A 72,089-nucleotide genomic window follows, 5' to 3' on the forward strand; every position below is an offset into this window, starting at 1 on the left:
CAGCAAGCCGGTGAGATTGATAACCTCACTGTTTCGTTGGGGCAAAGTACTTTGGTTGTGTTGTGCAGGTTCCACGTTGGCGCCGGAATCTCTGGTGTTGCGCCGCACTACATCCCGCCGCCATCAACCTTCAACGTGCTTCTTGGCTTCTCCTGGTTCGATAAACCTTGGTTTCTTTCTGAGGGAAAACTTGCCGCTGTGCGCATCACACCTTCCTCTTGGGGTTCCCCAACGGACGCGTGTTGTACGCGTATCAGGATCCTACTTTCACTAGTGGACACTCTCAACATTGATCACATAATAAAACCACTCTACACTCTCTTGTTGGATGATGAACACCACTAATTGTGTAGGGCTACAAGAGCACCTCAATGCCGGAGTTAACAAGCTCCACAACATTCGATATTCATATTTAAATAACCTTAGAGTGCATGATAGACCAACGCAATTACACCGAGTACTAACATAGCATGCACACTGTCACCATCACACTATGAAGGAGGAATAGATCACATTAATACTATCATAGCAATAATTAACTTCATAATCTACAAGAGATTACAATCATAACCTACGCCAAGTACTACATGATGCACACACTGTCACCTTTACACCATGGAGGAGGAATAGAGTACTTTAATAACATCACTAGAGTAACACATAGATGAATAGTGATACAAAACTCATATGAATCTCAATCATGTAAGGCAGCTCATGAGATCATTGTATTGAAGTACATAGGAGAGAGATCAACCACATAGCTACCGGTACATCCCTTAGCCTCGATGGAGAACTACTCCCTCCTCATGGGAGATAGCAGCGTTGATGAAGATGGCGGTGGTGTCGATGGAGATGCCTTCCGGGGGCACTTCCCCGTCCCGGCAGCGTGCCGGAACAGAGACTCCTGTCCCCCGGATCTTGGCTTCGCGATGGCGGCGGCTCGGAAGGTTTCTCGTACCGTGGCTTTTTCCGTATCGAAGATTTAGGTCAGGGACCTTTAAATAGGCGAAGAGGCGGAGTCGGAGGGGGTACGGAGCCGCCACACAATAGGGGGCGCCCCCTCTGGGCCGCGCCAGCCCCATGTGTGGGCCCCCTGTGGCTCTCCTCCGGTGGCTCTCGGGTGTTCTGAAGCTTCGTGGAATTCTAAGATGCTCGGGCGTTGATTTCGTCCAATTCCGAGAATATTTCCTTACTAGGATTTCTGAAACCAAAAACAGCGAGAAAACGAGAACCGGCCCTTCGGCATCTCGTCAATAGGTTAGTTCCGGAAAATGCATAAATATGACATATAATGTGTATAAAACATGTGAGTATCATCATAAAAGTAGCATGGAACATAAGAAATTATAGATACGTTTGAGACGTATCATTGTGCAGAGCACGTAGTTAGGAAACGCCAAGAGGAAGATATGATGAGCACAACAACACGTTTTTCCTCAGTTAGAAACCAAGGTTTATCGACCAATAGGAGAAAGAAATCACTTCTGAAGGTGTTGCTGGCTGACTTTGGCAGGACGCACTACCAGTGTCTGCAACAACGTGGAACCTGCGCACAACACAACCAAAATACTTTGCCCCAACTTGCAGTAAGGTTGTCAATCTCACTGGTTTTGCTGAAAACAAAGAATTAGATGTATAGTTTGGAAAGAGATGTTCGTTTGCAGTGAAATAAAGAGAACAATGTTTTGCAGTGGATGGATTTATTAGTGTAAAAGAAAAGACCGGGGTCCACAGTTCACTAGAGGTGTCTCTCCATAAAGATAAATAACATGCTGGGTATACAAATTGCACCTGGGCAATTGACAGAATAAAGACCATACATGACAAGATGATTACTATGAGATTCATATGGGAATTACAACAAGATTCTTAGACCGTAATCCAACTGCATCTATGACTAATAATCCACCCTCAGGATATCATCCGAACAACTTTGGGTATTTAGTTGCAAGCAAGAGATTATTGCATTAAGAAAAGTGTGTAAAGTAAACAATAGAATTATCCTTGGATAAAGCATTATTATTTTCTCCATAGTAGCTACAACACATCTAAATCCTTAGGAGGTACTGTCACTCTTCCAGATTACTAGAGGCATGAACCCACTATCAAGCATAAATACTCCCTCTTGGAGTCACAAGCACATACTTGGCCAGAGCATCTACTAGCAACGGAGAGCATGCAAGATCACAAATAACATATAAACGGGTCTATAATCAACTCAACCATAGTATTCAATATTCATCGGATCCCAGGAAACACAACATGTAGCATTACATAAAGATGATCTTGATCACAATAGGCATCTCACAAGATCTAAACATGAATCATATGTAGGAGAATACAACCATCTAGCTACTGCTATGGACCCGTAGTCCAGAGATGAACTACTCACGCATCACTTCGGAGGCGGGCATGGTGATGAAGAGGCCTCCGGTGATGATCTCCCTCTCCGGCAGGGTGCCGGGAAGAGCTTCAGAACCCTCCCGAACTAGGGTCGACGATGGCAGCGGCTACAGAACTTTTCATGGATGGAGGCTTGGGTGTTTAGGTTTTTCTCGAGGATGTGAATTTATAGGCGAAAGGGCGAGGTCGGTGGACGACCGAGGGGCCCACCCCACCCCTAGGCGCGGCTAGGGGTGGCCCGCGCCTAGGCATGGTGTGGCCGCCTCCTGGCTCTTTTCCGTCTCTGCTTTGGAATTTGTCTTCCTGACAATAAAATAGGAACTTTGGCTTTTGTTTCGTCCAATTCCAAGAATATTTCCTGTACAACTTTTCTGAAATACAAAAACTGCAGAAAATAGGAACTGGCACTGTGGCATCTTGTTAATAGGTTAGTCCCAGAAAATGCATAAAATGACACAAAGTGCAAACAAAACATATAGAAATTGGTGCAAAACAAGCATGGAACATCAAAAATTATAGATACGTTTGCAACGTATCAATCCTCGTTGAATATGTGGGGGTAATATGGATCTCCGGATCCCTCTATTAACCATGAGACATAGTCATGTCCGCATAAACACGAACCCGTAGGGTCACACACTTAAGGTTCGACGCCGCTAGGGTTAGAGAAATATCAAGTGCAGTGTTTTCGGAGTCCTGAATTGATTTAGGGATATCGCAGATGGATTTGGAAGGGCGTCAAACCTATAGGAACATATATGGGAGTATCGGAATGGTTCTGGAAAGTTTCGGATTTTTCGGTTGTATCGAAAAGTTCCGGAAGGGGGGAACCCACCTAGCCTAGGGCCGGGTGGGCCCCACCCATGCGCCAAGTGGGCCGGCCGGCTGGCCATAGTGGACGAGTGGGATAGGGAGAGCCCTCCCTCCACTCAGTTTGGTAGTGGGAGGGAGGAGCTTTCCTCTTCCTATTCTGATTCACTTGGGGACTTCCTTATTTGGTTCCAATATGAGTTTCGCAAGGTTTGACCGAGAGTCCAATTGGGATTCTGAGATCCGACGGCCTCTCGGCTCTGAGCCGTTATTTACGGGAGCCCCGGGGCTAGCCACAATATCACAAGTCCATAAGAGCAACACAACCTCGAGCTCCCCACGCCCAGCACCGCCGCCAAACCGGCACCAACCACCCACCACCCGTCGCCGGCCTCCTCGTCGCAGTCGGCCGTCGCCAGTCCTCGTCGGGGTCCTCCTCCGTCCTTCGCCGTTTACCTCTGTTGGTCCTCAGACTTCCGTTGGTGATCGCTGGAATCTCGCCGGAACCCTAATTCTGGTGAACTCTGAAAAGATAGTCCGGGTGAAGCCTTGCCGGGTCTGCACTAAGTTCATTATCACACCGTCATGATGCCTGAGCGATCTCTCTGCCTCAACTCCAACTTGTCAGAACAAGAAGAAGCCGGCATCGTTAAGCCATACGTGTGCATCACCTGGGAGCCGCCGCACAAGCGATAGAGTTGATCGAGTTGGATCTCAAAGATTGTTGGATCGTGATCATCTACATCGACACCAACCATTAAGCTTCTGCACCTGATTTGCAACGGTACGCAAATCAAGTTATCACATTGTTACATGCTACCACATCGTTACATGCATTTCCTAGATTAGATCTTGATAGTTTGTCCGTTGTTGTGTAGGAATTTTTTTGTTTTCTATGCTACGAATCCCTACAACCGCTTCACCCATCTATCCTGCAAGCCAATATGTACACATGGGTGGGATAGCAACAAGAATATCAACGCTCACTACTGAAAGTTTTATACTCGTACAAAGCATCTACGCATAGATCTAGCTCTGCTACCACTGATGGGATTCACAACATAGAAAAAAAAATTCATATGAGATGCGAACAAAACCAAGATTCAATCTAGAAGAGCCAATATCCAATCTAAGAAGATGCATTCAACAAGAAATAGATCAAGATCCGCATACCCTTGTAGAAGTAGTTCTCTCCGCGACCCAATCTGATCAAAACTGCAACGAGCGGTGCCTCCGAGTTATGCACATGTGCGGCTTGATGAAGACTCCTTCCCCTTGATCCAGCAAGAGGTAGGGAGTAGTAGATGAGATCGGTTCCACCAGCATGACGGGATGATGGTGGAGATATGTTGGTATTCTGGTAGGGTTTCACCTAAGCATCTGAGGAGGAGGAAGGGCGAGGGGTGGCCAAGGATGACGTGTTGCGCCCTAACCCTCCCCTCCCTCTTATATAGGTGCGGGAGGGGGCTGCCTTGTCCCCTCGTCCAAGCCCTAGGGTCGGCCAAAAAGGGGCAAGACTCCCCCCAAGTTAACCCCTATCTTTAAGGAATTTGATCCTATCCACTTGAGCTAGACGCATGGGCATATGGGGGGCTGTTGTGCCTGGCCCATGTGGATCATCCATTACTGGTGGTCCCCACAATGGTACCCCTAGGACAATCTAGAACTTTTGGTACAGTACCCAAAAATCCTGAACTTTTCTAGTAACTATGAAAATACTTTCACATAGGTGTTTCTTTATCTCTGGACCATTGGGGATCCTGAACTTAGGTTTATTTATCTTGGACAATGATTAAATAGTCTCGATGTGAACTGTTAGGAATATTTACTTAGAGCATAGAGAAAATTTTATACTTATTTATACAATGTATGTTATGAATTTCGATTGTGAAAGTTTAGTTCACCGATGATAGTGCTAGCTTATGATTCTTTACAATGTCATTAAGTTAGCTATGGACACCGCATTTGACATGGTATCTTGTTCCTGCCCGCATGTGCCCTCCACCAAGCGAGGCAACTAATGACACTTGTAAGCTGTAACAGCATGAACATGTATGTATTTCAAGTAATACAATTTAGTTTTAGCTCCATATATATTCTCAATCTACTGAAAAGTATGGCCTTCACTATAGGTTTGGCAATTGTGTCGATATGATTAGATCAAGAAGGAGAAACCTGGAACGGATAATCAAAAGAAGCCTCGGATACTGATGTCTACGGGAGCTTCTATTCTTGTAGACAGTGTTGGGCCTCCAAGAGCAGAGGTTTGTAGAACAGCAGCAAGTTTCCCTTAAGTGGATACCCAAGGTTTATCGAACTCAGGGAGGAAGAGGTCAAAGATATCCCTCTCATGCAACCACCGCAACCACAAAGCAAGAAGTCTCTTGTGTCCCCAACACACCAAATAGGTGCACTAGTTCGGCGAAGAGATAGTGAAATACGGGTGGTATAAATAAGTATGAGCAGTAGCAACGGTGCCGGAAAAGTGCTTGGCGTGTAGTTGATGGTGGTGGTATTGCAGCAGAGTAACGCGATAAAACGAGTAAACAAGCGATAGTAACTCAGCGAGTAGTAACGCAACGGTAGTAAACAAGCGATAGTAACTCGGCGGTATTTAGGAACAAGGCCTAGGGATTACACTTTCACTAGTGGACACTCTCAACATTGATCACATAACAGAATAGATAAATGCATACTCTACACTTTTGTTGGATGATGAACACATTGCGTAGGATTACACGAACCCTCAATGCCGGAGTTAACAAGCTCCACAATAATGCTCATGTTTAAGTAACCTTTAGTGTAAGATAGATCAACGCTACTAAACCAAGTACTAGCATAGCATGCACACTTGTCACCTTCATGCATATGTAGGAGGAATAGATCACATCAATATTATCATAGCAATAGTTAACTCCATAATCTACAAGAGATCATGATCATAGCATAAACCAAGTACTAACACGGTGCACGCACTGTCACCTTTGCACACATGCAGGAGGAATAAACTACTTTAATAACACATCACTAGAGTAGCACATAGATAGTAGTGATACAAACTCATATGAATCTCAATCATGTAAGGCAGCTCATGAGATTATTGTATTGAACTACATAGGAGAGAGATGAACCACATAGCTACCGGTACAGCCCCGAGCCTCGATGGAGAACTACTCCCTCCTCATGGGAGCAGCAGCGGTGATGAAGATGGCGGTGGAGATGGCAGCGGTGTCGATGGAGAAGCCTTCCGGGGCACTTCCCCGCTCCGGCAGGGTGCCGGAACAGAGATCCTGTCCCCGGATCTTGGCTTCGCGATGGCGGCGGCTCCGGCAGGTTTCGTGGGTTTCGTCAATTGGTATCGGGTTTTCTGATCCGGGGGCTCTTTATAGGCGGAGAGGCGGCGCGAGGAAGGTCGAAGGGGGTCCACACCCTAGGGGGCGCGGGCCCCCTAGGCCGCGCCAGGGTATGGTGTGGTGGGCTGTGCCCCCCTCCGGTCCCTCTCGTGTGTTCTGGATGCTTCGGGGATTCTAAGATCTTTGGCGTTGATTTCGTCCGATTCCGAGAATATTTCGTTACTAGGATTTCGAAACCAAAAACAGCAGAAAACGAGAACCGGCACTTCGGCATCTTGTTAATAGGTTAGTTCCGGAAAATGCACGAATATGACATAAAGTGTGCATAAAACATGTAGATAACATCAATAATGTGGCATGGAACACAAGAAATTATCGATACGTTGGAGACGTATCAGCATCCCCAAGCTTAGTTACGCTCGCCCCGAGCGAGGTAAAACGATAACAAAGATAATTTGCGGAGTGACATGCCATCATAAACTTGATCATACTATTTGTAAAGCATATGTAGTGAATGCAGCGATCAAAACAATGTATATGACATGGGTAAACAAGCTGAATCATATAGCAAAGACTTTTCATGAATAGCACTTCAAGACAAGCATCAATAAGTCTTGCATAAGAGTTAACTCATAAAGCAATAATTCAGAGTAAAGGTATTGAAGCAACACAAAAGAAGATTAAGTTTCAGCGGTTGCTTTCAACTTGTAACATGTATATCTCATGGATAATTGTCAATGCAAAGCAATATAACAAGTGCAATATGCAAATATGTAAGAATCAATGCACAGTTCACACAAGTGTTTGCTTCTTGAGGTGGAGAGAAATAGGTGAACTGACTCAACATAAAAGTAAAAGAATGGTCCTCCATAGAGGAAAATCATCGATTGCTATATTTGTGCTAGAGCTTTGATTTTGAAAACATGAAACAATTTTGTCAACGGTAGTAATAAAGCATATGCATCATGTAAATTATATCTTATAAGTTGCAAGCCTCATGCATAGTGTACCAATAGTGCCCGCACCTTGTCCTAATTAGCTTGGACTACCTGGATTATCACCGCAATACATATGCTTTAACCAAGTTTCACAAAGGGGTACCTCTATGCCGCTTCGTACAAAGGTCTAAGGAGAAAACTCGCATTTGGATTTCTCGCTTTTGATTATTCTCAACTTAGACATCCATACCGGGACAACATAGACAACAGATAATGGACTCCTCTTTTAATGCTTTAAGCATTTGACAACAATTAATTCTTTTCTCATTAGAGATTTGAGGATGTTTGTCCAAAACTGAAACTTCCACCATGAATCATGGCTTTAGTTAGCGGCCCAATGTTCTTCTCTCACAATATGCATGCTCAAACCATTCAACTCGGTGTAGATCGCCCTTACTTCGGACAAGACGAACATGCATAGCAACTCACATGAAATTCAACAATGAGTTGATGGCGTTCCCAGTAAACATGGTTATCGCACAACAAGCAACTTAATAAGAGATAAAGTGCATAATTACATATTCAATACCACAATAGTTTTTAAGCTATTTGTCCCATGAGCTATATATTGCAAAGGTGAATGATGGAATTTTAAAGGTAGCACTCAAGCAATTTACTTTGGAATGGCGGATAAATACCATGTAGTAGGTAGGTATAGTGGACACAAATGGCATAGTGGTTGGCTCAAGTATTTTGGATGCATGAGAAGTATTCCCTCTCGATACAAGGTTTAGGCTAGCAAGGTTATTTGAGGCAAACACAAGGATGAACTAGTACAGCAAAACTCACATAAAAGACATATTGAAAACATTATAAGACTCTACACCGTCTTCCTTGTTGTTCAAACTCAACACTAGAAATTATCTAGACCTTAGAGAAACCAAATATGCAAACCAAATTTTAGCATGCTCTATGTATTCTTCACTAATAGGTGCAAAGTATATGATGCAAGAGCTTAAACATGAGCACAACAATTGCCAAGTATCGCATTACCCAAGACATTATAGCAATTACTACATGTATCATTTTCCAATTCCAACCATATAACAATTTAACGAAGAGGAAACTTCGCCATGAATATTATGAGCTAAGAACACATGTGTTCATACGAACCAGCGGAGCGTGTCTCTCTCCCACACAAGCATGATGTAATCCAATTTATTCAAACAAAAACAAAAACAAAAGCAAACAAACAGACGCTCCAAGAAAAAGCACATAAGATGTGATGGAATAAAAATATAGTTTCGGGGGAGGAACCTGATAATGTTGTCGATGAAGAAGGGGATGCCTTGGGCATCCCCAAGCTTAGACGCTTGAGTCTTCTTGATATATGCAGGGGTGAACCACCGGGTGCATCCCCAAGCTTAGAGCTTTCACTCTCCTTGATCGTAGTATATCATCCTCCTCTCTTGACCCTTGAAAACTTCCTCCACACCAAACTCGAAACAACTCATTAGAGGGTTAGTGGACAATAAAAATTAACATGTTCAGAGGTGACACAATCATTCTTAACACTTCTGGACATTGCATAAAGCTACTGGACATTAATGGATCAAAGAAATTCATCCAACATAGCAAAAGAGGCAATGCGAAATAAAAGGCAGAATCTGTCAAAACAGAACAGTCCGTAAAGATGGATTTTATTAGGCCACCAGACCTGCTCAAATGAAAATGCTCAAATTGAATGAAAGTTGCGTACATATCTGAGGATCATGCTCGTAAATTGGCATAATTTTCTGAGCTTCCTGCAGGGCAGCGGGCTCAGATTCGTGACAGCAAAGAAATCTGGAACTGCGCAGTAATCCAAATCTAGTACTTACTTTACTATCAAAGACTTTACTTGGCACAACAAAACACAAAACTAAGATAAGGAGAGGTTGCTACAGTAGTAAACAACTTCCAAGACACAAATATAAAACAAAGTACTGTAGCAAAATAACACATGGGTTATCTCCCAAGAAATTCTTTCTTTTTAGCCATTAAGATGGGCTCAGCAGTTTTAATGATGCACTCGCAAGAAATAGTATTTGAAGAAAAAGAGAGCATCAAGAGGCAAATTCAAAACACATTTAAGTCTAACATGCTTCCTATGAAGAGGAATCTTGTACACAAATGAATTCATGAAGAACAAAGTGACAAGCATAAGAGGATAAAACACGAGTAACTTCAAGATTCTCAACATAAAGAGGGGAAACTTAATATTATTAAGATGCATATAACCATATTTCCCTCTCTCATAATAACTTTCAGTAGCATCATTGATGAAATCCACAGTATACCCATCACTTAAAACATTCTTATCATGGTTCATATGCATAGAAGTATCATTAAATTTGGCATAAGAAGAGTTATTCTCATTAATAGTAATTGGAGCAAGATTATTATCAAGAATTTGAACATGGTAAACAAGTTGCCTATTAAGGGGATTGTTTTTGGTAATCCAATCATGACTATGACAAGTTTCATAAGGATAGTTAGAACCTATATCATAGCATTCTTTATAATAATCATTAGAGATCGGAGGCATAGTGTCATCATAAGAAATAGAATAGTTATCCTTCACAATCGGTTTATCTGTGTCCACACCATCATTGTTATTAGAAGGAGATATATCAAGAACATAATGACCAGTAGCTAAAGGATTTGCAAACACCTCTTCCCCAAGCTTAGAGCTTTCTATATCATTATGGGAGGAAGCATGGATAGTATTGACACTATGGCAATTATTATCCTCATCATTTTCAGAATTAGTTTCCCAGAGATTTGCAATATCAAAAGTAGTGTGCTCATTCAAATCATGATTGCTAATGTATGTAAAGGGCATAGGAAGATCATCATATTCAGATTCATTATCACAATAATCATTATGAGCAACATACTTACGGTTACCTATTGTTATCTCATATACGCGGGGATATGATGTTACCTCTTTCTTTTTATTCCCTTCTTCTTCTTCTTCTTCATTCCCTTCTTCTTCTTTTTCTCTTCCTTCTCCTCGTTCCCTTCTTCGGGAAGAAGAGGCTTGAAGGGTGGCTTGTCCGCATAACCTGATTTACTTTCGAAACAATAGAAGAAACTTGGGAGGATCCCTCCTTTTCGTTAATTAGTTGAAAACACACAGCGGTCCTATCATATTTTGGCAAGGTGTCATCTTCTAAAATATTTTGTATGTAAGTATTTGTATGGCTATTATCAATGCAATAAGAAAAACACCCCTGCAGGACATCATCAATATCAAGGTCACTCATATGTAACAAAGAGATTTTTCTCGGCAGTTCTTCACACCCCAAAAATAAAGTAAGTTCATCATGCTGATTAGGAGTAATTTCATCATCACAATACAAATTTGCAGCACTCATTGGGTTCAAAATATCACCTGGAGGAGCATTGAAAATTAAAATGACCCACTTCATGGCAAACTTCACAAATAAAAGGATAGAGGGCACAAACTTTTTTACCAAGATCATCTAGAGCCCTAAACCACTTTCTAGTTTTTTCATTAGCATGATGGATGCAATATTCATCTTTGATTTGATTAATTCCACAAGGTCTATGTATTCCACAAAAATTAACATGCTTATAGGAAATAGCATTCTTAGGAGTTTGAGCATGCTTGTTGCAATAATTAACAACAATTTCATTCTTCATGCAAGCCTCTTTAAAAGGTTCATGATACTTATCAAAATTATTTTTAGGCAATTCAAAATGAGAAGCAAAGGCTTTATAAAGATTTGCAGCAACTTGAGAGTCAAGACCATAAGTAGCACTCATATTTCGAAATTTATCGGTATCCATGAAAGCTTCAATGCATTCATAATCATAATTTATACCGACTCTTTACCTTCATTGTTCTCCCATCCTTCAGCGTTGTCCTCAATCCGATCAAGGAGGTCCCACCTAGCTTCAACCTCCTTGCTTGTGAAAGATCCCTCCGAACACGCGTCCAGATAGTCCTTGTGTTGTCCTGAAAGTCTCGCATAAAAATTGTTAACAATAACATTACGGGGAGCTCATGAATGGGACATTTGAGCATTAGAGATTTCAATCTCCCCCACGCTTGAGAAATACTCTCTCCATCACGAGGATAAAAGTTATAAATATAATTCCTATCAATATGCACTTCATGCGGAGGATAAAATTTAGAATAAAAGAGAGATGCAATTTCCTCCCAACCAAGAGAATGCCTATTCTCCAACAATTTATACCAATGCGCCGCTTTACCGGACAGCGAAACGGAGAATAGCTTCTTCTTCACTTCATCCATAGAGATACCTGCACACTTGAATAACCCGCATAATTCATGCAAAAACAGTAAATGATCTCTAGGATGGACGGTTCCATCCCCTTTATAGTGATTGTCCATAACACGTTCAATAATTTTCATAGGTATTTTATACGGAATACTTTCAGCAGGTGGATTCAAAATATCAGAAGCATCATTAGAGTTATCGCATATGGGAGATAAAGCATTATCAGAACAAATTTTCTCCCCTAAAGATGGGAAGCTAAAAAGATCGCAAAAACTAGCTTCCCAAGCTTAGACTTCTCCATAGCATTAGCAAGTAATTGCATTCATACTAATAACATCGCTACTAGCATGCAAATGAGGTTCCATTGGTTTTTTAATGTTTGCACCAAACAATTCTAAATCAGGAAAAAGATTAAAAAGCTCACTAAATTTTTTGTTGTTTTCCATTATGCCTAACTAGTGTAAACAAGAAACAAAAAGATGCAACTGCAGGATCTAAAGGAAATAGCTTTGAGCACTCACACAACGGCGCCAGAAAAATACTTTACCTGAGACCGTAGTATGAGTGCCTTTTTACCTTTCCTCCCCGGCAACGGCGCCAGAAAAGTGCTTGATGTCTACGGGAGCTTCTATTCTTGTAGACAGTGTTGGGCCTCCAAGAGCAGAGGTTTGTAGAACAGCAGCAAGTTTCCCTTAAGTGGATACCCAAGGTTTATCGAACTCGGGGAGGAAGAGGTCAAAGATATCCCTCTCATGCAACCACTGCAACCACAAAGCAAGAAGTCTCTTGTGTCCCCAACACACCAAATAGGTGCACTAGTTCGGCGAAGAGATAGTGAAATACGAGGTGGTATAAATAAGTATGAGCAGTAGCAACGGTGCCGGAAAAGTGCTTGGCGTGTAGTTGATGGTGGTGGTATTGCAGCAGTAGTAACGCAGAGTAAAACGAGCAAACAAGCGGTAGTAACTCGGCGGTAGTAACGCAGCAGTAGTAAACAAGCGGTAGTAACTCAGCGAGTATTTAGGAACAAGGCCTAGGGATTACACTTTCACTAGTGGACACTCTCAACATTGATCACATAACAGAATAGATAAATGCATACTCTACACTTTTGTTGGATGATGAACACATTGCGTAGGATTACACGAACCCTCAATGCCGGAGTTAACAAGCTCCACAATAATGCTCATGTTTAAGTAACCTTTAGTGTAAGATAGATCAACGCTACTAAACCAAGTACTAGCATAGCATGCACACTCTGTCACCTTCATGCATATGTAGGAGGAATAGATCACATCAATATTATCATAGCAATAGTTAACTCCATAATCTACAAGAGATCATGATCATAGCATAAACCAAGTACTAACACGGTGCACGCACTGTCACCTTTGCACACATGCATGAGGAATAAACTACTTTAATAACACATCACTAGAGTAGCACATAGATAGTAGTGATACAAACTCATATGAATCTCAATCATGTAAGGCAGCTCATGAGATTATTGTATTGAACTACATAGGAGAGAGATGAACCACATAGCTACCGGTACAGCCCCGAGCCTCGATGGAGAACTACTCCCTCCTCATGGGAGCAGCAGCGGTGATGAAGATGGCGGTGGAGATGGCAGCGGTGTCGATGGAGAAGCCTTCCGGGGCACTTCCCCGCTCCGGCGAGGTGCCTGGAGCAGAGATCCTGTCCCCCGGATCTTGGCTTCGCGATGGCGGCGGCTGCGGCGGGTTTACGTGGGTTTCGTCAATTGGTATCGGGTTTTCTGATCCAGGGGCTCTTTATAGGCGGAGAGGCGGCGCAGGAAGGTCGAAGGGGGGTCCACACCCTAGGGGGGCGCGGGCCCCCCCTAGGCCGCGCCAGGGTATGGTGTGGTGGGCCTGTGCCCCCCCCTCTGGTCCCTCTCGTGTGTTCTGGATGCTTCCGGGGATTCTAAGATCTTTGGCGTTGATTTCGTCCGATTCCGAGAATATTTCGTTACTAGGATTTCGAAACCAAAAACAGCAGAAAACGGAAGCGGCACTTCGGCATCTTGTTAATAGGTTAGTTCCAGAAAATGCACGAATATGACATAAAGTGTGCATAAAACATGTAGATAACATCAATAATGTGGCATGGAACACAAGAAATTATCGATACGTTGGAGACGTATCAGATACCTGGCTATGCTTGCACTATGGATAAGACCACCATCTTCAAAAGAAAGATGGTATCTTTAGTTCCTTCCTTTGAATTCCAATAATTGTTTCTTTCTACATAGTAATTTGCATACCATTTTGCTCGCACGTTTTCATGCCTCACATGCGCAAAGATGGATACAGGATCAAAGTCACATGACCGTGTGGAAATCAAGAAACTGAAGATGTTAATGCGAAGTATGGAAATGACGACATTGTCATTTTGACATTCGATTGGGAAGAAAGTGTTAATCAACGGAAGATGCATGAAGGAGATGTTTGTGCCTTCAAGTTTGAAAAAATAGAGGGCTATTTGGTCGTGAAAGTGCATAAAATCCAAGTCAGTGAAAACAAATTTAGTTATTTTTTAGATATTTGGCAGAAGTATGTGAAAATAGGCCAAAAAATTGGACAAGCCCACTAAATGGGGAATTGGGGGGCGCCATATATGGTGACATTGCCTGAAATTGGCAGACATGATCATGAAGCCTATCTACAACGCCTCCCAAACATACCGAAACCGATATATTTTAAGTTCAAAATGAGTCATCGTGTTGGAGTTGGCTTACCGTGCTACTTCTTAACCATTTGATAAGTAGACATATGAGTGATAAGTCGCTATGAGTGACAAGTGGCTTGCACGTTCACGCCTGCTTCTAACAATATAATTAGTTTTTCTTACCCTTCTACCAATTCTAGGGCCTTTAGATTTATATCGAGAACTTTGCACATGCAAATCCTACATGGGTGTGCAATAGCACATCGTTTCTCAATTACAAATGAATTATATATAACATTAGGTGACATCATGACCAAGAATTAAGTTAGTTCCAGACCGACGAAAAACTAGCCGCGTTCTTTTTTGTTTACTATTTGAATCACTTAATTTGTATACATGAAATTCACACATTAAACTTCCAAGGTGGAATTGGGAGCGCCTATACACCACCTTGGTCAGCGCGGACGAGGTGCCACACACCCCAGGATGGGTGTTGGGCCGGCCCAACGATGTTCTTTTTTATTTCCTTCTTTCTTTTTTGTTGTTTCTTTTTTGTTTTTAAATTTATTTTTTAATCTGATTTTTTCTGAGAAAACACATAGAGTGTGTTTCTTTTCATTAAAAAGAAGAGGGTTACATGTCTTCTAGAAGGTGAATTACAACATTTGTTACAAGACTCAATGGACATCCCAGGTGGTTGGGACGATCGCCCTCGGGCCAGCAGCTCTAGCTTTCGTGTAGAGCCCTGCCTCCTCCCTATACTAATTCTATCTAAAAGGGGGCCGATATATGATTAGTCGTTGTAAAAAATGCAGGTATTCCACTGTTTCGACATCATCCAAGCCGTAAGCAGAGTTGCGGAGACGATGCCCTTGCGCATGCACTTTGGCGTGGCCAACTTGGCCACCATCCACCAGCCATTGAGTGAGGCTTCGTCATGAGGTGGCATGCAAGTCAGTCGTTGCCAGGAGAGCACCTCGTGCCACACATGTCTGGAGAAGGGGCATGTGATGAGCAAGTGATGCATGCTCTCGGGCTCCTGATCACACAGAGCACACCTAGAATTGTGTTGTAGGCATCGACCTTGCAACCTCTTGGCAGTCCAGCATCGTGATGGATTCTTGGAAGGAGGCAAGGTAGCAGGAGCGAGCATAGTATATACCATTTGATTTCCACTTCCAAGCCAGCTGATCAGGCTAGGTTGTGAGGTTGATTTGCTCGAGCTGCCGCCAAACTTTTAGGTGTTGCCCAATCTCCTGGACGATAGTTCACAGTCCGCGTCTCCTTTTGTGGATGCATTCATAAAGATGAGGCGCAAGCTCACACATGGAGTGGCCATTGATCCACCTATCAGTCTAGAATTTCGCAGTTTTTCCATCGCAACATGGCCTTTTAAAAAACTAATGTTTTTTAAATTGAACATTTTTTTTGAGGAACTTAAATTGAACATTTTTCGAATTTGAATATTTTTGAATTAGAATTTTTGGATGTGGACATTTTAAAATCTGATTTTTTTCGAAGGTGAGTATTTTTTGAATTTGAACAATTTTTGGATGTGAACATTGTTTTTGAATTTAAACATTTTAAATTTGAACTATTTTCAAAATTAGGACATTTTTTAATTTTGATTTTATAGAATTTAAACAATTTTTAAATTTAACCATTTTCGAAATTATTTTTAAACCAAAAAGTAAAATGAGAAAACAGAAAAAAAGGAAACAGAAAAAAGGGAAAAGAGAAGAAACAAGAAAAAAAAACGGCAGCGCCTAACCGGGCTGGCTCATACCGCGCGCGGTACTGCATAACGGTTTGCATGGTAGAGCCCGGTGTAGCTTGCAACACCTCTGCAATCTAAAAGCCTGTAAAGAATATAGGCCGTATCTCGAGAACAGCGTTTGGAAGCCCAGTTCTACCCCAGCCCATTTCAACCGGAAATAGAAAAGAAATCGACTTCCGACATCTGATTTTTGGGTACCAATAGATATCGTGGGCACGACTTGGGTAGGATCTACCATTACATAGGATCTGTGAGATCTATTTTTTTAAAAGACAAAACATGTTCAAATATTCTAAAAAAAATTGATAATACACATCTATGGTATATATGCAACCTCAAAAATTTGCTGCTTCAAATTCATCCTACACTTAGAGAACTAAAAAAAGATAAATTTGCGTGTGAATAGTGTGGAGTACTGTTCACCCAAAGATGACACTATTCACAGTATAGTTTATCTTTTTTGTTTCTCAAACTGTAAGTGGAATTTGAAACAAAAAAATCTTGGACTTGTAGAAACAAACCATATGTATGTTGTATAAAAGTTTTAGATTTTTTCACAATTTATAAATATGATTTTTATGTGTTGATCCTAGGATCTCACCTAAAGTACAGATCCTATACAAGTCTCCCCCTAGATATCGTATCGGTCTCCCGCCTCCACACGTGCAGTGTGAGCGGACGGAGAGGCTCTCTGCTGGCGCCGACCACACTGCGAGCGAGGACGGAGATGTCTGCCCTCGTCCGTCCAGACTTCGCCATTAGCGGGCGGTGGAAGATGGGACAAGAACCACCGGCGCCAACCAAGGCGAGGATGAAGATGCCGGCCCTCGGCCTCTTCGTCGTTGACGATCGACAGCAGCTTCCTCCTCCCCTGGCTGCCACCGCTCTCCGTCAGTCCCAAGCGCCGACAGGACGAAGCGACTACGAGCCCTTGCTCCACGTACACTTTTCGGTCGCTACCTCCCAGACGAGGAGGGAAAAAATATGTGGCTCGACTCACTACTCTCCCGCAGCAAGAAGGTAGCAGGAAATTAATCCATGTTCTTCAAATACTACATCCATTTCAAAGTTTAAGATTTATATTATTTTTAGAACGTCAAACTAAGTTAAATTTAACTAAGTTTTAAGTAAAAATCATTAACATGCAAAATATTAATTTAATATCATTAAATAGATAATAAAAAATATTTTCATAGTGTATCTACAAAATATTATATTTGTTGATAGGTCCTAAAATTTGATCAAATTTTACTTGGTTTGATTTTTCAAAAAAAAAAATATAAGCCTTAAGTTTTGGATGGAGGTAGTACCTTGCATCCAAACGATGATTTACCATACCTTTTTTTTTTCTAGAGTCGTTTTCATTTAGATTGGGAGAAACAAATATTTTCAAGTGGTTCCTAGCCATGTCTAGGTATCTGCCGACAGTTATCTTACAATTACAAGTTAAGTAATTGCTGAATGAGCACCAGCTCCTCTCTCGCCTTCTGTACTACCACATGTGCCAGACTCGTCTCTCCAAAGTTTTTCGAGAGTACGCCAAAGACGTACCATATCTTTATAGAAGGCAGAATATAAGTACAAGACGACTACAACTCGCTGTGAACAACGAGTGCAGAACGAACTCCACTCCGGCTAATCCGAAGACCAGCCAACACCAAAGATACAACTACAACACAAAGAACCTATCCAAAGCTAATCCTCAAAGCCGCGTCTCGCTCCACGCCGAATACCTCCGAAGATCGACATCTGCAAGAGAGCTCTCCTTTGCCGACGCACCATCAAAAGAGAAGATGGCGGGACTAGGTCGGCCTCCAAAAAAGGCGTCATCTTGGACTCTCCGACGATGTCGTACATAGCGCCCCGGAAGATCAACCTTGGACAAGTGGCGGACACCGGAGGAACGCAAAGATAAACGACAAGCCGTGTCTTCAACCGCAAAGCTCCCAACGGAGGAACGACATCGAAATGCCGCCAATGCGTCGGTTCCACCGAACCTAGGCTTTCGCCCGGAGACAACACCAAACCCACGCGGGAGCGAGGAAGTGTCGGCATACATCGGCGGCGCCCCAAGGAGGAAAACGACGCCCACGGGCGCCGTCGCCGCCGGCACCGGCCAAGCGGGCCGGACTTTCGTCCGATGCCGTACCCCGCCCACGCCGCCCGCCGAGTTGGGGCCGCTGATCTTGTTGTCCACACCGCCGCCGCCACGGCACTATGTCGCCGTAGCCTCACCAAGGTGCTCCACCCGCTCCCGGCATGGCCAAGGAGGACACACTCCGAGCTCCACCTCCAGCCCTAGACACGCACGGCAGCGAGCACCACCGACCACCCGGCCCGAAACCCGGATCGGGCCCAAGAAGGACCCGGATCCGGGCCCTGCGCCTCGGACCCTCCTCCTCGTCGGCGCCATCGGGGAAACGAGGACGCGGTCCTCCTCCTTGGCCGCCGGCCGGCCTCCGCTGCGCCAGGACTCCCCGGACGCACTCCACGCCGCCGCCGCCACCAAGCTCCTGACCCGCCGTCACCGCCCCCGTCCAGCGCCGAGCCTCCTCCACCGCGCGCCCGCCGCCGCTGCGTCCACCGCCGAGATGCTCCGCTCCTCCCCGCCGAGCACCTCCTCACCGCCGCCTCAACTTGCGACCGGCCGCCCCTGGCGCAGCTCGCCGGCCACCGCCACGCCAGGCCCCGCCGACCGTCGCCGATCTGCACTGCCGCCAGAGGAGGACGCCGTCCCGCGCCGGTCCTCTCGCGCCGGGTAGTGGAAGGCCCGCCGCCGCCGGCACCGCGCGGGCTTTGCCCGGCGGCGCACGCCGGCGGCGGCCGGGGGTGGGGAGAGGGAGAGGAGGTGGAGGCTGGGATCTAGGGTTTCCGCCCCCAGGTCGCGCGGGGCGACCAAGGAGCGGGTCGTCGCTCTACGATGTGAAAGATGATAATGCACCTTTCGCACAAAGAACAAAGCCCGTCTCTCCAAAGTTCACTGTTAGCCTGTTGCGCTGTAGCCATAGGTGCCACAGCCTAGAGCCTACAGACCAACTACAACAGTGGTGCTGAACGTGCTGAACTTTCTTCTGTCAGTGAGTGGAAGCGATCTGCTGGACGAAACCCACCATACCTTTGTTTTCATGGTTTTATTTGGGGCATAGTAAATTTCCACGTGTTTACGAGAGAATGCATTACCAGTTCTTCCTTTTCTAGCTAGAAGCCTAGAACACTACATGCTTAGAATACGATAGACCAGAAAAAGAACAAATCTACCAGCTAGCTGAAGACAACAAATCAGGGTCCGCGCATCCACGATAGACCAGAAAAAGAACAAATCTACCAGCTAGCTGAAGACAACAAATCAGGGTCCGCGCATCCACGATCTGCAAACGGAGACCACAGAACAAAAATGTGTGTGAATACATATGCAGTGCCAACTAATGCATAATCAATATGAAAATGGAATTACATCTGTTATAACTTATATTGCCCCGAATATCCCTTTGGTTGATTGGTGTGTACTTCCAGGACTTAAGAAGTCATTGTCTTGTCTCTGGTGAGCTGGCATGCACGCCATGTAAGACGGAGAGTGTCACCATCTCTGATGCATACGTGGACTGTACCCATGTTAGTTTGCATGAAAGAAACATTGTAATTTCTGCCCTCCCATGCATGAGTAACTTATTCTGGGTTTGCGGTTGCTGACCAAATTCTTAAATTTTAGTTATTTTGCAGAATTTGTTGCTAGTTGCACCAAGATTTTTCTGTTACACATAGCGACAAGGAGGGAGGTCTCTGGGATTTGAAACTTCGAATCAGTCAACAAAGCTTTGCTAGTTAATGCAGATCGGAAGAACATCACGTACTTCGCAAGACACCAACACAACTTAACTTTGAAAAGTATTTTCCCTTCACCTCTTTTTTGAAAACACCTAGCCATGTTTCTAAATCTGCCTTTTGCACTTCAATTCAAAAGTTAGAAAACCTGCATTTACAATTCAAATCTCGAAAGGTAACACTTCCATTTGGACACCCTTGGTGTAATTTCTGGGATAAAATTCATGAAAATATCAAGACGTAGCTCCTAGTTTTATTTACCCTGCTCAACCTTTGGCCTGTCTTTGATATTTTCATGTCCCTTAACTCCAAGATCCCTTAAGGGACATTCCAATCATCTAGTCCCGGCTGCGAGTCGGGAAGACATAGCTGCCAGGGAAAACTGAGTCGATTGGCGGGCAATAGCAGCATTCTGCGATGTTACCTTGATGAAGGCATCACTGAGCAACGACTGTTGACCTACTCGTGCTGCTCCGGAGAAAACCCTAGTATGGTCTTCCAGACCGAACAAAGGCGGCACTGTGGTGTCTTTTTCTCTCTTGGGAGCATCATTTGTTGAGCAGCGCCGGTGGACAGAGGCTGGAGGAGGAGATGTCAAGTCATGCCTGGCTAAGAGGTGCTACACTGAGTCATGCCCCTACTCGGCAAGTGCTAGGCACGGCAGTTCTTCCATGGTGGCGTCAACATCAGGACTGGCAAGAGCTATCCGGATCTCTGTCCTGAAGATAGACTAGCGGTTCGATGATGGTGACGGCTTCTGAAGCAAGGGCAAAGGTGCTCGTCAAGGGTCTGCTAAACCCTATTTAATGACAGGATAATGATGGTGCAAGAACCAAACATCTATACATATGCTGCTTGGAGAGGTTCTCCAATTGCTTCTACGTTTGCTGCATGGGTGAAGAGTAAAGCTGGACTAGGAATATTTATTCACTGGACCAAGGACGATTCAAAGAAGGAAGTCCTCATTAGTCATTATAAGGTAACTTATGTAGCTAATTCTGCAATACAGACAATCATTGGAGCTGGTTCCTCTAATAGCTAAAGCTTCCGAGGCTCATCAACCCAACTTCTTATCTGATTGTCATGTATTTGCTAAAGCCGCCGCTGCGAAGAAGAACTCATTGAAGTTCCCTGGCCACACGATTCAGCAAATTGTGGACTAGTTTCTCCATTAAACTCAACATTCAGATGCCAGGACCTTCAAAATACGGAGGGGACACAGTAGAATAGCGCATAGACAAGATAAGGATGCCTACAATCTCCATGATATGGGCCAATTCTTCTATAGTTGCTTCAGCACAAAGCATACCTCTTTCGAGTGCCCTGTAACAACTGCTATCAGCTCTCTAAATGTGCAATCATGCACATTGATGTTAGTAACTTGGTTTTGAAGAGTAAATAAAATCTCGAGTTACCAAATTATTTTTTCAAGGTTGACGGGGGGAACCCCACCGCTTGTTATATTACTCGAGTGGCCAATCAGCTGGTCCATATATACAAGGTAAGAAGAAATACATGGGGGTGGGGAGAGAGACGAGCAAGCATTACAGGGCTCGGGCCAAGATATAGGATCGAAACAAATCCAAGGATGCACGATCAGAATCCGGAAGCCTCCACTGCCAAAGGGTGAGATCATCACACGCCCTCCAGAGTGCGGAGCCCGGGTGGTCGGCCTTCCATGGAAGACAAGATCATTGCGACTCTTCCATATGGTCCAAAGAATCGTTGTGACCCCCATATGCCAAGAAGCGTCGGGGAGGGGGAGGGGGGATCGGAGGTCCCAAATGGAGAACTGCCCGTCTGGGATTGGGACATCTAGACGGGACCAAACATCCATGGCCAAGTATCAGTCGAAGAACAAGTGCCTCCCCGTCTCAACGGCTGGACATGCAGCGCAGATGTCGGAGGGGGCGCATCTCTTGTAGAAGAGGTTGGCCCGGGTGCTCAAGCGGTCGATGTCGAGGAGATAGAAGAAGATCTTCAACTTCGACGGCAAGCACATGGACCAAGAGATGCAGGCGGATGCATCCCTAGGTCGCGGGAGAGAGCATCCTATATGCCTCCCGCGAGTAGAAGCGTGGCGTGGAGGGGGAGTCGATGAAGCGATCGTCGGGATCGCCCCCAAGGCGAGTGTCGTTGATGATCCGGCGCAAGAGGAGGAGCTCGCACACCGCCACCGAGGAGAGGCGGGGCTGCAGGTGGAGGCCCAGGGTGGCGACGGTGGCTACCGAGGCGTGCTGGCGAGTGCTGTGGGAGTAGAGGGCGGGGAAGCGCTCTGCAAGTGGACTGCCCGGCAGCCACTTGTCCATCTAGAAGGATGTGGAGCGTCCATCACTGATCGTCACACGAGTGATGGCACGGTAGAGGGGAAAGCATTCCCCTACAACCTTCTCCAAGAACGAGGGAGCCGTCGAGAGTTCCCCCAAGTCGCGACCTGTATGTGCAAGGAACCAAGATTTCCAAGGCAGAAGAATAGGTTGGTGGAGCTTATGGACAAAGTTGAGGAGCAAGCACATGTTCTGCCGGTGGAGATCCTTGACGCCGAAACCACCCTCCTGCTTAGACAAAACAACCATACCCAAGCGGTTAGACAACAAGCCCCGCAACAAGAATCCTTCCCGGTCCAAAAAAACGTGTGGTGTCTCTTATCTATACTTTCAATAACACCACGGGGTAGCAAGTACAAGCACATAAAATAAGTAGCAAGATTGTTCAACACAACATTACATAGAACGAGCCTACCCCCAGAGGACAACAAGTGAACGCGCCAACCAGAGAGACGACGGTCAAAGGAGAGAAGAAGGGGGCGAACGTCGAAGCAGGGAGCTTGGTGGGTGAGAGGGGGAGCCCTAGATAAGGTTGGGGAAAGGAGGAGATGGGACACCCGAGAGCCATGGCCAGGGCATCGGCCTCAAGGTGTGGAACATTCATGGGGATGAAGCAAGATTTGTGAAAGTTGATAGCCAGGCCAGTTGCAGACGCAAAGTCCTCAAGCACCTGAAGGAAGCAGGCAGCGCCGCTATCGGAGGCTTTGCAGAGGATAAGAGTGTCATCTGCGTATTGAAAGACGAGACAGGGTGTATCCTGAACGAGGGGGTGGGACAAGGCCCCGCGAGCCCAAGTTTGCCGTATCAGGTGCTGAAGCACATCAGCCACGAGGATGAACATGTACGGGGAGAGGGGATCACCTTGGCGGAGGCCGTTCCGACAGCGAATCCAGTCACCAGGGATGCCATTCAGGAGAATCGCAGTGAGACCCAAATGGAGGATACTTTACATCCAGTGACACCAGCGCTCGTCGAAGCCACGGGCTCTAAGGATAACGAGGAGGCTGTCCTAGTTGACAAAGTCAAAAGCTTTGCGGAAATCGATCTTGAAGACAATGGTCAGAGCTTTGTGAGAGTGACAACAACGGAGGAGGTCAGCCGCATAGACGATGTTTTCCGAGATGCGGCGACCAGACATGAAACCCGTCTGGTCAGCATCCACAAGGGTTTGGATGGCTGTTTGCAACCTAGTTGTAAGCACCTTGGTGATAGCCTTCATAACACAATTCTGGAGCGAGATGGGGCGGAACTGGGAAGGGTGAGTGGCAGCGTCGAGTTTGGGAAGAAGGACTAGGAAAGCGCGGTTAATACAAGCGAGATCAATGGAGCCCTCAAAGAAGGAAGCGAAAAGCTTGAAAACATCAGGCGCCACAGTGGTCCAGAAGGTTGAGAAGAAGGCAGGCCCGAAGCCGTCGGGCCCGGGGCTGGAGAGTTTGTTCATGGAGAAGAAGGCATTTTTAATTTCCTCGTGGGTGAAAAGGGCCCTTAAACCCCCAGGGAGGTCGGGGCGGCCGGGTAGAGCGAGCTTAAGCCGAAGCGCTAGATGGGGTAGTGACTGAGCCGAGGAGATCAGTGTAGAAAGTTTTCAGGACGGAGGCTTTCCCAGGGTGGTCCGAAAATTCCACCCCGTCCACAGAGAGCAGCGGGATGGAGTTACGACGCATTCTACAGGTGGCAGAGGCATGGAAGAACTTAGTATTCTCGTCCCCCTCAAGTGCATAGCGGACTTTGGCCCAAGATTTCCAATAAATAGCATTCTCTTTGATAGAGAGGTGCAAGGCGTCCATTGCGAGAGAGCGAAGTTGGAATTTTGGCGGGGAGAGTGTACACCCCTCCTCGAGAAGGTCCAGAAGGTTAATGAGGAGACGACAGTCCTTCTCCCTTTGAGAAGAGGGGGAGACACGTTTACGCCACTTTTTGCAAGAGGAGCGATAGAGACGCAGGCGAGCAACCAGTCTTGTCGTGGGGTCGGGGCGGAAGGTGGATCTCCAGGCAGCAATGATTGAGAGGCGAAAGCGGTTGTGCAGGGCCCATGCAGGTTCATACCTGAAGTACCCACCTCTAGGGATAAGAGTCGAGATCTTAGCAAGGATAGGAACATGATCAGAGGTGTCCCGTGCGATTGAGGTCAGGGAGGACGAGGGGAAGCGATCATTCCATGCATTGTTGATGAAAACCCTGTCAAGCCTAACAAGGGTGGGGGAGGCCCGGCCGTTGGACCAGGTGAACTGTCTGTCCCGAAGAGGAAGTTCGAGGGGACCAAGGGTATTAATAGCGTCGTTGAACATGTCCGCCTCAGAGGTGGAGAATTTTGTATCATTCTGGTCAGACGGGTTACGGGTTAGGTTGAAATCACCAACAATAATCCAGGGGACATCGTCTCCAGGGTCATGGAGGGTTAGGTTTTGAAGGAAAGAGGGCTTCTCCGCGTGCTTGCAGGGGGCGTAGACATTGGAGAAGCGAGAAAGCTGCCATCGTTTAAAAGGGAAAGAACGAGGGAGAGGGTATGGCGCGAAGGGAAAAGCGCGGATTAAGTCAAACAAATTGGGGTCCCAGGTAGTAACCAGACCACCTGAAGCACCGATAGATTCAACATTTTCGAAGGATCGCAGGTTGGGAGGAAGAAGGGAAGAAGCTTTAGTTTCGGAATATGCCCAATTTTAGTTTCTTGCAAACCCACGATGCCGAGCTGGGCCAAAAGAAGGTTGACACGCACATTATCTCATTTGGCAGGGTCGCCAAGCCCCCTAATATTCCAGGACGCGAAAGAGGAACTTAAAAGACCATTCATAGAGTACAGTCGTGAGCACCATGGCAAGGAAACAAAAAAAGGTCTTGCCGCCAAACACTGAGGCCCGGGGCTAGAAGGAGGTCTACAGGGAAGAAAAGAGAAACAAAAGAGAGGCACAACTCAAGCCACCTGCACACATTGCAGGGCCTTAAGCAGCAGGAGAGCATCCAAGCACAGCTAGGCAAAAGCAGTGACGACGTAGCAGCAATGTCCACCATGGAGGGGAGATGCTGGAACGGAGGGGCGGCGCCGCGTTCCCGTACGGTCATGCGGACGAGGAAGGCACCGTTGCCGCGTCGTCGACGGCGTCCGGGTCGAAACCGCATGCGGCAACAAGCGCTTTGAGGCGCGGAACGGGGATCGGCCTCGGGTCGGAGCCGCCGCAGAAACCTACCGCCTCAGCAGCAGCCCGGAAATGGGGGGAGCCGCCGGTGAGGTCAAACCGAGAGGCTTTAGCTGCCTTAGCCTTGGACAACATGTAGAAAAAGTTGGGAGCCTCCTTGGCTGGGAGGCGGGAGCTCCGGCGAGCTTTGAAGGCGTTGTCGACCGCGCGCTTGCGGCGGACGCGCTGCTTGCGGGCAGAATCTTCATGGCCCAGCTCCGTAGCCCCGGCCGCCAGGAACAGGTCCTCTCTTGCATCCGAAGAGGCCAGCTCAAATGGAGCGGGATCGTTCAGGCACGGAGCAGGCTCATATCATGAAGCTGCACCCCGTGGACCTCCGCCGTCGCCGCCGGCGGCGTACCAAGGGTGTCATACCACTGCAGGAGAAGAGGGGCATGGCTAAGACTAGCTTTTGGTTCAAAAGAGAGGACATAGCACGGGGTTGCGGTGGCTACCTGGGCAGCGTCAAGGCCAAAGTCAGGGAACTGAGAGGCCAATCTGTTGGCGAGGATGCGGTTCCAAACCTCCGTCGGAGGGGGCTGCTCCTGCGGGAGGGGGCCGTTCGTCTCCGTCGGGAGCCCATCAACTCCATCCAAGGTGGAGGCGCGGGCGAGGTTGCCTTGGCGGCGAGTGATGATCCGTCCCCAAAGGTTGAGGATAGAGGCAACCGGAGAGCGCGGAGCAGGTGGAGGAGAGGGTGGAGCGCCGTGCACCGAGTCCTCATCAATGTCGCTAAGGCGTGGCAGACGGCGACCGCCCTGGCCACCGGGGTCGTCGACGTCGAAGTGGAGGCTGGTGGCGGAGAAGAGGTTTTCTCCACTCGACCAGGAATGGACGAGGCGAACCATCACCTCAGTGGAGCATTCGCCGAAGGCGTCATGGACGAGCAAGGTGGAGGGGAAAGTAATCTCCCCTGCCAGCTTGACCACCACACGCACAACTGAGTAATCCTACTCCTGGAGGCACACGGAGTCAATGCAGCAGACGCTTCCAATGGGAGCGAAAGACGCACGTATCCCCTCTGTGTCCCAGTGCTTGTGAGGGAAACCCGTGGCGGAGAGCTTGGAAAAACATGGAGAGGCCCACGCTGCTCTGTTGTCCCCATCCTTTGGCCGTTCTAGGCTGATGCGGTGGCCAACAAAGGTGATGGGGAAGCGCTCCAAAGTCGCCTGCCTGGCCGCAGCCATGGCCAAGATAACGAGCAAAGCTCAGTAGTCGCTCGCAGCAAGCCCAAATGGTGGGTCACCGGCGCGCTCCTCCAGGGCACGATAGAGCAGGAAGCCAGGGGCGTCTGCGGCTCGCTCGAAAATAGAATACACGAACCGCCGTCCGCGGGAAGCGTCGACGACCGGAGGCATGAAGACCTCCACGCATCGCGGCGCCGCCAGGACGGCAGCAGGTGGGAGAGGGGAAAATGTAGGAGCCGCCCTATGGCCCACATGAGCTGCAGGTCGAGGGCCTAGCAGGGCCGCAGCGATGGCCCATGTCGGCGCAGAGGACCGCGGGGTGGAGGAGGGGGAAGTGGCGAGCAGCCCACGTGGGTACAGAGTGGGCGGCCTGGCATGCACGCCGCGGCGTGGCCGAGCGCCCTCCGCAGGAGAGTTCATCTCCGTCGAGGCAGCACGTGGAGTCAACGGCGAGGACGACTTACGAACGGACCGCAACCTGGGAGATGCAGGTGGAGCGGGATCAGTCAAAGAGCAAAGAGAGGGAGCAGATCAGGAGTAGGTCAGAGGGGAGAGCTCACATCCTTTCCTATTGTGGCTAAAACGACCACATGCAGCGCACCGGAGCGGAACACGACACTTTCCCACGACGTGCTCCGGCGTGAGGCACCGGAAGCAGAGGCGGTGGTCCTTTGCGGAAGACCAGGCGCTTTGGCGTGGGAGGGCTACGGCTTGGATCGAGGGAGGAGAGCAGAGCCTCCAAATAAGAGAGGGGAGGGGTGGAGGCGGGGGAAAGCTCGGACCGGTCCGGAGGCGCACACACGGGCGGTGGAGCAGCAAGCCCATGATGCGGGTGCAGCGTCGCGGCGGGAATCTAGGGCTCTCCCAGATTCAGAGGCAGCGGTGGAGAGAAAGAGGGTGGACTGGAAGGGACAACACAGGGGAGGCGCCCAAGGTTAGAAGCAACCTGCTCGGCATCGTGGACCAAAGGCCGGTCGGAGGAGGCATGAGATCTAATGATAGGGAGATGAGAGGCCTGGAGGTAGGGGAGGGAGGGGTATGAGTGGGTGAGGAGCTGGACAGGGAGGAGTGGGTCTCCGCCGAGGGGAAAGGGGACACGACGTACCCTTTCAGGAGCGCCGACCGTTGGACAAGAAGGGAGAGAGGCCCACCACTTTCCACCTCTCCCACTGACGACCGTTCGTCGTCCACGCTGGCATTAGTATGACGAGGAAAAAACTCAGGGGGAAAACCCCTCCCATGCAGCTCTAGGGCAGAGAAAGGGACTAATGCCATGCACGGCGGCCAGGCCGGCAGCCGCGAGACCTTCGCCGCCGCAGCTTCGGAGGAGCGATGCAGACGGTAGGATGACCTGCCGAGGCGGATTGTGCCGCGCGCGATGATCAAGTCACGAATAGCTGGAGAGGATGCAAAGGAAGAGAAAACGGCACCACCATGAGCGCAGACGACGAAGGAGTCCGGCAAGGCCGTGAAGAAGTTCAGAGCATTGGCGACGCAGAATGTGTTGAAACTGGGGGAGAGGCTCATTGGTGATCCAAAACCGAGCAAATTCACAAGATTTACCTACCGTACTTGCCACCATGGTATGAAACATTGACAACATAGAGTCCAAGAATTCCGCACCTGGTGAAGGGTACGGCACGCCGGCGGTGACTGGGCCACGGGAAGGCTTGAGCCCTGGAGCGCCATTGCCGGAATAGCCGCGGGGTAGGGGAGTGTCGCCGCTGCAAGGAGGGTCGGTGTCGGAGCCAGGAGGTCCAACCACAAGAGCACCACCCGTCGAGGGGACGGCGGCGTCCCGTGGCAGAGCCAAGGGCAGCTAGAGGTGGGTGGAGGTTTGCATTAGACTAAGAGGGAGGGATCCTAGTGATGGGTTCGTTGCATGGAAAACAAAAAATTTCTACCGTGAACATGAACAAAAACCAAGATCCAATCTAGGAAGAAGCAAGATCTAATCTACCAAGATCGAAGCAACGAGATGTATGTGAGACTAACCCTCGAAGATTCCAAAGCCTACGAGATTAGATCTCGTTGTTGATGTAGTTGATCGTCCAGTGCTGCAATCCGGCAGCACTTCCGTATTCGGTCGTGCGTACGGTGTCGATGAAGCCCATCCTCTCCCTGTTCCAGCGGGCAGCGGAGGTGTGGTAGATCCCCTCGGAATCCCAGCAGCACGACGGCGTGGTGGTGGTGGTGGAGGAGAAAAACTGCAGGGCTTCGCCAAGCCGGTACTGCATTATGGAGGAGAGAGGGGGGCGGCCAGAGCTAGGTCTGATGGGGTGAGCGCCCCCTGCCCCTCCCCTCTTTATATAAGGGGGGAGGTCGGTTTGGGTGGCCCCCAAAGCCCCAAACCCATCTAGGGCCGGCGGCCAAAGGGGGGAGGGGGAATTCTTCCCCCCAAGTTGACCCCCCCTAGGGTTTTGGGGAAAACCCTAAGGGCTGGCCGACTTGGGCCTTGAGGGGCATGTGCCCCTGGCCCAGGCTAGGGTGCATCCCCTCGGCCCATGCTAGGCCTCCTAGAGTCGTGGGCCCACTGGTGGGACCCCCGGAACCTTCTAGAACCTTCCCGGTCTTCCACCGGAAAAATCCCGAACTTTTTCGAAACCTAGAAATCAACTTCCCTTATATGAATCTTATTCTCCGAACCATTCCGGACCTCCTCGTGATGACCTGGATCCCATCCTAGACTCCGAACAAAGCTTCGGTCTCCATCTCATATTCCGAATCCACTTATGCGACATCGAACCTTAAGCGCGTCACCCTACGGTTCGTGAACTATGCGGACGTGATCGAGACTCCTCTCTGATCAATAACCAATAGCGGGATCTGGAGATCCATAATGGCTCCCACACATTCAACGATAACTTAGTGATCGATTGAACCATTTACATACGATACCGATTCCCTTTGTCACGCGATACTTTACTTGTCCGAGGTTCGATCATCGTTATCTCCATACCTAGTTCAACCTCGTTACCGACAAGTACTCTTTACTCGTATCGTGGTATGTCATCTCTGGTGATCCAGTCACATGCTTGCAAGCTAATCAAACGACATTCCACCGAGAGGGCCCAGAGTATATCTATCCATCATCAGGGTGGACAAATCCCACCGTTGATCCATATGCCTCAACTCACACTTTCCGAATACTTAATCCCATCTTTATAACCACCCATTTACGCAATGGCGTTTGATGTAATCAAAGTACCCTTCCGGTGTAAGTGATTTACATGATCTCATGGCCGAAGGACTAGATAACTATATATCGAAAGCTTATAGCAAGTTGAACTTAATGACTTGATCTCATGCTACGCTTATTTGGGTGTATGTCCATTATATCATTCACCCAATGACATAACCTTGTTATTAACAACATCCAATGTTCATGATCACGAAACCATGATCATCTATTAATCAACAAGCTAGTTATACAAGAGGCTTACTAGGGACTCCTTGTTGTTTACATAACACACATGTATCAATGTTTCGGTTAATACAATTATAGCATGGGATGTAAACATTTATCATGAACACTAAGATAAAATAATAACTAATTTATTATTGCCTCTTGGGCATATCTCCAACAGTCTCCCACTTGCACTAGAGTCAATAATCTAGTTTACATTTGTAAAGATATAACACATTGGCCTTCTGGTGCTTATCATGTTTTGCTCACGGGAGAGGTTTTAGTCAACGGATCTGATTCGTTCAGACACGTATGTATTTTGTAATTCATTTGCGTCTCAACGCATCACCCATTTTCCAAATGAGTCGGCATTAATTATATATGCTTAGTCCTCTGGTGGAACCTTAATTCCACGGTCTGAAATAAGTCACTAATATTGTCACACACAATATAGCTTCAAAGTTCTGACACTATCGGAACTACACCAAGTTCTCAAAGAACTCCTCGACTTAACATCCTCAGCCATTGTCAAAACAATGACATACTCTGCCTTTGTTTGTAGAATCTGTCACAATATTTAGAACTCATCTAAATCTAGCATAGACTTCTTCTAGCTCATTATGCTACCTTTTAAACAACACTTAGCCTAATTGAGATTGAAATTTTATTTTTATATGAGACCAAACTAATATCGGTGCAACACCTTACAGCGATTTGTTTGTCATTACCCCATACAAAACTATATATATATCCTTGGTTCTTCTAAAGCACTCAGGATATTCTTACCGTTGTCCAATGATCATTGCATGAATCATTCTGGTATATGCTCGTAACACTTTAGAGCACAGGACATCTGATTTTTGTACATATTATTCGTGATCTAAAATCACTCATGTGTTTTTACTCATCGAGTGTCAAATACACTCAAGTCTTGTTAACTCTTCACATGAAAAGAACACCTTCTTAATATTTTCATATTGAACTACTTCAATATTCATTCTATGTACTTTGACTTAAACTTATTATGTGTTTCAATATATCTTCATAGATCTTGACACTAAATATGTTTCTGTCCGTATTCTTTCATTGAAGTTAAATCTCAATGAAACCTTTTAATCACATCAAGTATATAATTACATCATTTGTAATCAATGATATGTCAGCCACATATAATATTATAATTATGTCTCAACGCTCCCACTTAATTTCTTGCAAATGCAAGCATCTTCATCGTTTCTGATGAAATCAAAACTCTTTGATTATTTCATCCGGTGAAGATTTCAACTCCGTGATACTTACTTCATCTAGTGAAGTTTGTATACCCATCTAGTATTCCATGGACTAGCAAAACTCTTTGGTTTGTATCTAGTATACATCCTTCATACACACTTCTGGTAAGGAATGTATTTCTGCCATCCTACTATCATATCTCATAAAAGAAATATGTAGCGATTACTAGAATAATCCACATAGACTATAAGCATTGCTACGGAAGATCTAATCTTATCGTAGTCAACTATTTGAACTTTGTCGTAAACAACTTTTCGACAAGTCGAGCTTCTTCAAGGATATTCCATCTGTTGGAGATATGCCCAAGAGGCAATAATAAAATGGTTATTATAATATATCTTTGTGTTTATGATAATGTTCGCATACCATGCTATAATTGTATTAACCGAAACATTGATACATGTGTGTTATGTAAACAACAAGGAGTCCCTAGTAAGCCTCTCGTATAACTAGCTTGTTGATTAATAGATGATCATAGTTTCATGATCATGAACATTGGATGTTATTAATAACAAGGTTATGTCATTATGTGAATGATGTAATGGACATACCCAATTAAGCGTAGCATAAGATCACGTCATTAAGTTCATTTGCTATAAGCTTTCGATACATTATTACCTAGTCCTTTCGACCATGAGATCATATAAATCACTTATGCCAGAAGGGTACTTTGATTACATCAAACGCCACTGCGTAAATGGGTGGTTATAAAGGTTGGATTAAGTATTCAGAAAGTATGAGTTGAGGCATATGGATCAACAGTGGGATTTGTCCATCCCGATGACGGATAGATATACTCTGGGCCCTCTCGGTGGAATGTCGTCTAATTAGCTTGCAAGCATATGAAAGGTTCATAAGAGACCACATACCACGGTACGAGTAAAGAGTACTTGTCTTGAGACGAGGTTGAACGAGGTATAGAGATACCGATGATCAAACCTCGGACAAGTAAAAATATCGCGTGACAAAGGCAATCGGTATCGTATGTAAATGGTTCATTTGATCACTAAGTCATCGTTGAATATGTGGGAGCCATTATGGATCTCCAGATCCCACTATTGGTTATTGGTCGGAGAGAGGTCTCAACCATGTCTGCGTAGTTCGCGAACCGTAGGGTGACACACTTAAGGTTTGATGTCGTTTTAAGTAGATATGGAATATGGAATGAAGTTCGAAGTTTTGTTCGGAGTGTCGGATGGGATCCAGGACATCACGAGGAGGTCCGAATGGTCCGGAGAATAAGATTCATATATAGGAAGTCATATTCCAAGTTTGGAAATGATCCGGTGCATTTATGGAAGGTTCTAGAAAAGTCCGGAAGAAATCACCATGGAAAGTGGAGTCCCGGAGGGTCTCCACCTTGCATGGCCGGCCAACCCTAAGGGGGAGGAGTCCCAGGTGGACTCCCCAAAGGTGGCCGGCCAACCCCCCCCCCCCAAGGAAGGGGTGGGAGTCCCACCTTGAGTAGGATTCCCCCCTTGGGTAGGTTTTGTCCCTTTGGTAGGTTTTGGTTTCGGGTCTTATTCGAAGACTTGGATACCAACACTTGGGGATTTCCACCTATATAATGAGGAGAAAGGGGAGGCGGCCGGCCACTTGAAGCCACAACCTTGGCCGCCCCCTTTGTGGCCGGCGCCCAAGCCCCCCTCTCCCCAAACCCTAGCCTCTCCTCCTCCACATAATACTCCCGCAGCGCATAGGCGAAGCCCTGCCGGAGTTCTCCACCACCACCGTCACCCCGCCGTTGTGCTGCCGGGATTCCGAGGAGGATCTACTACTTCCGCTGCCCGCTGGAACGGGGAGAAGGACGTCGTCTTCATCAGCACCGAACGTGTGACCGAGTACGGAGGTGCTGCCCGATTGTGGCACCGTCAAGATCTTCTACGCGCTTTTGAAAGCGGCAAGTGATCATCTTCTGCAACAACGAGATCTAATCTCGTAGGCTTTGGAATTCTTCAAGGGTTGTCTCGTGATCCCCTCGTTGCTACCATCTTCTAGATTGCATCTTGGCTGGGTTTTCGTTCTTGCGGTAGGAAATTTTTTGTTTTCTATGCTACGAATCCCATCACCATCCAAGTCCATCAACTTTATAGATCTACTTACTTTCAAAGAAGTATTCACCTATCTTAGATTTCATGGCGCATAGCCATTTTAACGGAGTCAGTGCCCATCATAACTTCTTTGTTTGTAGTTGGTTTATCATTGTTCAAAATCAATCCTTTGTCCACAAATCATTTATTTGATCACAAAGTAAACCATACCTACAAGGTTCAATAGGTACTTCGATCTCCATGGCTATAACACTTTGTAGTCATGGGAGCCATGATCGTCGTGGCCGCTTCCGAAACCATTTCCGATGCTGCGCTACTCTGATCATCATGCTCAGGTTCATAAACCTTATCAAGTTCCATTGTCCTCCCACTCAAAAACTTCGCTAGAAACAATTTCTTGGAAATAAGTAAGAAACATCAACAAACACTTTTGTCTTTGACTTCATAGTGGGAAGAATTCCCAATCAATTCTCTGGGATAACCAACAAAGACATTCATCCGATTTTGGTTGTAAACTTATTTACTTATGCTACGCATACCAAAATTTAAAAAAGGATTATTAGGGTTTATACCCATGCCATAATTCATATGGTGTCATTTCAACGGATTATGATGACACTCTATTTAGTGTAAAAGCGGTAGTCTCTAAAACATAATCCACAAAAATATAATGGCGTCATTTTATTTCATCATTAACCCAACAAGGTTTGGATACGTCTCTCGGATACTCCATCGTCACTATGATACTCCAAGAAACGTGAGTTGTAGAACAATTTTATAACTCTCTTAGATGTTCTCTAAAAATCTTAATTCAAATATTTTCCACCATGATCCAATCATAGATATTTGACTTCTCTATTACGATGATTTCCACTTCATGCTAAAATTTATTTGAATTCATTTAAATGTTTCAAACTTCTTCGTCATCGAATAAATATATCGACATATATATACTCAATTCATTGTTGGAAGTTTTCATGAAGTAGAAGAATCTCCCGCATACAACTATGCCCAGTGAACCACATACATCATCATGTATGTTTCCACTAAGTTAGTTGCCCGTTGAACTCTTGACCTATGAACGGTATTTCAGTCATTCTCTTTAGAAGAGATTTGCAAGCGCCAAATGATTCAAAAATCGAATGACTCAAAAAAACCATTTGCATGGAGTTTCTTCATGCGTTCCTTTCTAACATGACTTAAATGGTGGTTCGACAAATAAGTGGAATTCACATCATTTGCCTTATGGCATTTTAGCGTCAGTGTTATGCATGTGTGTTTCACTATAAAGACTTAAAATAAATTATCCATCGTACATGGAATACTGTCAAAATTTGAACAACTCATTGTTTTCATTTGACCAGAACAAAACAACAATTATAAAGTTCTTTATTATAAATCTGAAGGGCTAGGTAGAATGCTAACGACGAACCCAATAACACTTTATTTTGTTCCAGACGTGCATTCCTACCATATTCTTTGTCATCACTTAGGCCATTGTATTCTTGTATTGCGTTGTTTTGTATGACACCTCATACCAACCAATATGGCACAAATACCCAAGAATTTCATTGTGTGACAAAACAAGGAATACATTCATAACATGTATATCATCTATATACACCTGAGCTAGACTTTCTAGTCTTTAATTTCTTTTCTGCCAAAATCTTTTGTAGTTTCTCTTTTAGCTTTCCTCATTTTCAGAAAACACTTCACCTTAAATAACTTCTAGGTCCGTTGGTCAAATACCAATAACCTTGAGGTTCTTTCTTTGAAGTTGATCATCACATGACAAGATTTCCAGATTTCACTATTAGTAACTTTTTAATGTGATGAACAATTTCACTCATAATTTTATCCATAAAATCATGACGACTTTCCGAGACCATGTATGTACATGCTAGGATCGTAAAGTTTAACCTTAGTACTCGTATGTGCAAATCTGGCTTGCACCCGTTGTATGCACACGTAGAATCTATAACACCCGATCATCACGTGATGCTTCGAAATGACGAGTCTTAGCAACGGTGCATACTAAGGACGATCACTTCATGGATATGTGAATATCGTTAGTGCGCAACTAGTTGGAGGATTGGGACGCCTGGCGTCTTCAACCTTCGTACAGTCCCATAAAACTTATGAGTTTATGTTGTCTCACTAGATTATATTCTATCATCTTGCAATAAGGTCTTAGATATCACATATATCTCATACCTTGCTTATTTCTGAAAACAAAATTTCCATCTCCTTACTTTTCAAACGGATTTGAACTTCAAGTTTCACGAAGACAAGATGATTTTAGGTACTAATTGAAACCATTGCTCCTTGAATCAGCAATGTGAGGTTTACTAAAAGTTTGCAATAGGACTTAAACATTTCTTGATTCTTTAACAATACGGTACCAGTCCGTAAAGTTACTTGTCAGACTTAACAGTATTTCTATCTCAATTACAAGACTAGCGCATGGTAGAAAACGGATGCCAATTCTACAAATTTAATTCAAAATACTATTCAGACTATGCTCATGATAATTAGTTCATATTTTAATCTAATTACTAATGAACTCCCACTTAATACAACATCCCTCATAGTTGTTTAGTGGCACACAATTCATATCCACTACACCAAAACCGATCATCACGTGAGATGATGTAGCTTCAATGGGGAACATCAACATGTTGATCATATCATCCATATGACTCGTGTTCAACCTTTCGGTTTCCTCTGTTCCGAGGCCATGTCTGTACATGCTAGGCTCGTCAAGCAAACCCAAGTATTTCCACGTGTGCAACATGGCTTACACCCGTTGTATGTGAACGTAGAATCTATCACATCCGATCATCACGAGATGCTTCAAAACGATGAACTGTAGCAACGGTGCATACGAGGGGAGAACACTTTATTATCTTGATATTAATGTGAGGGATCATCTCATAATGCTACCGTCGCGATCTAAACAAGATAAGATGCATAAAGGATTAACATCACATGCAATTCATAATATGTGATATGATATGGCCTTTCTTCTTGTGCTTTTGATCTCCATCTCCAAAGCACACGAGCATGATCTTCATCATCACCAGCATTGCACCAAGGTCCATGGCGCCGCTTCATGGTTTTCCATCACTTATAGCTACTATAACAACTACTTGAAATAAAGCTATTACATGATGAACAGACACGCAGGTCTTAACATATTTAAAGACAACCATTAGGCTCCTACCGGTTGCCACAATACAATAATGAACATCTCATACATCAAATATAATCATCACATCATAGCCATATCACATCACCAAACCCTGCAAAAAGTTAGACGCCTCTAATTTGGTTTGCATATTTTACGTGGTTTAGGGTTTTCGAGTAAGATCCAATCTACCTACGAACATGAACCACAACGGTGATACTAGTGTTGTCAATAGAAAGAGTAAATTGGACCTTAACTATGGTGAGAGAGACAGACACCCGCAAAGCCACTTATGCAATACAAGTTGCATGTCAAGCGTGGAGCAAGTCTCATGAGACGCGGTCATATAAAGTTAGCCCAGGCCGCTTCATCCCACCATCCCGCAAGATGCAAAGTACACTAACTAAAAACAACAAAAGCATCAATGCCCACAACCATTGTGTTCTACTCGTGCAACAGATCTATGCATAGACACGGCTCTGATACCACTGATGGGTTCGTTGCATGAAAAAAAATATACCGTGAACATGAACAAAAACCAAGATCCAATCTAGGAAGAAGCAAGATCTAATCTACCAAGATCGAAGCAACGAGATGTATGTGAGACTAACCCTCGAAGATTCCAAAGCCTACGAGATTAGATCTCGTTGTTGATGTAGTCGATCGTCCAGTGCTGCAATCCGGCAGCACTTCCGTACTCGGTCGTGCATACGGTGTCGATGAAGCCCGTCCTCTCCCCGTTCCAGCGGGCAGCGGAGGTGTGGTAGATCCCCTCGGAATCCCAGCAGCACGACGGCGTGGTGGTGGTGGAGGAGAAAAGCTGCAGGGCTTCGCCAAGCCGGTACTGCATTATGGAGGAGAGAGGGGGGCGGCCAGAGCTAGGTCTGATGGAGTGAGCGCCCCATGCCCCTCCCCTCTTTATATAAGGGGGTAGGTCGGTTTGGGTGGCCCCCAAAGCCCCAAACCCATCTAGGGCCGGCGGCCAAAGGGGGGAGGGGGAATTCTTCCCCCCCAAGTTGATCCCCCCTAGGGTTTTGGGGAAAACCCTAAGGGCTGGCCGACTTGGGCCTTGAGGGGCATGTGCCCCCGGACCAGGCTAGGGTGCATCCCCTCGGCCCATGCTAGGCCTCCTAGGGTCGTGGGCCCACTGGTGGGACCCCATGAACCTTCTAGAACCTTCCTAGTCTTCCACCGGAAAAATCCCAAACTTTTCCGAAACCTAGAAATCAACTTCCCTTATATGAATCTTATTCTCCGGACCATTCCGGACCTCCTCGTGATGTCCTGGATCCCATCCGAGACTCCGAACAAAACTTTGGTCCCCATCTCATATTCCGAATCTACTTATGCGACATCGAACCTTAAGCGCGTCACCCTACGGTTCGTGAACTATGCGGACGTGATCGAGACTCCTCTCCGATCAATAACCAATAGCGGGATCTGGAGATCCATAATGGATCCCACACATTCAACGATAACTTAGTGATCGATTGAACCATTTACATACGATACCGATTCCCTTTGTCACGCGATACTTTACTTGTCCGAGGTTCGATCATCGGTATCTCCATACCTAGTTCAACCTCGTTACCGACAAGTACTCTTTACTCGTACCGTGGTATGTCATCTCTGGTGATCCAGTCACATGCTTGCAAGCTAATCAAACGACATTCCACCGAGAGGGCCCAGAGTATATCTATCCGTCATCGGGATGGACAAATCCCACTGTTGATCCATATGCCTCAACTCACACTTTCCGAATACTTAATCTCATCTTTATAACCACCCATTTACGCAATGGCGTTTGATGTAATCAAAGTACCCTTCCGGTGTAAGTGATTTACATGATCTCATGGTTGAAGGACTAGGTAACTATGTATCGAAAGCTTATAGCAAGTTGAACTTAATGACTTGATCTCATGCTACGCTTATTTGAGTGTATGTCCATTATATCATTCACCCAATGACATAACCTTGTTATTAACAACATCTAATGTTCATGATCACGAAACCATGATCATCTATTAATCAACAAGCTAGTTATACAAGAGCCTTACTAGGGACTCCTTGTTGTTTACATAACACACATGTATCAATGTTTCGGTTAATACAATTATAGCATGGGATGTAAACATTTATCATGAACACTAAGATATAACAATAACTAATTTATTATTGCCTCTTGGGCATATCTCCAACACCTAGGGCTAGAACGGCGGTGGCGGTGGAGGTCGACGAGATGTCGAGCGGAGGCGAGGCGCTCAGGAGAGCGCGGGAGCCCTCCATGAACAAAAGTCCTCTTTCGTAGGTTGGCTCGTTACAAAAAAACTGAAGCACTGTAAGTAGGTTTCATCGTGTCTTTGGGGTTAGTGCAATTGAAAGTAAAATCGAAAGTCCCAAGTAACTGAACCATCGTACAATATTGTATGTAGTGTGCGTCCTAGTGGAAAATTGAGCATACACAAAGATAACTTTAGGGAACAATACCAATGGGAAACAAGCACACATAAGAATATGCACTACAAAAAAACTAATTAATAAAAACTCAAATCCCTAAAATTAATAGGCTACATCACCTTCAGTACTGGTGCCACGGACTGAAGGACATCAAGTGCATGCATAGGGTACATCCAGGGGTATATATGATGCCCCCCTACGGGGGCCTCACAGCGATTGGTGCACGTGGACCATCGGATCATCCATCAACGGATCTCGGCCGTTCGTTTTTTTACCGCGTCATATAAAAGGGAGCAGCTCCCGGTGGAAACCCTAGCTGCACCTGAGCCCCTCCGTTTCTCCTCTTCCTAGCGTTCCTCGCTAGAGGCGGCTGCCGAGCCTCCGCCTCGTTCCGCCTCCCCATGCCATCTCATCTCCCTCCGCCCGCCTCCTCTCCCAAATTCGAACGAGAGCACCAGGAGCAGACCAGACCAGCGCCGACGCACGCACCCGCAGGTACAGCCCGCTCGTCCGCGATTTCTCTCCCCCAATCTTCCCTCCCTACATCTCTCATGATTTTCATACGGGTAGAGTTGCTCTGCTGGATCTTCGCTGGTTAGGCCGCTGCCCGTCCCGATCTGCGCTTGTTTCACGCGATTTTTAGCCCCATCTGCTCGAATTTTTCGGCAAAGCATGTTGTTTCCGTGCGAAGCTGATCCGTGCTTAGTGGACTGTACTGCCTACAATCGCCGTGATCTATCTGCGGCCAGATTAGCAGGTTTCGTAGCACGCGCGCGCGGACCCCGCCAAATCCTGTTTTCCATGGGGAATCCTTTGGTTCAGGTGTATGCTCGCGTAATTCGTGTTTCGTTCGTCTCTTGATTTGCTAAACCGTATTAGATCCGAGGACATGATGCGATACAAGGGGGATTTAGTTGACCTCCAACTCTAGATTTTTCTTGCAACACTTCTATTGTACAGTACGTAATTCAAACTTCAGACCTGTATTTGTTTTTTGGCCCTGGCCTGTCGGGAACAGAAACAGCAGAATTGCTTCTCTTGCGATTCTGTTCCTCAATTTGTGTTGCTTTCTGTATACACATTTATCAAATACTGAGAATTTCTTTTCGGAGCTAACAGTAAGCTGACCGTTGTTGTTTTTATCTGTGATCCTGCAGATTTGGTGTTCGGAACAAGCCGTGACCATCAAACATGTCGGCGCCAGCGGAACTTTCCCGGGAGGAGAACGTGTACATGGCCAAGCTCGCCGAGCAGGCCGAGCGCTACGAGGAGATGGTCGAGTTCATGGAGAAGGTGGCCAAGACGGTCGACTCGGAGGAGCTCACCGTCGAGGAGCGCAACCTGCTCTCCGTCGCCTACAAGAACATCATCGGGGCGCGTCGCGCCTCCTGGCACATCATCTCCTCCATCGAGCAGAAGGAGGAGAGCCGCGGCAACGAGCACCGCGTCACACTCATCAAGGACTACCGCGGCAAGATCGAGACCGAGCTCACCAAGATCTGCGACGGCATCCTCAAGCTGCTCGAGACTCACCTCGTCCCCTCCTCCATCGCTCCCGAGTCCAAGGTCTTCTACCTCAAGATGAAGGGTGACTACTACAGGTAACAATAATAGTAGTATGATGGCTGGCTCCGGCAAGCAGACATTCTTCATTAATTAATTAATGGATTGTGAATTTTCATTGACCTCTGAATCAATCAATTGTGATTAATAGGTACCTTGCCGAATTCAAGAGTGGGGCTGAGAGGAAGGATGCTTGCTGAGAATACCATGGTGGCATACAAGGCTGCTCAGGTTCACCATTTTATCTTCATATAAATTCTTGCTCAAGAATCATTCTTTCTTCTATAATTTTTGTAAACATGTCTTTGTGATTTATTTAGCTTGTGTACTTCCCTTATTTAAATGGTTTGGTTTGTCTACAATCTCTCAGGATATTGCTTTGGCTGAGCTGGCTCCAACTCACCCCATTAGGCTTGGGAACTTCTCGGTGTTCTATTATGAGATCCTCAACTCGCCTGATTGTGCTTGCAACCTCGCAAAGCAGGTTAGTTTTTCTGCACCGACTAGACTCGCTCTCTGTTTTTTGTTTGTGCCCTGCTAGGTACACAATATATGTGTAGTGAATATTTTTTTTCCTGAATGAAGCCTTCATGTTTTATTTAGTCAACTGGTAATTACAAATTGAAAATATCATAATACATGCATGCCTTACTAACGAGTGTATCACTTTGCTAGAGCAGCAGACCATCCGGCTAATATTCTGTTTTGTCATCTTTACATTGCTGACTTCGCAAAGCGATATTGTAAGCACAATAAAGGGATAAGAATAGCCGTTAGGTGATGCAGTAGATTATATTATGCATCACACTTTAATTTCACTACTTGAGAACGAAAGCAATTTGATCTTCTGCTAATTGACTACCCCTTCCTTGCTATATTTTGGCGGCCACTTTTTGCTTGTATCATGGGCAGAGCACGAGACACTTCAGATTAGTTGTCTTCCTTACTATTTTGTCATTGACTTGTAGAACCAATGGAACTTCCATAATATTTAGCTCTGTTTTGGGAGACAGCAAAATCCTTGTATTGCTTGTCAAGCGAGGCGCTGAGTGAGCCCAAAAAAAGAAACATGCAGTCACTCATGTACCTAATCTCAAATGATTATTATTATTAAGTATCTGTCCTTCTTATTATTGGTTGACCCAGTGTTTCTGTTAGCTGTCATGACACATGAATGAGATTCTGTTCTTGACCTGTTCTCCAAATGCCTTTTGTATTAGGTATATTGTAGTGCATTCTATAGAAGACTGGATCAAAAATAAAAGCATCTGTAGCAAAACTTGGCTAACTATTCATCATGAAGTTCCAAAGTTCTTAATAATCACACTCAGTAATCTTTTCATTGCTACAAATTTGAGTACTTGGCAACACGTTTTGTAGTAACTTGTCGTAGTTAATTCCAAGAAGTAATTCTTCTGGCACATTTGTGACTTCAGTCTCCTATCGTATTTCTTTTCATAATCGTTGCATCATTCTTGAAACATTGTTTGCAACTTCTCATCATGATGATGTTCCTAACTTCAGGCTTTCGATGAGGCCATCTCGTATTTGGACACCCTGAGCGAGGAATCCTACAAGGACATCACTTTGATCATGCAAATCCTTCGTGACAACTTGACCCTGTGGACTTCAGACATCACGGTACCGGCAATCTCTCAAACACATACTTTTCTTCTGGTGCTATTAAAAACCGTCCTGTTTTATGAACTATCTCGTAACTGATGTTGTCTTGGCTTCAGGAGGACACCGCGGAGGAGGAGATCAGGGAGGCCCCGAAGGGAGCCGCCGAGTAAAGCTGGCTTTACCCACCCCATGACATAGTGTTTGGTACTGTCTATTGACACTGCAGTGTGTTATGGATCGGTTTGAACCTATTGCAAGTGTCAAGATAATGTGACCTAGCTTGAACGTATGTAGAACGCAAAAGAAAGCATTGTGGGTTTATTAAATTCATGAATAGAGCAGGAGGACAAGAAACCCAGGATTAAATGCAAGGTTACTGTGCATTTCCATTACATGTAGTGCTAATCATGATGTAGCCATAGGATAGCTTGAAATAGTATCACGTACTTTTGAAATACTACTTCTACTTTTGCTTGTAATTTACTGAAATTATTTATCTTAGGTGTTGTACGACTATGAGCTGAAGATTGGGTGGGTCAAATATGTTCCTCTTCGGTCACAAGTACTGCCTGGTCCTCCTCCAGGACATATGGCAATCGAAGCAAGGAGGTTGTGTTTTCCATTCCAAAGTTTCTATGTGCATCTAACTCTTATAATTTGTCTAGAAGGTCTAAGTAAATGACATGTTTTTGGTGTTTCGAGTTGTTCTTGATTACCATTTTTATGTTGTCCAGGAGATGAAAGAGAGAAAAAAATTCAAGAAGTAAATTCCTCTATGAACTAAATAATACTCCTTATGTTTCCTCACTTTACATGTGTATCAATGCTAGATCAGTGTTCCCATACTGAAATTGTTGGCTACTCGATGTGAAGTAAAATTGTGCTTCTTGGAGGAGAACAAGAACTAATCGCAGGAGAAGGGGTCGGGGAATCAATAGCTTTCACAGAAAGACAACCGTAGTTACCTCTGCCTTTCTTAAGAGCTGGCTGATTTGAATAAAAAGAGTAACATTCGCGATTGTAGCATTCTGCAATCTCAGGTCAGGACAATCTGCTTCAAGACGCATATTTGGTCTCCCAAACACGCTTGTCCTCAGAGTAACAATAGGGACCCATCAGGTTCTGAATCACCCCTCCTGTCCCGTGGAATTCACTTCTATATTTCCAGTTCGCTACCCTTTCATAAAGAAAATTCATTTGGCCTCCTGTTGTCCATGCCTTTGTGGTGCTTGGCGTACTGCTACTAGGAGCTAGGAAGCATTTCAGAGAAAATTGGAAATATGGGATAGGGTACTAAACTGAATGATTTTGTAGATGTGGTACCTTGGAGAGCCTTTTAGCCTGGTATCATGAAGTCCTTGTGAGTTGAATCGGTTGAATAATTTGTTAACTGTACCGTGGTAATTTTAAGAAATATGTTGTTAAGAAGTGCCTATGATAATGGTTGTGTCAGACACTCAGATTTATCTGAATCAAGCTCCCTTTGTGGTATTTGTTCACAAAATTTATAAAGCCATGAAATGCAACAAGTAGCTTTTCTTAATCCATCTACCAAATGTGTAGTGTTTATGGAAACCGATTCTTGAGTTCTTTGGTTCGTAAATCTCATGGCATATTTATACTATTATTACTAGAGTATACTTGCTTGAATGGAGATACATGTTAATTTTGAAGCACTAGGCATTTCATTTCAAAGTTTTGAAATTGTTACTCAAACGCTATAGCGGGTATCATTCTATATTCCAATGTTTATTTTCTATGAAATTACCTATTTTGGAGAATCATACATCCATGATTTATACCGTTATGTTAGGCCCTATATGCTATTTAGTTCAGAACTATGCACATTTTTTTAGTTGAAGTTTATGAATATTCTCCATTGGTGTCTCACTCATTGGCTACTGGTTTTCTGCATTAGTGGCCATGAACGTCGGATACTGCATATGTTAAGCACTTAAGCATGTGAGGTGTCCCTCGTGAGGTAGTACAAGGATCCCTTATTTACGGTTACAAAGAAAAGCGTATCTTATTTGATAATGTCAAGTGTATTTACCTGGATCAATTGCATTTTGTTCTTTTAGTTGTCTTCAGAACTCTATTTTCTACTTATGCATCTCAGTAAACATGTGTGCCATTTTCTAAAAGGGGATGGTCCGAAGCTGTACCGTATATGCCATAACTTGTCGTATCCACAACAGAGAATAGGAGATATAAAGACTATGCAGCTGCATAGAAGACAACCTCAGTTATTTGGATTAGAACAACAATTTACAAATTATTAGTTGGCCTTGATGGAATCCGTTGATCTTATATCAGAGAAAAAAGGTGAGTTCTATTATTTTGCAAGCAATAAATTAGTCCCCTATCCATTTAAGTGAATAAAATGTACTGCATATTTAATCTGCCATGCTTTACTGAAAACCTCGTACTGTCTGCTAAATTACTAAATTCATTCGGTTTCTCCCAAGAAGCTTGCCATGATTTTTAGGTCATTTTATTGTATGAAGCGTGTCACCAGCCTAACACTTGCTTTTAGCTCCAAATGGTCTTTATATACTACTAGCGTAGAAATCCATTTGGATAATACCATAGTTCTTTTTCCTTAAGAGAAAGCCCCTGCTTACTACTATTTATAAGCGATGGTTGTACATATTGTTGTTAGAAAACTATCTACTCCCTCTGGCTCTAAATACTTATCGCAGCTTAGAGACAAGCCAAACATTCTTTAGGGAGTATGTTGCATAAAGAATTAAGTAAGAGGCTTAGAGCTAAAATAATGCTACCAACTCATTAGAATATTGGTATTCTTGAAATATTCAATTATTAGCTTGGTCAATTGACCGTGTAAGTCGGGGCTTTACGTCTTAGAATTTGTGTCACTTCATAATTTCAAAATTGAATTCTCGAAATTCTTATTGTGGGCTCTCACTACTGTTCCTTTTCTACTCAGGTCAGGTTAGAATCCATGCTAGCGAATGGATGGAGACCATCAATATAGCCGCCAGTGTCATGCTAAAAGCCATGATGGAGAAACTATAGCTTCCATGCCCCAAGTGCTAGAGCCGAGCCATTGGAGAAGGTCAATTTGTGACCAAAGCTATGTTCTTATGCACACGATGTCAATCTCCTTGACATTCAGTCTGTGGCAATTGATTTTAATCGGCATATCCATATGTGACTGGGTCTGTCTTCACCGAAGGTGAGCTGAAGATAACTCAATCCATTGTGATTTTCAGGTCTACGGCTATGACTCTGCCTTCTATGCTAGCTATATCATATGTTCTGTTCTAGGTAGTGATATGAGATCATTGTTTCTCCCGTGTTTAATGTTTCATCTCGCACTCTGTAAATAAGGGAACAACTTTTTTATGACCCTAGATGGGACCCTTGTGTTTTACTATTGTTATCTCAGAACCATGTATTTATACCTATAGGAAATATATATTTAATATAAAGAGAGGATCGCTGGTTTCTCATTTGGCTCTCCATAGCTGTCAATTTGCCTAGCAAACTCCGTTAATGCGTGATTATCATTGGTGTTTACAAATGTATACAATATGAATATTGACACAAACTTCACGGGATCGTGCGCCAAGGCGCACATCAAAATCTAGTTAAATACAATCCGAGCAATGGTATCACGGTACCAAGCCTCCACGAGTACAGGTGTCACCAAAGACCAAACATTGCCTCCTTGGTTGCTGGCACAACTAGGTTTTGATCAATCTGTCATGGGTTCGAGGGAGCGATTGGGTGGGGGCAGGAGACGTCAGTAGAAGCAGGAGTATGGAGCATGAGGAGAATAAAAAGATCAAAATAAAGCAAAGCTAGTGTTTCGATTGCTAGAAGTAGAGGGACTATGACCTATGAGGATAATACTAAATGAGATCAAGAGGATCGAGCCAACAAAAATATTGAATTCTAGTCACGAGTCTTACTAAACAAAATTTGTGTGGTAGGTTGGTTAGATAAAAGACGCGTGATGTGAATGTGATCGCCAATGGGCTTTTTTGATATCACTATGTTAAGTAGGTCTTACTTCATCCTTTTGTTAATAGTTGACTTTGACTACTAACAATTAAATATTTGATTCGCAAAGTAAAAAACAGTGTTACCATTATTTGATTCACCATAAAATATTATTAAATAAAAATATTATTTAATTTTTCTACATGTGCTTACTAAAACTAATTGGCATACAGAGGGCTGTGTCAACGTCCAAAAGCTATTACGAAAATAGATTATTTAAAAAATAATTATGAAAAGAGATAGTACTACATAAGTTTTTTCCCACACCATCATCCATCAGTGATGTAAAATTTCAAACAAAGCTTACATAATTTGCTTACTAAGGACCGCTATTATTAACTAGCTCTCGCCTTGTAGACGAAATAAACCGTCTATCGTCAAGTGTCCACAGCGATCTTCTGCCGTGGTGCTTACGTGTGAAAATGAGTTGCAATGTTACATGCTATAGTTAGCAAGTACACGTGAGTAACGTTGGCGGGTGTCATCTTCAGCGCAGGCCACCCAAAACAAAAAATACTCAAGGGGAAAACAACAAATACACACATGCTAGAGCCAATCGAGGCTCAATCATCTTTTGTATATCAGACCAATAGGCTGTTGTACATCAGATCAAGACATGCATGAGATGGCCATTAGCCCAGGTGCAACACGAGAATGGAGAAAACAACAAAGGAGCTGAAGACAATCGAAGACAATCATGCTTTGCAATTGGAGACTACCCATACTATGTATTTGCAGTGTCCAACAGGTGCATGGAGGCATATGGAAATTGGAGACCACAAATGCATGTGCAGTGACAACTCCAGTATTGGAGGCATATGGAAATGGAACAATCGGTTACTGTCCGTCCTGAATGGACCATCATTTGAGTGATTGGCATGCTGAGCGTATTTTCTCAAGGGCCCCCGAAGTCATTCTCTGTCAGTGACCTCCGACCTGGCATTGCCGTAAGAACAAGACTGTCACCTTCCATTACAATGTGTGTACGTGCGTGGACTGTACCACCTTCATGGCAGGCTAGCTAGCATGTGCTGTTGAACGCCCACTTCTCCCTTTACGAGCAAAACAGAAGGGCGCGGCCGTGGTTAACTGAACCATGCACCCATACACCTAGGTGAGTTACCTATCCTAGCTTTGTCTCCGTGAGCCCCAATACCTAATGTACTTACATTTTCGAACGGAGGTAATATGTCAGTAGCATGTAGTGTGATAAGCTTCTACTCAAGGCAACGGAGGCTTTGGGAGTTGATAGGGGATAAAAGTCAAAGAGGAGGACACAACGAAAGATTAAGTGGATTATTAACTGGTGCATGTTTACCGGTTTACCAGTTTTTTAACGGGTAAAGCGCTGCAATTGAGAATTTAAGACTGATGGTGTGCATCACAACTCCCAACTGCATTTTCATGTAGTTCAGGCAAGTCCGTACCATATCTCACTTGATGCTTGAAAGGACTTACGAGTTACGAAGTTGACCCTCACTGTGGAAATCTTTCGAGGGTGTGGAGGTCACCATTGCTGCATAGGAACATGCTTGGTTGCTTGCTTTTGCGCTCTTGTTTCTGGTTGGACGTTGCACGTCTCCATACCGTCTGTGTGTGTGCATGTGTGTTTTCTGTTTGTAATTACAGGAAAGACAACACGATTGGGGTCTATGGTGACTCGGTCACAGACTTATGGTCCATCGCATACAGTTCCCAGAGCCAGTTAGTCTTGGTAAAGCTTTCAGTGTGTGCGAACAGGCACATGTTAAGGTGAGCAGATTGGCCGGAGAAATGGACTTTGTGAGAAGTAGAACTTCTATGTGTGCTGCTAGGCTACGAATCCAGAAACAGAAGTGCCGCGAAAAGAGCAAGAGGATCAGAGGAGGCAAAGTGGCGTCCAGTACTAGTACTGTTATTACAGGCGTCAGGCCACTGAAGCTGTCGAAAACTTAGAAAAAGATCGAATAGTGGGCTCGTCACGCTGCTCCTGTCCATTATCTGTATCCAAGATAGCCTGTAAAGCTGAATGTTCCTCTTGTACACTCAAACGGCTCAATCTCCGAAGACTCCGATGATTCCTGCTGATTGAGGACTCCTTTTGTTTCACTTATCAAAGAAGCAGAAGCAACTGATAGGGCACCATTTGGTCCAGCTTGCATCTGGCACTATATCTGTAGTCGTACTGCAGCTCTTGGAATCAGAGATTCCTGTCTCTTCCATTAACTGATGGTTCTACTCCTTCCTCTTCAAGGTCTATCAATTTTTGTCTTAAGTTGAATCCTTGCAAGCTTAACCAAGTTTATAGAAAAAATATATCAACATCTCCAATACCAAATCAATATCAGTTGCACCATTATAAAATCAACATCAATAACTCTAGTAATGGATGAATTTGGAAATGGAACCATTCGTTACTGTCCATCCTGAGTGGACCATCATTCAAGTGATTGGCCACGCTGGGCGTATTTTCTCAAGGGCCCCGGAAGTCATTCTTTGTCAGTGACCTCCGACCTGGCATCGCCGTAAGAACAAGACTGTCACCTTCCATTACAGATGTGTACTCGCGTGGACTGTACCACCCGCTAGCATGTGTGATGTGTCGTCGAACGTCCTTAGAGCATCCCCACTCGTTGGCGCTCCCCACGCCCAAATCCGGCGAAATTTTCGTCCGGATTGGAGGAAGATTTGGCGTGGGGAGTAGTAGTTTCCCAGCCGCGTGCCCGGGCGAAGTCGACGATGCGAATTTTAAAAACGGAAACTTGACAAACTACGGCTAAATTCGGGTGAATATAGACTAAATTTAATGATATTTAGACTAAAACGGGAGGAGTTCATACATAGAGGCCGAATTCGACTATATTTCGAATTCGGCTAGGGGAATGCAAACGCTAATTTTAAAACACGGCGCTCTACATGCCGAAATGGCGGTAGAACACCGTGTAGTCGCCGTCGCCGTCGTCGTCGGAGCCGTCGTCGTTGGCCTTCGGTGCGCGCGGCCTGGCTGCTGCTGCCCTGGCCGGCGTCTCCCCACCCCGTAGGAGTTCCACCGCGTGTAGTTGTCGGGGTGGTGGCGCGGGTCGGCGCGCTCCTCGTCGGTCATCGTCATCCTCGCCTCCTCGATGGCGACGTCGAGGGCATGGCCTGCGCGGCGGCGGCGGGATCGGACGCCGCCGGCACTTAGCCGCCGGCCGCCTCCGGGAGGCCTCGTGTCCGGCGGGCGGGGGTACCCCGCACGGTGGAGGAGGTGCCCCTCCCACGTGTGCGGCGACCGGCGGGGGAAGCCGTTGTTGGCTGCGCCGTCGTCGTCGTAGAACGCCATCTTGGGAGTAGAGGGAGAGTGGAGGGAGAGTGGAGCACGGGGGTACGCCTCGCGGTGATCGGACCGGCGTATATAGGCGTGGCTGGCGCGGGGATTAAATGCCGCGTGGATTGCGACGCGTCCGCGGCGAGCTGGCCGGCGGCGGCCTTTAGTGCGCGCGGAAGACGATGCGTGCGCGGAAGACGACGACATTAACTCGCCGCGTGGCCGGCGAATGCAGGCCGGCGGCGAGGCTTTACGGCGCGCGGAAGACGATGCGATGAGGACGACGATCGGCTTCTCTCGCCGACAAGTTGGGGCCACCGGACGCGCGGGAAGTTTCCTCGCCGTTTCGCGCGCTTTCGTTTCGTCCGGAGTCCCCGAGCGCTCCCGGGGGCCGGGGATGTCGTGGGATCGCCGGATGGATTTAGGCCCAAATCCGGACGAAAACGAGGAACCGGGGGCGCGACTGGGCCGAATTTCGCCGTCCGGATGGAAAAAACGCTCGCCGGGGGCCTGTTCGGGGGGACGAGTGGAGATGCTCTTACGTCCACTTCGCCCTTTAGGAGCAAAACAGACAAGCACAAACATGGTTAACTGAACCATGCACCCGTATGTGCACCTAGTTGAGTTACCTCCCAACCCTAGCCTACCGCACCCCTCCTCCCAACCCTCCCACCGCCGCCGCCGCCAGCAGCGCCGCCGGGGCAAAGATCTCGGGGCGTGGCGGCGGCGGGGGCCTCCCCTCGTGGCGCGTCGGGAACGGCGGCCAATGGAGCCTCTCACGCGGCGGCCCTTCCGCCTCCCGGGGCGGCGGCGGTCGGATGAGGATGTAGGGGCGGCGCCGGCCCTCCCGGGGACGATCCAGCTGCGGGCTGCGGCCTCCCCGCCTCCCATCGGCGGCATGCCGGCGGTGGTGGCTGGTGGAGGCGGACAACGCCTTTCCCTCCGCCTCTCGCCGGTGAGGGGTGATGATCTTGGGCTTCTCCCGCGGTACGAGGACGCCCGGGGCAGCAGCCTTGGGTTCGACGGTGGAGGTGACCCTCTTCTTCGCCGGAGAGGATCGGCCTACGGTTGGTGGTGGTGGATCTATTGATCTATCACCGCGTTCCGGCGGCGAGATGGAGGAGCTTGGAAGCCGGCGATGGTGTCGCCGGTGGAGGGTTGGAGTGGCCAGCCCAGGGTGGTCGCCGACGTGGGGGTCCGACCTGAATAAAGGCGGCGGTCCTAGGGCCTCTCTTGCGTGATGAGAAGGACCTACCGGAGGCCTGGACTCGTGATCTGGCCGGAGTGTTGAGTTCCGGAAGGCTCCGCCGACGGATGTAACAGTGCTTTTGCATGGAGTTCGCTGGATCGGTGGTATTCGGTCGTGCGTACCCATGTTTTTATTCCGACCGATTGGTTCTGGAGGGAGCGGCGTGAAGCTCTTTTTCTGTGTTGACATCAAGTGACTATGGATCCATGATGAAAGTTGGAAGAAGAGAATTTCATGAAGGCCGGAGGGGAGGACTAGCTAAGGGAGGTTCAAGTCTCCGCGTTGTTGAGGGACTTGCTTGGTGTTCCGGGCTTCACAGCAGCGGTATGAAAGTGGGGGCGACATCACGGGTGAAGTACGAGTCCTACCTTTCGGGGTGAAAACCCAAGGTCTGGCCTTAACTGGTTGTGCCTGGCAATGACCTTGTTGGAGGCATTGTTTTGAGAGCGGGGACTATCTTCAGGGTGAAACCTAAGATCTTTGATCGGGCGATGACGGTGTTAGAGCACTGTTTCCTTCTTGGAGGCGTCGTTTTTGAAGAGTCTGTTTTTCAGGTGTTGTCTTGGCGGTGGATGTATTGCTGTTGTTAGGCCCGAGATACTGTAGCGGGACTTTTGTTTCTTAGTTTTCTTTTCGTTTTTTGGCTGTGTGCATCCGTAGTGCCATTAGGGTGGTGCGTTGTTGCAGAGGCTGGGTGTATTTGGTATCTTTTGATATTAATATATTTCCTTTATCGAAAAAAAGTTGAGTTACCTATCCTAGGTTTGTCCCGGTGAGCCTAAGTTCATAGTAACTATGTCGGTAGCACGTAGCTTGCATGATAAGCTTCTCCACAAGACAATCGTGGCTTTGGGAGTTGACAGGGGAGGGAAAAAATCAAAGAGGACGACACAAACAAGAGATCGAGTGGGTTACTAACTGGTGCATGTTTCCCGGTTCACCAGTTTTTTAACTGGTAAGGCGGTGCAATTAAGACCGATGGTGTGCGTCCCAACTACATTTTCATGTACTTTGGACAAGTATGTACTGGGTTTTTTTTTGTGTAGTTAAGATTCGAGATTCTTGTAGATGAGATGCAACATCGTTTTTTTCGTGTGCAGTTGAAACATGTTTTAGCTGAATGAGTTTCTCAAATGCACTTCAAAAGACTAGTAAAAGTTTACCACGGAGTCGCTTTCAAGAATAATGCTATCTAATTATCTTTAACAAGCCAAAGATCCACACTTAGTTGGTATTGACAGAAAAACGCAGTTGGATCTCCCAGAAATGGAATGTAGTGACTCTGAGCACATACCTCTCGACTGCATAGCCCGCTGGAGGTGTTTTTCACTTGATGAAGACATCCCAAAATGCTTGAAAGGACTTACCAAGTTGACCCTCACAGTGGAGATCTTTCGAGGGAGTGGAGGTCACCATTGTTGCATACGAAACATGCTTGGTTGTTTGCTTTTGCGCTCTTGTTTCTCGTTGGCCGATGTACCTTCATACTGTCTGTGTGTTTTCTACCTTCATACTGTGTGTGTGTTTACTGCTTCTAATTACATACAGGAAAGATAGCCAACTTCGTCCGTTCCCCTTCGCTCGTGGCCTCAGGCGATTAGGGTTAACTGCCTCCCGTGGGCGGCCGCCTCCGATCTGGCCGCCTCTGTGGCCTTCGGGCCATGGAGGTGGGGCAGATCGCGGCCCTCGTCGGCGGGAGGGCTCCGTTTCCCAGTTTTGGGAGCTTCGTTTTTCGTCTTTAGGGCTTTTGTTTGTAGGGGCAGTGCTCAGGTGGTGGTGGCAGCGCCTCGTGCAATAATATTTCCCCGGCTTCAACCCTATCTCGACGGCGACGTCGAGAAGCTTGTGGGTATGGTGTGGTCTTCGAGGATTTTGTCTGGCTGTGGGGATCTTCGGATCGTCAAGGAGCTTCATCGGCAGTTCATCCTACTTCTTCGTCTCCGGGACGGATGTGGTCTTTTCGATCCGTTCGGCGACTTCCCGTCCGCAATCAACAACGTCAGGCTGGCTCAGGGAGGAGCGGTAGCGGCGGCGCGCCGTCGACACGGTCCAGAGGCTGAAGATGAAGGGCTTCTCAAGGATCTCGTTGTAATTTTCGTTGTTCTTGAGCTGCTTTGTACTGTTCGGTGTTTCTTTTAATGCCAGTGTCCTATTCGCAAAAAAAAAAATTACGTACAGGAAAGATGAATACGATTGTGGCCTATGGTGACTTGGTGACAGACTTATGGTCCGTCGCAGACAGTTCCCAGAGCCAATTAGCTAGTCTTGGAAAAGTTTCAGTGTGTGCGAACAGGCACATGGTAAGAGTATGTCTAACAGACCTCTTATTTTTCTGCCCCTTAAAACGCGAGTAGAGGGCCCTGTATTTACATTCGTCGGCCGAAAACTCTTCCGAGCTAGCAGACCCTGTATTCCTAAACTGTAAAAGAGTATATTCCTAAAATATGCCAAATTAATTTGTTTTCTTTTTTTCCTCATCTTCCTCCTCTGGACACTGCACACCACGGCCCCAATCGCGAACGCCCCCGCGCCCACCCGCCATGGCCTGGCCTCCGGCCGGCCCTGCCCCCGCCCCCGCACCGGCCTCCGGCCGCCCCTGCCCCCGCCCCCGCACCGAACTCCGGCCACACCCGCCCGCCACAACCCCGTCGCGCGGCGCCCCGCCCCGCCCGCCACGGCCGGAGCCTCCGGCCGCCCCCGCCCCCGCCGCCGCAGCCCGGCCTCGAGGCCGTCCGCGCCCGCCACGGCCTGCTGCTGCTCGTCGCGCCCTCCGGCCTGCTGCTGCTCGTCGCGCCCTCCAGCCTGCTGCTACTCGTCCCGCCATGCCCAGCACCGCCCTCCGGCCGCCATGGCCCCATGGCGCGACGCCGCCCCGGCCACGACCGACGCGAGGCACGGACGATTTCCTGAAAATTCAGCCCGCCACGAGTGGGGGGTTCGCCCTGTATTCAGCTTCCCACCCTGTACTTGTAAGGGGCGAGGAGCCGCCCCGTAGGCAAAACTGTAAAAATTCGATACCGGGGGCTGATTTACGGGGTCTGCTAGACGGCCGGGTAGAGCTCTACCTCGTATATCGGCGTTTATTTTACGGGGTTGGGGCTTTTAGGGGGTCTGTTAGACATGCTCTAAGTTGAGCAGATTGGCCGGAGAAATGGACTTGGTGAGAAGTAGAACTTCTACGTCTGTTGCTAGGCTACGAAACCACAAACAAAAGTGCCGTGAAACGAGCAAGAGGATGAGAGGAGGCAAACTGGCGTCCAGTACTACTAATGTTATTACAGGCGCCAGGCCACTGAATCTGTCCACAACTTAGCAAAAACAGAACTGCTAAAAGAACAGTGGGCGTCTCACGCTACTCCCTGTATCCAAGATAGTCTGTGAAGCTGAATGTTGTGCTTGTACACTCAAACAACTGAATCTCCAAAGATTCCAATGATTCTGCTGATCGAGGACTCCTTTTGTTTCACTTGCCAAAGAAGGCAGCAGCGACCGATAGGGCACCGTTTGGTTCAACCTGCATCTGGCGCTATATCTGCAGATGTACTCCAGCTCTTGGAATCAGGGATTCCTGTCTCTTCCGCATAACTGATGGTTCTACTCCTTCCTCTTCAAGGCCTATCAAATTTTGTCTTAAGTTGAATCCTTGTAGGCTTAACCAAATATGTGGAAAAAACATTAGCATCTCAAGTACAAAATCAATATTAGTTGCTCCATTATAAAATCAACATCGACAACTCCAGTAATGGATGAATATGGAAATGGAACCATTTGTTACTGTCCGTCCTGAATGGACCATCATTCAAGTGATTGGCCACGCTGGGCGTATTTTGTCAAGGGCCCCAGAAGTCATTCTCTGTCAGTGACCTCCGACCTGGCATCGCCATAAGAACAAGACTGTCACCTTCCATTACAGATGTGTACTCGCGTGGACTGTACCACCTGCATCGTAGGCTAGCTAGCTTGTGTGATGTGTTGTCTAACATCCACTTCTCCCTTTACAAGCACAGACCGGCAGGACCGTGGTTAACTGAACCATGCACCCATATGTATCTAGATGAGCTACCTATCCTAGGTTTGTCCCGGTGAGCCTAAGTTCATTTTTTTTTGAGAAACACATTACAAACGCAGACGCTCACATACACGCGCATACACTCACCCCTATGAACGCACACATGCACACCCTACCCCTATGAGCACCTTCGGAAGACTGAGCCGGCGGATTGGATCTTGAAATTGACGAAGTCACCATAGGCGCATCGCTGTCGACGGGAACGTCGCCTCCCACTGAATGAATATTCCGCCTTTATGAGACAAACAGATGTCAAACCTGAGGTTTGAACTCTGGTGGGCTGGGGGTACAACTACCCTCCTAACCACCCAACCTCAGATTGGTTCTCTGGTAAGCCTAAGTTCATACTACCTCCGTTTCAAGGAATAAGGCGCCCTCGTTTTACGAGCTTTTTATTTGACCAAGAATTACTTTAAATAGATAAAGATTGTTTATATAAAATTAGCATCATTAAAAAATGCTTTTCAATACGAATCCAACGATACTATATACATACAATATAATCAAGAATTTGTTGCTCAACTTTTACGGTCAAAATTCGTCTTGAAATTCGTGTGCGCCTTATTCTTTGAAACGGAGGTAGTACTAGCATGTAGTGTGCATGATAAGCTTCTCCTCAAGACAACGGTGGCTTTGGGAGTTGACAGGAGAGAAATAATCAAAGAGGACGGCACAAACAAGAGATTAAGTGGATTGCTAAATGGTGCATGTTTACCGGTTTACCAGTAAAACAGTGCAATTAAGTCTGATGGTGTGCGTCCCAGCTGCATTTCCGGGTTTTTTTTTCGTGCAGCGATTCGGGATTTGTATATATGAAATGCACCTCAACTGCCATTTTTGTGCAGTTGAAACATGTCTTAGCTCAATGAGTTTCTCAACTACACTTCAAAAGACTAGTAAATGTTTACCACAGAGTCGCTTCGAAGAATAATGCTATCTAATTATGTTTCACGAGCCAAAGATCCAAATTTAGTCGGTATTGACAAAAAAAAAATACAGTTGCCTCACAGAGATGGAATATAGAGATTCTGAGCAAATATCCCTCGACTGCATATCCCGCTGGAGGTATTTTTCACTTGATGATAACATCCTAAGATGCTTGAAAGCACTTATGAAATTGACCCTCAAAGTTGAGATCTTTCGAGGGCATGGAGGTCACCGTTGTTGCATACGAAACATGTTTGGTTGTTTGCTTTTACGCTTTTTTTTTTCTGGTTGGACGATGCACCTTCGTACTGTGTGTTTACGTGCTTGTTTTCTGTTTGTAATTCGGTTCACGTCTGGTTCCCGCAACTAGCATAACTCTCTTCTACCCTCTTCCAGTTACAGAAAAGATGATCACATTTGGGGTGCAAACTTCATGTTATTAGCCAACACAACCAAAAATTCGAACTGATGAAAAAAGAAATTGCAATCCACTTATACATACATAAACATGGGGTATATGGTGACTTGGTGCCAGACCGATACGGTACTGTAATACATGAGTTATGCTAGTTGAGCAGATGGTGAGCAGATGGCCAGAGAAATGGACTTTGTGAGAAGTGGAACGTCTATGTGTGCTCCTAGGCGACGAATCCAGAAAGAGAAGTGCGGTGAAAACTTAGGCAAAACAGAACTGCTAAAAGAACAGTGGCGCGTCACACTGTTCCTGTCCGTTACCTATATCCAAGATAGTATGTGAAGCAGAATATTGTGCGGAAATTCAATTCGGCTCCCGGGTGCGTATGCTCCCTCTACCAACAAAACATATTTCAAAGTGTGGAAAAAATTTGACAAAAAATTCTACATGTACATCTCCATAATATATATGTGCGGGTCAAGTTTCACGAAAAAATAATATTTTGTGTGACCTATGCAAAAAAGAGAAAACTTATCCTGTGAAAAGCATTGTTTTAAGCACTGAATTTTTTCTTTTTTACACAGGCCACATGATAAGTCCATTTTTTATGAAACGACTTTGTGAGCGCGTAGCATGTACGTGCGAATTTTTTGTTTCAATTTTTTAGAAATTTAAAATGTGTAAGATGCATTTTAAAATATAAGGAGCATATGCTCCCATGTTCCAAAACACCACTCCTAATATTGTGGTTGTACACTCAAACAACTGAATCTCCGGGGACTCCGATGATTCCTGCTGATTGAGGACTCCTTTTGTTTCACTTGCAAAAGAAGGCAGCGGCGACCGATAGGGCACCATTTGGTCCACCTTGCATCTGGCTCTATATCCGTGGAAGTACTCCAGCTCTTGGAATCAGAGATTTCCTGACAGTTCTACTCCTTCCTCTTCAAGGCCTATCAGATTTTGTCTTAGGACATCTCCAGCGGCGCGACGCAAACGGTCGCTGAGCGGTTGTTTTCGTCCGACGTGACCGGAAATGCGTCTGGGGCCTGTTCCAGCGGGGCGACGCAAAGTGACCGGGCCGTTCGCGGAGACGCAAACCTGGCCCAAATATGCGCCAGGTTTGCGTCTCCGCGGACGCTCGACGGTCGCTCCGAGCGTTCTCCATTTCTTACCCGGTCCCGCATGTCAGGGACTGCGAAATCGACCGCTTCGATTTGCTTCTTGTTCCCCTTCTTGTTCCCCTTCTTTCCTGCCCTAGTGCGACGGCACCACCCCCACCCCTAGTGCCACCGTACGGCCGTAGCGCCGCAGTAGTCGGCGTCGGCTCCGTTCTTGCCGCGCGGGAGAGCAGGAGCGTGCTCCGCCGCGTACGTGCCGGCTGTTTTCGGCCGAAACGCTCCCGGTTGCGCCGCCCTTCCGCGCCGCCCACGACCTGTTCGGTCAATTGCGCCGGTAGGTTTCTACTCGTGTTTTCGGCGCTATTGTGCGCGGCCATTGATCCGCAATTTGCACCCACGCAGATGGACATGTGGCAGATGTTGGACAAGTTCCGCGCGGAGGTTGTCGACTCCTCTTCCGATGAGGAGTCCGATGAGTCCACGCAGACATTGGCAACTACTGCGGCCTCCATGATCCACGAGTTCACCTCTAACCCGGGACCGCAACACCGGGGCTCTGTGAAGGGGCGCTCCAAAAACCTGCCGCGCAACAGAGTGGAAGGGCAGGCCCGCCTCCACAAGGACTACTTCCACCTCACCAATCCGATCTTCCCGGAAAAATATTTCCGGCGCCGATACTGAGATGTCAAGGGACCTGTTCTTGGTCATTCTACGGGGCGTCAGAAACTACGACCCCTACTTTCAATGCAGGCGCGATGCAACAGGTGCGTTAGGCTTCACCTCCTACCAAAAATGCTCCGCAACTATTCGCATGCTCTCATATGGAATGGCTGCGGATATATTCGATGAGTATCTTCGAATGGGTGAGAGCACCTGTCTTGAGGCCATGTACAGGTTTTGCCGAGCCGTGATTGCCGTGTTCGGAGAGTATTACTGTAGGGAGCCAAGCTGTTGAGGATACAAGGCGCCTCCTGTCTATCAACGAGTCTAGAGGCTTCCCGGGAATGATTGGCAGCATAGATTGCATGCACTGGGAGTGGAAAAACTGTCCATTTTGATGGCAGGGTGCGTACAGCGGGCATGCGGAGGGAACAACTGTCATTCTTGAAGCTGTCATATCTCAAGATTTATGGATTTGGCATTCATTCTTTGGCATGGCCGGTTCCAACAATGACATCAATGTGTTGCACCGGTGATCATGCAAGGCAAAGCTCCCCGGGTGAGCTATGAGATCAATGGAAATGCATATGACAAGCCATATTATCTTGCTGATGGCAGCTACCCTGACTGGGCCACATTGGTGAAGACTGTCCGTAATCCAAACTCCGAGAAGACGAGAAGGTTTGCGAAGATGCAAGAGGCTTGCAGGAAAGATGTGGAGCGCGGGTTTGGTGTGCTCCAAGCTCGGTGGGCAATTGTCCGTCACCCGGCAAGAACATGGTCGCTGAAGACCATGCATGAGGTGATGACATGCTGCGTGATCATGCACAACATGATCGTTGAGAACGAGCGTCCTGATGGCCGCAATGAGAACCAATGGGATTTGCAAGATGAGTTGGTTGCGCCACTTCCTGGAGCTTCATCTTGGCAGGACTATCTACATAGGAATGTAGAAGTCACTGACGAGAACGTCTCCAAACAGCTGCAAACGGATCTGATTGAGCATCAATGGACATTGGCTGGCCATGCCGATCATGCCTAGACTTTGATTGACACGGTGCACCACTTCCTGGAGCTTCATCTTGGCAGGACTATCTTATTTGCATGCAGACTTTTTATAATTTAAATGTAATAACTATGACTTCGTTGAATATTATTTTATTGTTTCGAAACTTCATATTTCATGCAAACGCGGAAATGCGTCGCGCCGCTGGAGCCACCCCAAGGTGCAAACGGACGCGCGGACAAAAACGATCTGTCTCGCGTCCGCCGCGCGACGCAAACGGACATTTCGGACGTCCGAAATGCGTCGCGCCGCTGGAGATGCCCTTAAGTTGAATCCTAAGATATCAACATCTCCAATGACAAATCAATCAGTTGTTCCATTATAAAATGTGTTTCTGTAGTGTGGTATTTATCGGAAATTCAATTCGGCTCCTGGGTGCGTATGCTCCCTCTACCAATAAAACATATTTCGAAGTGTGGAAAAAATTTGACAAAAAATTCTAGATGTACATCTCCATAATATATGTGTATGCGTCAAGTTTCACGAAAAAATAATATTTTTTGTGGCCTAGGTAAAAAAGAGAAAACTTATCATGTGAAAAACATTGTTTTCAGCACTGAATTTTGTCTTTTTTACACACGTCACATGATAAGTTCATTTTTTATGAAACAACTTTGTGAGCGCGTAGCACGTGAAGATGTACGTGCGAATTTTTTGTTTCAATTTTTTTGAATTTTAAATATGTGTAAGATGCATTTCAAAATATAGGGAGCATATGCTCCCATGTTCCAAAACACCACTCCCAGTATTTATTTGGTAGTATTATCTATGTGGACGGTTGGTCCAGGCAACTTTCCCCCCAGATAGCTCTCAGCTCGCTACAGTGTTTTGGGAGTCTTTTCAGGAGGACCGGGCTCCTCTCGAGCCCCTCTCGCCGGATTAGCTGGCCGGAGGCGGCAAAGGAGTGGCGCCGGGGTAGATTTAGGTTGTTTTTCTTGTTGTAGTTGGCTTTAGGGCATCTCCAGCGGGCCGACGCATTTCGGACGTCCGAAATATCCGTTTGCGTCGGCCCGCGGACGCGTTGTGGCCCAGGGCGACCGTTTGCGTCGGGAGTAGCTCCAGCGGTGCGGACGCATATTTTATCCCGGGACAGCGTCAATGTCGCTAATGGCGTTTTACGTCCCGTCGAGGACTGCCGCCGGCGATTAACTGTTCCCGCGCGACGACGATCGTTCCCGCGGCGCCCAATACATTGGCAAGTTTCGCCGGCGTTTCGCGCGCGGGAAACGCCCTGCGCGCCAACGCCGTTTCCCGCCCCGCCGTGGCTATATATGGTGGACACCGGCGGGGGCGACGGGCACACCTCAAGCTACCATCCATCCATGGCCGACCACATGAATTGGGAGCACGTTGTTCACATGTGCCGCCAGCTCCACCCGGAGGAGGAGGAAGACGAGGTAGCCGCCGCCGGTGTTGAGCGCAGCAGCTGGACTCGGAGGTGGCGGCGGCGGAGGCGGAGGTCGCGGAGGCGGAGGCGGCAGAGCGCGCGGAAGGGCGCCTCGCGGCGACCAGGGCGGAGATCGCCAACGCCATGGCCGAGCTCGCCGACGCCAGGGCCGAGCTCGCGGAGGCGCGGGAGGCCATCGCGGCCCCTCCGGCCGACGCCGTCATCCAGGACATCGCGGACGACGATGTTCCCGTGCCCATGCGCTTCGAGTGCACCGGTGACCGGCTGGTTCTGCTCGCGTCCTTCGAGTCCCTGGCTGGGGGCGCCCAGCGCCGTCAAGCTTGGCTGGCGGAGGAGGAAGCCCACAGCTATGCGATGGCCATGGCTGGGGGCACTACTAGGAAAAGGGCTATAGCTGCACGGAAGGGTGCCGGCGCGCCATCATTGACGCGCGCCGGTGGCAAAATACCGCCGGCGAGCCATGTTAGGCCGCACCGGCGAAGAACCTATACTGCCGGCGCACAAGAAAATTTAGTGCGCCGGGAATAAAATTCGAAGAGTTCTGGCCGGAAACAGAAAATATGGGCACCTTACCCCGGCGCACCTCTATGGTGGTGCGCCGGTGGTAGACAATTTACCACCGGCGCACCACCATAGAGGTGCGCCGGGGGTAAGTTGCCTAGATTTTTCTCTCCACCCCACCCACGGGAATCGCCTTTTCGGTTTTCGAAAAAATAATAGAAAATGATAGAAAATTCAAAAAATAAAATCCTTTGAAATGCCCATGTAATATGTGATCTAGTTTTAGGGAAAATTTGAAAATTTGAATTTCGATGTATTATGCAAAATGGCGTCATCTTTCGGTAAAACGGGATTTCTGGTTGCATACGACCTCCGATGAAAAACTTTTTTATATCAAAATCGATCTACGCGAAATTTCCTATTCGAATTCAACGGCCTGGATTCGTCAAATGGAAAACAGAAACAGGACTTTTTTCAGATTTAAGATTTGGGTGAAAAAAAGAAAAAAAATTACCCCCGGCGCACCACCCTACTTGGTGCGCCGGCAGTAACCTAGGCTATATATGCCAAACCAGCCCGGTGCACCTTCTCTCTCTTCCATTTCCCCCATCTTCTCTTTCACTTCTCCTCCTCCTCCTCCTCTCTTCCTCCCTCCGACCACCTTCTCTTCTCCTCCATTTTTCCCCTCTTCTACCTTCTTACCCCTCTAATCCCTCCCTCCCGCGAGCACCTCCTTAAGCTACTCACCGGAGCACCTCCTCAAGATACTCCCCACAGCACCTCCTCAAGCTATCTCACCGGAGCACCTCCTCAAGGTACTCACAGGCGAGCACCTCCTCAAGCATCTCGCCGGCGAGCCCCTCCTCAAGCATCACCTCCTCTCACCCCTGGTTCAGCCACCTCCTCTCACCCCGACGATCACCGACGACCACACCGGCAACCACTTCCTCTTTGCAAGCAGATGACCACGGTGGCGGCGGTACATCTCCAAGGCACGACCTAGAACTTGACCTACGACCTAGAACACGACCGACCTAGATCTAGATCTAGATCTAGATCTGCTTTTTTTGAATCCTGGAAAACATACCGCCGGCGCACTAGGCTGGTGCGCCGGTGATAAATCGAGTTACCGCCGGCGAACAAGATGGTGCGCCGGCAATAAGCCTTTACCACCGGCCCGTTCGCACCGGCGAGCGCTGATGCGTCGGCAGTAGTGCTTTTTGGTGCGCCGGCAATAAGCCTTTTCCTAGTAGTGGGGGTTAATGTGCTCCGACCTGGACTCGCTCCAGCGTAGAGGCCCTTCTCCCGCGCGGGTCGAGCAGGAGAACCGGGAGCTGGAGGTCGCCATCGCCGCCAGGGACGAAGCTGTGGCGGCGGCTAGGGACAGGGCCCGCTTTGTCACCGACGTGGCGGCGATCCTGGCGGCGGTCCAAGCAGAGGAGGACGCGGCGGCGGCGGTCCAGGCGGCAGCGGAGGAGGAGGCCCGGGCGGCGGCGGCGGTCCAGGCGGCGGCAGAGGAGGAGGAGGCCCGGGCGACGGCGGAGGCGGTGGCTACCAAGGTGGCCTTTGCGACGGTGACGGCCCTGTGGGACAGCTCCCTGGCCGAGGCCCTCGAACGCCGCAGGCGGCAGGACGGGATGTCCGTTCGCCGGCGGGCGTGGCGCGCGGAGTGCAAGAAGCGCTCCCGCTTCGACGACGGCGCCGGCCCATCCGGCGGCCAGTAGTAGGGCGCGCGACTGCGAGTAACCGAGGCCGGTGTAGGCCGCGCGACGGCGAGTAGGTACGGCGGTTGTAGTTTTAGGTTAACTCGACTAACCATCTCTGTAAAGATGGTCCTTTTGGCCAATCAATAGTAATGAAAAAATATTTTGCTTACCTAGTCATTGCCGACCGGGCCCGGATGTACCCAACGCGGACATTTTCCGCGACCGCCGAGTGTCCGCGGAGACGCAAACCTGGCGCATATTTGGGCCAGGTTTGCGTCTCCGCGGACGGCCCGGTCACTTTTCCCCCGCTGGAACAGGCCCCAGACGCATTTCCGGTCACGGCGGACGAAAACGGTCGCTGAGCGTCCGTTTGCGTGTCGCCGCTGGAGATGCCCTTATGCCGTAGTTGGCTTCTATGCCGTAGTTGGCCGCCTGTGCCGTAGTCGGCCGCTGTGCCGGGAGTTCAACAGCAGATCTTGCTGGCTTGATCTGCTGCTGGCTTCTCCTGCTTGTCTTCGTCGAGATGCTCCTCCGGTCGGAGCTGATGGCGTTGGGCAAGGTGGAGTTCCGCTCCGTCAATAAGGCCGTGGTGCTGGTGCTGGACCCGGTTTCATCTTCTTTCTTCGTCGGCAACGGATCTTCTCTGCTCTCTCTGGTCGGCCGTGGTGGCGGGAGGAAGGAGAAGAGTAGCTCGGTGGCTTTTCGAAGGGAGATGAGAGGCAGGGGCTCGGCGGAGTCTGCTCCTGCTGCAGCAGCTTCTAAGCGACGGCACGTTTTTGCCGCCGCTATCTCTGGCCATGGGAATGGCCCTGCTGCCCTCGAGCTTGTCTGCTTGAGGATCTTCAACCTCCATCGGAGGAATCTTCGAGGCCTCGTCGCGTCTGTGCAAGTTCGTGTTCCCCCAAGTGGTGCTCTCCCCGGTGGGAGCAAGGATGGCTACGGCGAGTTGCCTGTCTTCATCGGCGGCGAACCTGTCCTTGATCGCGTTTTTGGGACTCTTTCTAGGGTGCTCTGTGCAAAATTTACGGACTGTGCTGTAATTTTCTCTTTCTTCAAGGTCCTTCTTGTAATTCTGTACCCACCGCCGTATAAATGCAGACTCTAGCCCCTTCGGGGCCTCTCTTGTTCAAAAAATGTGGACGGTTGATCCATATTAATCTGTCAATTTTATAAAGATTTGACTTAAGAAAAAAAAAAGAATAGACCTTGTAAGCTGAGACTGAGATAGTATTAAAATACTGTGTCCAATTTAGAGGTGCCCAGGAAGAGTGGACAAGCAAGCAGCGCCAAGAGCGTCTGGTGACCACATCAGGGATCGTCAATTAGCACTCTCCCAGCACTTGCAGAGAGTGTAACCAACTTCTTGCATCTTACTGTCGAGCATTAGTGATATAAAACTAGGCGATCTTGATCCGGTTTCGTTGGATTAGATCTGGCACTAATAATAAGGGGTGCCGCCAAAAAGGGGAAGAGTGGGAATAAATTACATAACAAGATCTGATTACACGGAAGAGATGAAGAGAAGTTAACATGCAGAAGGGGAGAAAACTAGGGGCGAAAAAGAACATCTGAACATGCAGCCCATGCATCTGGACAACTTGCACCATTGCCACCAACTGAGCAGTGAATCTCAGATCTGAATCAAGAGAGGCAAACAAATGTACATAGCGTCCAGATTTGGATGGACTACAACTTCCAGCTCAGAGCTGTGCATGCCCCCGGCGGGGTCGTAGGTAGATCCGATCGTTGCACCGATCCGCCGAGGCCTGCCGGTGCAGAACAAAACAAATATGCCTGACGCTTGCAGCTACCAACTGGGGTTAAACAAACTGTTCCTGACCCAGCGCAATTCCCGAAAATGCCTGACACGATCGATCGGCGCAGAATAATGCAGAGCACGCACTTGCACTTCCCACGAGGGTGCCTCTTCCCGTGGATCCCGTCCGCCCGCCTCCATGTTTTCTACATGTATAGGCTTCTTTAGTCAGAACACAGCTGACGGTCGATCCTTCAGCGCCACAGATCTGGAAGGTTTATTTCTTGTCTTTGCCTGCCTACACACACAGCCCTGGCTTTTGGCACCCCTTCATTCCTTCATTCCACCATTGCTGCTCCAGCTTTCTATATAAGCCGTGCACCTCACTTGCTCAGGTCGTGCAGCAGTGAGGGCGCTGGCTTAAGCTAGCTTTTCCTCACTTTCCTCCAGGCGAGCTAGGGACCAATGGCGTCCGCCGCTGGTACTAGCGGAGCCAATGCCAGCCTCGCCGACCCGCTGCTGGCCAGTGCCAGGAAGCCGGTCGGCGCGAAGGGCAAGTACTGGGAGGCAGCAGACAAGGAGGCGCGGCGCGCCGCCAAGGAGAGTGGCGGCGAGGACGGCAGGCCCCTGCTGTTCCGCACGTACAAGGTCAAAGGCGCCCTCCTGCACATCTACAGGTATATGATGAGATGGGTGCTGGTGCTTCTAACAGGAAAAATTATGCTAATGGTATCAGTTTGATCAAGTAAAGCATACTTTTGTCCTGGTTCGGTCATTTATGCAAATACACAACCTTTTTTTTGTTTGTGCGGGGAAATACCGAAATGCACATCTACCTGCGTCCATCTTACTGATACAACCTGCCTGTTGACTTACATAATCTACTCATATGCAGGGCGCTGATCTTCATACGCCTAATTGCCGTCCTCCTCTTCTTTGGATGGCGCATCAAGCACAACAACTCCGACATCATGTGGTTTTGGACAATGTCTGTCGTCGGGGATGTATGGTTCGGGTTCTCCTGGCTGCTTAACCAGCTCCCAAAGTATAACCCTGTCAAAACCATACCTGATATTGCCGCCCTTAAGCGGCAATACGATCTCCCAGATGGTACATCTAGCCTCCCTGGCATAGATGTCTTTGTCACCACTGCTGACCCGATTGATGAGCCAATACTATACACCATGAACTGTGTCCTCTCTATCCTCGCTTCCGACTATCCCGTTGATAGGTACGCCTGCTATCTCTCAGATGATAGCGGAGCACTAATCCAATATGAGTCCTTTGTTGAGACCGCAAAGTTTTCTACTTTGTGGGTCCCATTTTGCCGGAAGCATTGCATCGAGCCAAGAGCCCCGGAAACCTACTTTGAACTAGAGGCACCATTGTACACTGGAACGGCGCCAGAGGAGTTCAAGAATGATTATAGCAGTGTACACAGGGAGTATGGTGAATTTAAAGAGCGCTTAGACTCGCTGTCTAGTGCCATTTCCAAGCGTTCCGATCTTTACAATAGCATGAAGACCGATCAAGGAGATGCAAAGGCCACTTGGATGGCAAATGGGACGCAATGGCCAGGAGCGTGGATTGATACAACAGAAAACCATCGAAAAGGACATCATGCTGGCATCGTTAAGGTACTCCACTTATAACAGTTCATCCAATTTAGTTATTCCTTACTGATAACTTAATTTATGAGCATACTTCTCCAACTTGTCGAGGAGACTTTTGACTTATGAATATGTTGATTATTGTAAACAGGTTGTGTTGGACCATCCGACCCGTGGGCACAATCTTGGTTCACAAGCAAGCACCCACAGCCTCAACTTCACCAACACTGATGTGCGCATTCCGATGCTTGTATATATCTCTCGCGGAAAGAGCCCAAGCTATGACCACAATAAGAAAGCTGGTGCCTTGAATGCGCAATTGCGTGCCTCTGGACTACTCACCAATGCACAATTCATCATCAACTTCGACTGCGACCACTACATCAACAACTCTCAAGCCCTGCGTGCAGCTATCTGCTTCATGCTAGATCAACGAGAAGGTGATAATACTGCCTTCGTTCAGTTTCCTCAACGCTTCGACAATGTTGATCCGTCTGACCGGTATGGAAACCACAACCGTGTCTTCTTTGATGGCACAATGCTTGCCCTCAATGGTCTCCAAGGGCCATCTTACCTCGGCACTGGTTGCATGTTTCGCCGCATTGCGCTCTATGGCATTGACCCACCTCATTGCAGACAGGACAACATCGTAGTTGAAGCTAGTAGGTTTGGTAGCTCCATACTCTTCCTAGATTCTGTGTCAAAAGCCATAAACCAAGAAAGGTCTACCATACCACCAACCCTCAGTGAAACATTTCTAACAGAGATGGAAACAGTTGTGTCAGCTTCACACGATAAAGAGTCTGGGTGGGGCAAGGGCGTTGGGTACATATATGACATAGCCACAGAAGATATAGTTACTGGGTTTCGCATCCACGGGCAAGGTTGGCGCTCCATGTACTGTACAATGGAGCGTGATGCCTTCTGTGGCATTGCACCAATCAACTTGACAGAGCGCCTCCACCAAATTGTGCGTTGGTCTGGTGGATCTTTAGAAATGTTCTTCTCACGCAATAACCCACTCATTGGCGGTGGTCGGCTCCGAATCCTTCAGCGTGTCTCCTACCTCAACATGACAGTCTACCCAGTCACATCACTTTTCATCCTACTCTACGCTCTCAGTCCAGTGATGTGGCTAATCCCTGACGAAGTATATATTCAGAGGCCATTCACCCAATATGTTGTGTACCTTCTCGTGATCATTCTGATGATTCATATAATTGGATGGCTCGAGATAAAATGGGCTGGAATCACATGGCTGGATTACTGGAGGAACGAACAGTTCTTCATGATCGGGTCGACGAGCGCATACCCAACAGCGGTGTTACACATGGTGGTAAATCTCCTCACAAAGAAGGGTATACACTTCAGAGTTACTTCGAAGCAAACAGCCGCCGACACCAATGACAAGTTTGCCGACTTGTATGACATGCGATGGGTACCAATGCTAATCCCGACAGTAACCGTCTTGATTGCCAATGTTGGTGCCATCGGTGTAGCCATGGGTAAAACTGCAGTATACATGGGAGCGTGGACAATTGCACAGAAGACACATGCTGCACTGGGTCTGCTCTTCAATGTGTGGATCATGGTGCTGCTCTATCCGTTTGCATTGGCCATCATGGGACGGTGGGCAAAGAGACCAGTCATCCTAGTCGTCTTGTTGCCAGTTGCCTTTGTAATAGTTTGCCTTGTATATGTCACTGTTCATATCTTACTTGGTGGGATTGTTACATTTTAGCTAGATGATACAGTAGAAACCATTGTACTGTTTAGGTTCTGTAGTAAGATGGGAACCAATATGTTCCTTATATCAAATAAACCACTGTAATGTTTCCACTTTGTAATAATTAATAGAGAATGGTTGTAAATTTAGAACTTCGCAGCTAATGTTACACGTATTTGGTTGAAAGTAGATTCCATTAAACTGCTAACCTGATGACTTTGACGTGACTGAAAATACGAAGAGTCCAAGTGATCAATACTAACTATCAATTCATACAGCATCACCCTACATTCTCTTTTTTGTTTGCGGGGCACCCTACATGCTCCTACCAGAAAAATAAAACTGTGCACATTTGACCAATCAATTGGAAGGCAGCAAGGCGTTCTGGATCTTGCAATCTTTGAGTCACATATGTAGAAATACAACTTTTACTATGGTTGGGGATTTTAGGAACCGTCCAAGCTAGTTAATCCGACGGTAGAAAAAATAGAAGTACTAGAAAGTACTGAAAAATAAATAGTGGAAAGTACCGAAAAGTACTGGAAATATTTGTTTGCTAAAAAGATAGATAGGTAATTTCGCCCGTTCTCTCGATCTCATTCCCGACCCGGCCGTCTCCTCCTCAGTTCCCCTCCGGCCGGCGCCGACGCGCACCGGCGTAGTCGATTCCCTTTGTCCGGCTTGAGCAGGTGTTCTTGCCGCGGCGGCGACCGTCTTCCTGTCATGCAGCGCACCATCTTCCTCGAGGCCGCCCTTGGCGCCGACCGCTACCTCTCCTCCCTCACCACAATCCCCGACATGGAGTTCTCCCGCGACCTCCAGGTCACCCCCGGTGGAGCGCCGGGCCGAGGCAGAGGAGGTGGAGCTGTCGGTAGCCTCCAAGCGCGGCGTCCAAGCTGCGGGTGGCCAGGCCCGCCGCGTGACCAGAGGCTGAGCGATGTGTCAGAGACTCGGAGGCAGAGCACCTCCGTGACGGCGTCCAGGCGTGGCACGGCTTTCCAGGGATCTGGGGACACGTAGACCGGGAGCTTGCCGATGAACATGTACACCAACGCTGGGCCTGGAAGCTGTTCGACGAAATGCGGTGGTGTTGAACATGATGATCAGGTCCTACATCATGTGCGTCCGGTCCACTGCAACATTCTTTTTGGGTTTCAACCCCCAGCTGCAAATGGAGTGATGGACATGTACAATAAGATTGATTGCTTGGCCAATGTGAATGGATCCACCAGTTTGCTAAAGCTAGGCAGATGAATATTGATGCAGTTCTTGACAATTCGTTGATAGATATGGAGAGAAACAAAGCTAATCCTGACAGCGTTAACATTCATCGGGTTCTGACTTCTGAGTGCATGTTGCCATGGTGGCTTGGTTGATGAAGGGCGAGAACAGTCAATAATGTTGGTTCTTTTCATTGCCTTTGCTCTCATGGATTGGAATAAATTTAGCCAGTCACCAGAGCAAAGTAAATCCATCAACAACCATTAGTGACTTTATGTTTACCATCGTTCAAGATATGTGTACAGAAATATTGATGTAAATATCAACAGAGTACATGTTCAAGGATACACTAAGTGTGTACTAAAAGTTATAAATCGCACTTTCTTTATACAGAAGTACATAACTCTTTGAGCTTCTATTTTCGAAAAGAGTTTTCTGAGCTGCAAAATTTTGTATAAAACCCTGAGCTGTGAGGTAATATTCTGATGAGTTCTCATCTTGACACTGGTATGCATGGTACAGTATTACTTTCCACATTTGCTGGAAAGTGCGTCTCATTTAGCCTGATGATAGGTTGACGTCTAAAAAAATATTCAAAGTTCTGAAGAAAATGCAGGCGGGTGAGCTCCTGGGCTAGCAGGCAAGGGCGAGCTCCTTGGTGAGGCGGGCGCGGTGCAGAAATAGAGTGCGGAGGCAGAGATATGATTCTGCGGGGCGTTCGGCGAGCGGCGGCGCGTCCGGCGAGCGGCAGCGGCGGCGTAGAAGGGAGCAGAGGATTGCAGCGTGGGACTCAGATCGTGCCCGCGAGAAGCCGTGCGGTTGGGTTAGGCTAGGAAGTTACCACGATACCCCAGATTACTCTTATTTAAAATCTATAATTAACTAGTACCTAAATCGGATGGACAGAATTAATTCGACCAGTAGTACTGGGTAGTACTCAGTAGTACATGCCAATCACCGTAACATAGCTCGAATGCCTTATTTTCGATTAACCACTACGAGCGCTAAAATGCATCACTCACACTATCTTGATCTTAAAAATGAGCTTCCAAATGCAAATTACAGGACCAAAGGTTATTAGTTGTTGTTTATAAGAGCATCTCAACTTGAAACTTCAGAGTTCATATAAGCACCGGTAACAAGAAAGAGTAAACACTAGGATATCTAGCACCAGAGATTCCAAAATTTTGCAGAAGTAAATAAGACCAGGTGCGTGGTTCCCAGAAATGCGTCTCTAGTTTCTTGTGAATAGCAGTATAGCACCACGCGGCCTGCTTCTCACAGGCATTTGACCGAACACTTGAAGAGAAACTCACAGAACAAGAAAAAAAATCTATCGCAAACCGATTATTAATCGAATCAAACAACTTGAGATTCAGTTGGAACGGAAGCTTACGTGTTGCCGGGGGAGACGACGGAGCAAGGGATTGGCCGGCGGCGAGCCGGCGACGACTTTGACGGAGATGAACGCCGGAATCGCCTCTTGCGTCGGTAGCAAATAGGCCCCTAAGCGTTACAGTAGGCCCAACCAATTACCGATATAATTTGAGCTGCTACAGTCGGCCCAGCTATTTAAAGCTCCGGAGAGGCCGGACGTTAATGGGCTGTTTTCTGCATCAACCGAGAGTCCGAGGCTTCCTGGTTAGAAATCACTCGTAAAAAAAGGAAACCTTATCTGCATATTGGCCAAGTGAAGCAAAGTGAGATTAGAATGAGAGAGAGGAGGACACACGAGGGGTAGGAGATGCAGTCTTTTCCTTTTATTTTTTTGTGATTGATCTGGAATTTTGAAACGCTCAACTATATTATAAACCATTTCCATGTTTGACCTTCTCATGTCAAGATCTTCAAAACAATATCCCATATATAGGTTTAAAAAAATAGTTTTTACACTTCCAAAACTATTATGTATTTGAATTGTAGTATTACATATAGTGGGTTTTAGTGTATGTGATTAAACACACATTGAAAACAAAGTGTAAAACCAATTTATATATTCGACCACACAGCAGGACAAACTTTCCAAGAAGGGTTACAAGATTTTTTTTTGTTGCAACCGAGCCCATTCATGTCAGTGGTTGGCTGGTTGCTACTGACGGAACTAAGATTCAAGAACATTTTAATGAAACGTGTAATATAATTTTCCTAGAGCTACTGACGGAACTACAAAGATACTAGTTGCAGCATTCATGTCAGCGGTTGCTACTTCCTTTCTTTTCTGCTGTCCATAGAAGGCGAGGGCTCAAGATTTTCACTTGTTTCGGGACAAGCTACAAGACTACAACTGCAAGGTGTGTGCATGAGCTAATGAGCAGTCACAAGAAAGGTGTTATCTCTTGTCTCTGCTGTGAGTTTGTGACCAGTCCAAAGTCATGATGCCAGATACTACATCTCTTTCAGTATTTGTCAGACGCTACAACTTTCTTGCCCAAATTAACTCCCTTAAAACTATGATGTCAAAGTTCCACCGTTGGTTGGTGAATCTCTGAACTTGTACTCGCGATCCTTCGACCACCATTTCCTCTATGTATTCTAAGCTGAATAAGTGAAACTTCGAGATGAGACGTCAGTTTCTGGTGCATCTTGATTGTTGCAAATTTGCGACAGTTGTGAGTTGTGGCTGAGAAGCACATCTCAAAGTCAAGGGTGAGGAAAAATGTGCAACCACAGAACAACCATTCCGAGTACATTTCGTCAGGTCAGACCTCTCCTCCAAAATGAAGTTTTGTCTGCCATACCAGAAAGTGGAAGCGGGGGCTTGCATGATCGTTTTCATTCGGACCTACCTTTTCTAATAGAAAGAATTTCAGCCAATTCTGGACAAAAGTTTCGAAACACACGTTCAACTGCAAACACCAAAACCTGCAACAGCATAAGTTGCCCAACGATGAACGTTTGAGAGCTACGTCTTCATATGGGACTATACGCATGGGGTCTCTTCAATTCGCAGAAAAACATATTTGTCAAAAATTTG

The 72,089-nt window shown here is 47.0% G+C and overlaps 1 protein-coding gene, 1 long non-coding RNA gene and 1 pseudogene across 2 annotated transcripts; all 3 read left to right on the forward strand.

The window, feature by feature from the left end:
- The first annotated feature begins 40,339 nt into the window (after positions 1 to 40,339).
- On the forward strand, positions 40,340 to 43,158 carry LOC124675028 (annotated as a pseudogene).
- A 4-nt stretch (positions 43,159 to 43,162) lies between these two features.
- LOC124675029 lies at positions 43,163 to 45,465 on the forward strand. Its single transcript, XR_006993147.1, has 3 exons — positions 43,163 to 43,484; positions 44,564 to 44,690; positions 45,316 to 45,465. It is a non-coding gene; the product is annotated as an uncharacterized LOC124675029 (long non-coding RNA).
- A 19,484-nt stretch (positions 45,466 to 64,949) lies between these two features.
- LOC124670760 (probable mixed-linked glucan synthase 3) lies at positions 64,950 to 68,043 on the forward strand. Its single transcript, XM_047207232.1, has 3 exons — positions 64,950 to 65,235; positions 65,454 to 66,195; positions 66,320 to 68,043. Exons 1-3 carry the CDS (start codon positions 65,024 to 65,026, stop codon positions 67,907 to 67,909), a joined length of 2,544 nt encoding a protein of 847 aa, XP_047063188.1. The 5' UTR covers positions 64,950 to 65,023; the 3' UTR covers positions 67,910 to 68,043.
- The last annotated feature ends 4,046 nt before the right edge of the window (positions 68,044 to 72,089 follow it).

The sequence above is a fragment of the Lolium rigidum genome, chromosome 7 (genome assembly GCF_022539505.1).
Source record: "Lolium rigidum isolate FL_2022 chromosome 7, APGP_CSIRO_Lrig_0.1, whole genome shotgun sequence".
NCBI lineage: Eukaryota > Viridiplantae > Streptophyta > Magnoliopsida > Poales > Poaceae > Lolium > Lolium rigidum.

Excerpts from the sequence above, each read along its gene's own strand:
- LOC124670760 (XM_047207232.1), top strand. The coding sequence starts at position 65,024 with ATGGCGTCCGCCGCTGGTACTAGCGGAGCCAATGCCAGCCTCGCCGAC. Across the intron at positions 65,236-65,453 it reads GCCCTCCTGCACATCTACAG|GGCGCTGATCTTCATACGCC; the intron begins GTATATGATGAG and ends ACTCATATGCAG. Across the intron at positions 66,196-66,319 it reads ATCATGCTGGCATCGTTAAG|GTTGTGTTGGACCATCCGAC; the intron begins GTACTCCACTTA and ends TATTGTAAACAG.